The sequence below is a fragment of the Saccopteryx leptura genome, chromosome 11, assembly GCF_036850995.1.
Source record: "Saccopteryx leptura isolate mSacLep1 chromosome 11, mSacLep1_pri_phased_curated, whole genome shotgun sequence".
Classification (NCBI taxonomy): Eukaryota; Metazoa; Chordata; class Mammalia; order Chiroptera; family Emballonuridae; genus Saccopteryx; species Saccopteryx leptura.
The window spans coordinates 14,291,089-14,352,036 of NC_089513.1; the positions used below are offsets into that span (position 1 = coordinate 14,291,089).

General features: G+C 45.5%; 1 protein-coding gene across 1 annotated transcript; it reads right to left on the reverse strand.

The window, feature by feature from the left end:
• Positions 1–4,655: 4,655 nt before the first annotated feature.
• ONECUT2 (one cut homeobox 2) lies at positions 4,656–60,575 on the reverse strand. The gene is made up of 2 exons (XM_066353558.1): positions 59,270–60,575; positions 4,656–19,568 (listed from the first exon to the last, which is right to left on the reverse strand). The coding sequence occupies exons 1-2, from the start codon at positions 60,492–60,494 to the stop codon at positions 19,282–19,284; spliced, it is 1,512 nt and encodes a 503-aa protein (XP_066209655.1). The 5' UTR covers positions 60,495–60,575; the 3' UTR covers positions 4,656–19,281.
• Between the last annotated feature and the right edge of the window lie 373 nt (positions 60,576–60,948).

Below are 60,948 nucleotides of genomic sequence, written 5' to 3' on the forward strand. Positions count from 1 at the left end.
GCACCGTCTGCTATGTGGGGTCACTGTAGCACTCTTTTCCTAAGGTAGCTGGGAGAAAACCAAGGTGAGATAAACCCTGTAAAGTGTTTAGTACAATGTCTAGAACATAGTAAAATTCATCTATATACTGTATTTCCCCATGTATAAGATGCTCCCATGTATAATATACACCTTAATTTGGGGGCCAGAAATTTGAAAAAAAAAGTATTATGTAATGTTATTGAACTCAAGTTTTATTCATCATAAAATTCATTCAACTCCTCATCACTGTCAAAACTCCATCCATTGGCCTGTCCTCATCTGTGTCTCATTGACGAATTCCTGTCTTCAACAATGTGTGCAAAAACAAGAGCAAAATAGTGGGAAATTCAGGTAAAAAAAAACTACAACCACTATATAAGATGCATCCAGTTTTTAGACCCCACATTTTTTCAGAATAAAGCCCCCCCACCAACGGTGCGTCTTATACATGGGGAAAGACAGTAAGCTGTTATTGTGAAATAAGTATGAAAAAGATGATTTAAAATTTTAGCCCTTAATTATTCAATGGGAATAATACCTGCACTACTGTTCTCAGGGGAAAATGATATGAGAAAAAGATGAATAGAGAAGATTTTTTTTAAATACAAAGTATTTTAAATTTAAGGATTATTTATTTAAGAATTAACACGCTCTCCAATCTTCTCTGACAAAGGAGGCAGATAAACCTGAACTTTTGTTGTGGTGAATGGGACTCACTCTAGCAGACCATAGCACAGATGGTTTAATGTGTGTGTCAGTTGTTCAAGTTCCAGTCCTGGGGCAGGAAGTTGTCCTCATCAAGGGTGTGTGTACTGGGTGGTCAGTGAATTTTGTTTCTGCAGGGTCCCCCTATTCAGTGTGGCCACTACTCCAATGTCTACTTTAACCATCCACATCTCAGTCAGCACCAGGCTTTGCTGACTAGCATACTGAATGCCCAAAGTGGAGTTTTAATGGTGAAAATAGTAGTCTATCAGTTACCACAAGAATTGTGACAAATGGATTTTGATGGGTAAGATTAAAAGCATTGAAGATGAGGGGTTGGAGAACCTCTGCTACCCTCCCCTGTATACATAGTGTATAAGAACCCGGTGAGACCTTTAGCCTGCACCACTAGGAAGTGCCCAGGAAAAGATCCTGCCTCCCAGCCTCAGGGAGGAGGGTGCCTGTGGTTGGATGCTGCTTCTGGAAAGTTGCTGGGTCCGTGGGGAATGTAGAGTGCTCCCAACAGGATGGAGAGCTCAGACTGCGTTAAGCTCACGCGGTGCATGGTACGAGTAGCGTGCCTGATATGGGCAATAGAATTTGTCAAACGTGGTTTCACTTTCTTTAAAATCTGGCAGGCAGAGCCCTGGCCAGGTAGCTCAGTTGGTAAAGCATTGTCCTGCTATGCCAAGCTTGCAGGTTCAATCCCTGGTCAGGGCACATACAAGAATCAACCAATGGAATCTATGTTAACACAATAATTTTTTTTTCCTGAAGTTGGAAACAGGGAGGCAGTCAGATAGACTCCTGCATGTGCCTGACCAGGATCCACCGGCATGCCCACCAGGGGGTGACGCTCTACCCATCCGGGACGCCATTCTGCTGCGACCAGAGCCACTCTAGCGCCTGAGGCAGAGGCCATGGAGCCATCCTCAGTGCCCGGGCCAACTTTGCTCCAATGGAGCCTTGGCAGTGGGAGGGGAAGAGAGAGACAGAGAGGAAGGAGAGGGGGAGGGTGGAGAAGCAGATGGGCACTTCTCCTGTGTGCCCTGGCCGGGAATCGAACCCGGGACTCCTGCACGCCAGGCTGACGCTCTACCACTGAGCAAACCGGCCAGGGAAACAAATAAATTTTTAAAAATTAATTAAAAAAATTAAAGTTAAAAAAAAGAATCAGCCAATCAATGCATAAATAAGTGGAACAACACATCAGTGTCTTTCTCTTCCTTCCTATTTCTCGAAAATCAATTTTAAAAATCTGGCAGGTAGTTTTGGGGAAGTAGGTAGGTTTTACTCATCTCAAAAGCCTTTTGGTGGCTAATGTAAACTACTGTAAAGAATCTAAATGTGTGTGGCTCAAACTTAGTTCATGATAATTTTATGAGTAGTTCTTTCAGGACAGTGCAAGCAAGTTTGTTTTCCTACTAGCTACACCTCTATTGTCGAGGCTAATTGTTGCATAATGGTCTTCACAGGGAGGCACTGCACCAAGCGCCATGACATGGCTCTCTCCTTGTGGGGGGGGTGTCCATGTGTAGTAGGCACTTTCACATACTTTAGGTGGGCTGTGAAGCTGATGGCTCTGGACTCAAATCCTGGCTATGGTACTGTGTCACCTAGAGCAAGTTACCTAACCTCTCTGAGCCTCAGACTTCTTTTTAAAAAATTTTTATTAAATGCATTGGGGGTAACACTGATTAATAACATTATATAAATTCCAGATGTACAGCTTTATAATACCACATCTGTATACTCTATTGTGTGCTCACTACCCAGCCTAGTCTCTTTCTGTCACTATGGATGTGACCCCCTTTACCCTCTTTGCCCTCCCCTACCCACCCCTTCTTGTCCGCTAACCACCATTCCCCGACTTCCTTTTTTATTATTTATTTACATATATTTTTTAAAGATTGTATTGATTGATTTTTACAGAGAGAGGAGTGAGAGGTGTGGGGGAGTGCTAAGAATCAGCTCGGAGTTGCTTCACTGGAGTTGCACATTCATTGCTTATGTAGGTGCCCTGACCGGGCAAGCCCAGGGTTTTGGGCTGGAGACCTCAGCGTTCCAGGTTGATGTTCTATCCACTGTGCCACCACAGAGCGGGCTCAGACTTCCTCTTTTAAATGGTAGCTATCTTTAATAGCACACTTGTAAAGCCTGCTTTTTTCTCCATTTCTTTCCCTTACAACCTCAGTCCATATCTGTGCCAGCTCTTTCAAATGCCTTCAATGTCTAACTTGAACTCAATGGGATGTAACAAATTTACTGGACTCTGGAAGTTCTAGGAGAGCTTTACAAAATAGACATTATAGTAGATTTAAAAAAAAAAAACCCAAAAAACAAACAGGCTGTAATTTTTCACTACGGCAATGTGATTGTGCAGCTCTTCCCGTGAAGGGGCGGAGTCTCTTTCCATGCCTGTATCTGTCTATCTTAGCTGGACCTATTATGGTTCCCTTTGGTGAGTAGGATACAGCAGAAGTGACTGTACAAGTTCCATGTTTAGGTCTCAAGGGCTGTCCAAACAAGGTCATCTTAGACTGGCCAGGCTCTCGGCATCTGGGAAACTGACTGCAGATATACCAGTGAGCCCAGACTAAACCAGAAGAATCACCCAGTTGAGACCAGCCCAAACTGACAACCAATAAGATTGTATGCTATAACATGGTTGTTTCTTTTAAGTCACTATGCTTTAGAGTGGCATTATACAGCAAAAGCTAACTAATACATAAATGTTTGAGGTCAAATCGATGGTTTGGATAGCACCTAAGTATCAGTACCTTTTAAAAGCTCTCTGGGGCCCTGGCTGGTTGGCTCAGTGGTAGAGCGTTGGCCTGGTGTGCAGAAGTCCTGGGTTCGATTCCTGGCCAGGGCACACAGGAGAAGTGCCCATCTGCTTCTCCACCCCTCCTCCTCTCCTTCCTCTCTGTCTCTCTCTTCCCCTCCCGCAGCCAAGGCTCCATTGGAGCAAAGATGGCCCGGGTGCTGGGGATGGCTCCATGGCCTCTGCCTCAGGCGCTAGAGTGGCTCTGGTTGCAGCAGAACGGTGCCCCGGATGGGCAGAGCGTTGCCCCCTGGTGGGTATGCCGGGTGGATCCCAGTCAGGCGCATGCGGGAGTCTGTCTGGCTGCCTCCCCGTTTCCAATTTCAGAAAAATACAAAAAATAAAAATAAAAAAATAATAAAAGCTCTCTGGGTGGTTCTATTATATGTTCAGAATTGAAAACCACTGTCCAGATAAAGGCACTTAGTGCTTCATGGGCTGGGTTATAGGTGGGTCTTTATTTACACGGAAGTTTACCTAATGGAACTGTGAAGAGTGGGGATATTATTTAAGTTTAAATGAATACAAGAACTCTTTAACACATTAACTTATAAAAAATAATAAGCCAAGAAGTGATCTATACTAAAAGTAAAAAATATCTTCAAAATCTTATAACAAAAGATGGAAGGGACTTTAGATCTAACCAATCCCAGCCTTAACTTTGTTGGAGAAACTGAAGCCCCGAGCGTTAAATGACTTGCTCAAAGCCAAATACCTAATGTGTGGCAGAGCCTGGATTCATATGAGATCTTCAGGCTCCAAATGTGTTTTGATTGATTCTTTTCTATGGTACAGTAATGTGATCCTCTTTTTCTTACCACGTGTGAGCTCATGTGAAATCTGCACAAGGATTATGTTAGGCTAGGTTATCTCTCAAGTTTTCAGGCAGTCTTACAGGGACATCCCTCACCGTTGGTGACTGTTAACCCGAATGACAGGTCTGTTGACTGTAAAATGTGCCTTGCATCCTGGCAGAGGTTGGAAGTTGCAATCTTACGAAGCAGAGCAGCTTTACTGTCCCTTGTGGAACCATAATTGAGATACAACGGGGGAAGGGGTGCTTACTCCTTCCCATGAAAAGAGAAGAATGACTGCTGAGCCATGGTCAATGGAAGCAGTTTATTTGACATTAATTGCAGAATTTACAGCATGACCATTTAATGATAGGAATAAAAATAGAAAGAATCCAGTGTAAGCAATGTTGCAGACAAAAAAAAAAAATCAAGATGGGAAACGAGCAAATTGAAAATGCAATTAACATTCAAAGAAATCTTCCAAAGGACGGGGAGCTTACTGAGGGGCGAGCAGCCCCCTTGCTAATGGTGTGTGGCCATTTCTAACAGGATTGCAGGGCAGCCACTGAACACATACCCTGTTGACCATCCCTGGAAAATCTTTTAGCATAGTCTGACTTGACATAGGCGAGATGGGGCAAAACCTTATAACATAATTTGGAAATTTAGTTCTGGGTGAAGAGAAAATAAGAATGTAGATTAGCTGGTATGTGGGTTTTCTTTTTCAAAAGGGAAAGGAATGCAAATTTGAGGGGTGTATTTTCTTGATGTCAAAGGGATGGGGTAAAAATAAAAGCTTCAAGTTCCCCTCTTGGAAAGTAATATCTGTAAAGTCAAGGAACAAGAATCAGAGGCATGCAGGTGGCTCTCTGACCTCTTGTCACCTTGGAATCTGGATAGAGACCTATGAAAGGTAGCTGGATTTCTAGTAAAGGGCTGGATTCTGGAAGAACTAACCTAGAAGCCATGTGATGGAACATGGGCTCTCCCAGGGACAATTAACCACCATCCAGCCACTTTTCCATGGCTTAAAGAGTCTTTGTTCAATTTTAAAACTTTAAATAGAGCTGGGGAAAATTCTTCTCTCTTTGTCTCTTCCTCCCTTTCTTAATTTTAGTCACCTGTAATACCATAAAGTAACCCACAGACCAGAAGAAAGGATTCAAGCCCCACAGGCCAGCATGTGAAATGAAGAAGACTGACTCAATCCAGAGGACAAAAAGGAATGAAAGAAAAGATACTGGACTGTGATCTCACTTTGGTGGAGGATGGTTTGTCTAGTAAGAATTCATTGACCAAGAAAGAATCTATAGTTCCTGTGCTAATACAATGTTAATTTGGGTAGAAAAAGCAGAACAGGAAAGATAAAAAAAAAATGGCCAGGCTCTTTCTCTGCAGTCCAGAAAAATACCTTCTCAGAGAAAAGCAAAGGCTGAAGGGGCGAATATCTTTGCCCCTGAAATTCTCTGGCATTTTAGGTCTGGGGCTGAGAGAATGAAGTACTTTAGGATTGAGGAGGGAAATAAGATTTGGTGGTTGGAGAGAGGGACTGGAAGAGAAACCAGCACCGAGATGATGCCTGGATCATCTCTGTCTCTGCCTGCCGAACTTAGATGGTATCACTTTGTCGGTGTGAAGGTTGTCTTGTTTCAGGAATTCCCATTTGCCAGGCGTCTTACAGCCCTTCATGGTACCATTTAGACTTGTGTAACACAAAACGACATCGTCAAGAAAGGAAATAAGTTAGCTTCAAGGAAGCTAACAGATGTTAGTGGTATCCTTACCTATTCAACAGTCTTTGAATACTTAACCTTTCTTATCAGGTAGCAGGGTCCCTGTCATAATTTGAAGAAAACTGTCCTAGAAGTAAACTGACTCTTAAGCTATATGCCAAATTGAGATAGAGCAAGGAAAATGAGGGGAAACCCCCAAGTTCTATAGCTTTTTGAAAGGGTCTTTCCAGCAGAGATAGAGTAGGCATTGAGGGGCCTGTCCCCTGAGAAAGATCTGCAGTGTGGGCAGTGTACACGGCCTGCTGGGGAGCAGCAAGGCACAAGAGGCAGTGGGGTCTCCTTCCCCTCTGGTATTTTTCCAGATCACAGAACTAGGGATCACTGAAATATAAATTAGAGACCAAGAGGCAGAAAAACCCATTCATACCTTTCTTTGTTTTCCAAATAATCATCTGCACAAATTAGAGATGGGAGAGCTAAACCAGGATGCAGAGGGAGAGTGATAAGGAGGGGGGGTTGATTTGGAAGAGCCCCCCAGATTGTGAGGAGCCCACCCCCAGATTTGGGCCCTTTGCAGTAGTCAAGGTGGAGGAAGACACCTTCAGTGATGGTGCTGGTAAAGCCAACCAGGTGAGCCACTCAGAGCCTTGGCTGGTGGAGCCCAGCATGGGGAGAGGTGAATGCCTGGTGGGTCACAGAGGATGCGGGGTGACTGTTTTCGCTTCTTGCCCTTTTCTGTAAGAACTGGGGCCTGTCATCATGCTGTCCTGCGCTCAAGGCCAAGGGATCTTGGGGAAGTTTTGGGGTCAAGACGGGGAGGTTTGGGCTCAACTCTCTTTAAAGTGAACAGTCGTGAAGGTCTCTTCCTAGTGACCAAATCTACCTTCAGGCCTATGACCTTTCATTTCCCAGGCCATGCCCACATTCCCACCACGAGAGCAGGAGCGCAATGCAGGCCAGGCTGTGGTCACTGCCCTTCTGTGTCTCTGAGGAAAAGGACACCCACGGGCACAACACATTGAGTGAAAACCCTTTAATAACAAAATAACAGTCACGATGTAGCTACTTGAGTTGTCTGGAAAACTCAGCTTACACTTGATTCAACATATCACTTTCCACAAAGCTTAAAATAAAAATAAAAAAAGGACATAAGAGGGCATAACAAAATATACCTCAAGTTTCATAAGACAAGTCTTCTTGGCAAATCCTAGTGGGTCAGGCCCGTGCGCTGCTTGTCATGAAAAGACCTTCATGTTTCAGATGCTCCTCTGTTTATTCTGGATGGGAAACGCATGTGGACCTGCTGATACTATATATCTGCACCAAGAGGAATAGTTTGTGGGTTTGTGAGTGTGAGGAGAACTTGACTGAAACAAATACTCAGTTTGGTTTATTGTGGCAGAACACAGGAAGCTTTCCGGAAGATTAAACACTATTACAATTGTTAACTGTCTTACAAAGCCAACTTCAATTTCTTGTATTCATTTCCATCTTTGGCAGGTTAAGAAGGGGGGAAAAAAAAAGACTATCTATTACATAGCTTTCATGATCACAATCTACTTTATAAGGCCAAAAAGTAAATGCTTCTTTGTGTTACTACTGAACGCGCGTCCCTATATTGTCTCATGGCCAGGTACTCAGAATGCGCTGCTGTTGGTGATTTCCAATGTTTGGCAGAGCAGACGGCTGCCTTCCCACCATTAGGCTGCGCTTGCCTATGCATAGTGTGCTGGGCACTTGATTTGGCTTTATGTCAAGCATTCTGGTTTGGGACCTAGGTATGAAACTTGGGAGTGGGTCTCAGAACCGAAATATAAGAAAGAACAAGTTTGCCCAATCTAATGCAACTGGAGATTACTTTTTGAGACACGGAGGCCTTAGATAACTGGGGAATTTAAACCAAGATGGATTTCTGATACTGGGGTTCCAAACTTCTCCGGCCCCTCTTTAGGGGCAGATGGGACACTGTCAGGCAGGAGAGTTATCTCTGACTCGAGAGGAAGAGCCACGATCTGCCTGCACAAGGGATGCTGTGGGGAATGGCCACCTATTTTTGCCTGAATCATGGGAATAGGTGGTGGAGTTGTCCAGAAGAATGGACCAAATAAAGCCATAGAATAATTATTGATATTGATGCCATTTGAGTTTTTACCGCAAAATGAGTTGACAACAAAATACTGGAAGAAACCAAACAAAATCCAAGTGGCCAGCCCCAAGGAGAGCTCCAAGGGAGGCTGGAGCTGGATGAATTCACAGCTCCGTGTCGATGGCCAGTTAGGTCTGAGTGCACAAACATAAAGCCAAACGATGCCTCAGTGGGAACTGAAAATACAGAGTTTTTTTCCCAATGGTTGTTTCCCCTCTCACAGTGTAAGGAATTAAGTTAATATGTGGACAAGTTGGCTAAGTGAAACTTGGAGTCACCTTGCTCATTAAATTTGAAACCAGTTCAATCTGACTCATTTTGAAATCCCAACAGATGTGAAGATACTTTCGAGGTGAGACATCTCCCAATGAAACCAATAGTACCACTGTCTGAGGCTGAACTGTGTACATTTTCATAGTTTAATGTATACACAACTGTTCCACAAAACGACTGGCGCCCATGCATAAATAAAGTCCATTGAACCAAAGGGGAAGATCTAGTTCAAAATGAAATGTTGCTATTAAGTCCACAATGCATCACACTGCTAATTTTTTTTAGCCTCATGCATAAAATTATAGCACTGATTGGCAGTTGCTAATTATAATACTACACTGTTAACACAGAACAATTAATTGTTCAGACCAAGTAGCACAAATGTAGAAAATAATTTTTTTTTCCAACAGAACAAATGAACACAGATTGTTTCTTCAGCAAAATATGAAACTGTAAACTTTGGGCTCATTCTGCAACTTTCCCCAATCCAGAATAAATAAAATCCAAAGGGGGAAAAGAAAAGAAAAAAACATACATTTCTTTTTAAGCGCACCTTTTCATCTATTACAAAAGCACAACCTAAAACGTAGAAAGCTTTTTTTTCATTTTTCTTTTTTTAAATCACAGTTACCAAAAGAAACAGTGAATAATTTATTACATACGCTATAATAACATTACTCTAAACACTATCATCTATGAGGTATATCTGAGAAAATTCGGTAAGGAATTGCGCGGTCTGCATTGCCAACATGCCCAGGTTCATATTAAAGCTTTGGAACCGTGAAGAACTAGAAAAGGGAGAAGGACAGGGGAGCAGAAAGAAGAGACAGAGAGAGAACCTTTGGTATTAGTACAAATCTTGTTCTTTGCAGGGTTGCATTGCAAAGCACCACAGTACAATAAGCCCACCAATTTACTGTATGGAGGCCCAGTTGAAGCTGAGGTATTCACAGGAAGGATTAAAAAAAGCACAGAGAGGTCCAGACTGGCTAAATCGTTGCTTTGGTTCAAGCAAGGCACTCGTCCCGTGGTTAGGTCACACTTTGCAAGTGAAGCATGAGGCTGAGGGGGGATTGCTGAGGAGGGGTCTGCCAACAGGGATGTTTTCTGTGTTCAGGCTGCCATTGGTCTCTTTGGGTTCCCTCTTGTGGGGCCTGGTGGTCAGAAGGCGGGAAAGGTGGTGTTCGATTCTAGGGGAGCGCTCTGCTGCTCAGTATCAGACCTCTGCTGTGCCTCCCAGGTGTTCTGAGAAGGCTATTTCCTGTAGGAATCGGGGAGGGAGACTAATGCAATTTGCTGTTTCGAAGGAAAGACTTAAAAGTTTGCCATGTCCAAGGGGAAGGAAGGTGGGTGGAGCTTTCAGCTTGTTTGGACAGAAGGGCACTTTCTAAAGCCGGTCAGTCTGTCTTCTAAGTCTCCCTAGAAGCTACACTAGGCCGAGGAATGTGCTAGGTGGTCTTTTTCCTTCTTAGATTCTTGGTCTAAATGGTCCCTTTGAAAGCTCAAAGATATCCACATCATGTAAAATGCAAAATATTAGTGCTCGATAAAAAGCTATACAGATGAGAGGTGGGTCTTGGCATGTGTTTAAAACCCATTTGGTCAGAAGCTCAGAATGATTCATTGGCTAACATACAAGTCACTCTAATGAGTGGATCTTAATAGTGACTTAATCATATTTAATGCAATCCAAAGAGGACCAATTAATTTCATGAGGAAGAAGGGAAGAGAGGAGCAACTTTAAGTAATCATTTCTTAAACTAGTTTATCTATTCCTCAAAAATTTGGGGGTCCTCTTTCATTTACAATAAATAATCCTTGATGTAAGGCTTACTCTTCTCTCACAAATGCAGTGTGTGCCTAGAAATGAAATATAAACACATGACTGCAAGTCAAGAGGAAAAGGAAAAAGCTGAAGAGCTTCAATATCATATGTGCAAATGGGGATCAAAGTCCCTTCCTCTGAGGCTGACCTAAAATATCCATAATAATTAAACTCTACAGACCAAGGACAAACTTAAAAGAAGGTGTATGTCTACCACATTCTGCAAAGGGGTGTGTGTCTACCATCCTCTGTAATGGGGTATATGGCTGCAACACCCTGTGATGGGGTATATGTCTACTGTCCTCTGTAATGGGGTATATGGCTGCAACACCCTGTAATGGGGTGTATGTCAACCACCCTCTGTAATGGGTATATGGCTGCAACACCCTGTAATGGGGTGTATGTCAACCGCCCTCTATAATGAGGAGCTTCAACAGTGATCACACTGGACCAATGTATATTTGCAAGGCCAAAACCTCTCTGGACCCTAAATACTTCTAGGCTGGCCACCTTTACAGCAACTGGCCGTATGTGAACTTTCTGTTGAGGTTCTAACCAAACGCTGAAATGTCGGTTGACTATCTTTAGAAAATACCCCTTTCCAAATTAGTAGCCACAGTAGGCCAGATAATGTTAAGTGATAAACCTCAGGCCCGACTCAGTGCTGAAGGAATGCCATCTTGCTCTCTGCCGACCTGTCTCTGCCGACATGTGACCCAGGTGGCCTGTCTCATGCAGAGGCAGCGCTGAGCACTGCATCAGGAGGCCTTTGGCTCTACCTAGCGATTTAACTCCAATAATAATTTCACTCCTCCAGGCCTGTGGGGAGGGAGGGAGGACTCAATGCTATCTAAGGTCCCTTCTAGCTCTGCATTCAGTGGTTAGAGTTTCTCGGGTCCAGGAACTGGAAATCTTGACTATGATAGCTCCACTGCAGGGACAAGGTCACGGCTAGGATTGCAGGCCACTTCCAACCAGACTTCTTCACCCACTTGGGATTTAAGGAATTTAAGGAATTTAAGGAATCCAATCACAGCAGCATCTGAACTTGCGTCCTGAACAGGTGACAAGGACAGTGAACGAAAAAGAGAAACACAGAAAATATCCCTTTTCAAATTAGCAGCCACCGTCGCACAGATCGTTCTGTCTTTGGGGAGTCTGAGCTGTGGCTGTCCAGACCATGTGTCAGAGAGAACGGTTAAAATGATAAGGAGCACAAGCAAAATGCAGACCGCACAGAGAAAGAAATCTTTGGTATCTTTGGTGTTTCAACACGATTAAAATTACAAATGGAAAAAGTCAGTGAGGTAGCCTTCTTTGGTTCTCACTAGAAATAGAAAGTTTTTCCTTTTTTTTTCTTTTTTCTGCTTTTATTTTTTCCTTTTTTGTTTTGTTGTTTTACACACACACAGAGTTCATTCTTGGAAGCAGCTAGTATAAGGGTTTCTCTCATTTTGCTGTTATGATTTTTTTTAATGCGTTTTCCAGTTTCTGTCTAGAAGCCCCAAAATCCAGGCTGGTGAAGCAGGGTCTCTGCTGTGTCGTCTGAATGTGTACATTCAGGATGAAGAGTCGTTGCTTGTCCACAAACTGGGCTCTGTTGTTCTGACCGCGAACAAACTATAGTGCTCTCTGCTGTTTTAAATAAAAAATATAAACTATACAGCGCACCCTTTCGCAGATGCTGAATAAGTTAAATAAATAAGTTACACTACGAAGGCTCCGCGGGCCCCAATAATTAAAATGTGAAGTTTGCCTGATACCAGCTGGGGCTGCACACTTGAATTAAATAACTTAATAATCGTTATTTAAACTATGTTCAAAGCTAATTCAAGAAGGAAACATACCTTGCTTTCTCTCTTTCTGTAACCTGTATATTATTTTACCTGTCTGTAACAGAATTTCACTGCTTTTATAAAGCAAACTAACCTTCAACAGAATTCTAAAAGTGATTATTTGGCATAGCTGATGCACCATTGGTCTAGAAGACTTTGATAAATAAACACAAGGAGTGAAATCAAACTAAGGAAGGGCAATTAAATAATTACCAAAAATTCTAGACATTTCTGTGCTAGAAGTTAATTTAAATAAATTAGTTACATTAATGGTACATAGCTTGTTGGGTCATAACCCAAAGAGACAAGAAAGAGAAATGTTCCTTTTGACTGTCTTAATTTTTTTGACGGACAACATGTATTAACCTCTTTCAATAGTCTAAAAGAAAGCAGGGTAGGAAATAATAACCTCTAAAACTTACGCGGGTTTATAAAGAACATTTAGATGTGACAAGCATGAAAAAAAAAGCTACCATTTCCCTCTCTAGCTAGCGCTGCCCCACAATACCACGTCACCACTGTCTCAACCCTGGAGACCAGAGTCCACTTTTTCCCTAGTAGTTGGAGCTTTCTTTTGCTTTTTCTCTTTGTTGTTTTTTTCTTTTTTTGTCCCTTTTCAGGTCTTTGGACTTAGCTTTAGTTATGAGAGATCCAGCATAAAGCTATTCAACCGAAGCAATCAAGCATATGTATCATTCTTGCACAGATGATTAAATAATATCCCAGCTTTCTTGAAAGTTGAGTCATCTTGGGTGTGCCCAAACGAAAATAATTCCAAGTATACACAAGGAAGATGTTGGGATACTTTTTTTTTTGTACTTTAGTTTTCCATGTTACAATAAATAATGAAACTAATGTCCACTGTAGAAGTACCACATGGTAAATTATCATTTAAAATTTATTTATTGTAACAGACGACAGTAGATGTATTTATGGAGATGTCTGCGTGCTCGTGTCTGTGCATGGTCCAGACACGCATGGGTAATATGTGTTGCAATAAGGACATCTATGAGAATACATGTCAAAAGATGTACAATATCTAGGTCTGTATACATCTGAGCTGACGGACTGTATAAGCTGAGGCCAACTTATCTACCAAGGTTTATGCTATTTGAAATGCCTGCTGCTAACGATGCAGCAGAGGGAAGACGTCCGGGAACGACTGAACTTGCAGCAACGTGTTTTTTCCTATATGCATTATCTCTTATAAAAAGCTATTAGCTGGTTGATTCCAGTCAACTAAACTCGAAAACCTGTACGGAAAGCTTGGGCTCTAGTCTTACTTTGTCTCGGACGGTCAAGAGTCACTTTGGTATCTGAGAACGAGCATTTCTGAGCCCTGTGGGATTCATGCAATAGCCCGTCAGCCTCCATTATCAGCTTTGTGGTCTATCGATGTAAAACTATATATTATTTTATTATATTTTGTATTTTATAACACGTTCTGAGACTTCCTAAAACAAATCAACAAACCCCCCCTTTCCCTTGGAAAGAAACAAAAATCATGGGTAGAAAATAGGCTTTGGGGCCTCCATATTGAAAGCCAATGTCATTAACTTAGGAGATTTTTTACAAATTCAAGGGCTCCTTCCTCCTTGATTAAGAATGTTGGAGCCTTTTTTGATAACTAGACTCTCCTGCTGTTTTAGACATGACTCGGTCTTAGTGAAAGGTACGAAATATTAAGTGATCCAGTCTTGCAGGTAAATATCAGAGAGTCATAGGCACCAGCTCTGCCCCATCATCTACCTTCTCCCTGCTCACTCCTCCTTGTTAGGCTAACAAGTCTGAATCACACAACATCACCAGCAACAACAACAAAAACCCAGTTCTGATCTGGTAGGAATCATGACAATGATCTCCACCATACTTGTGTCTGGGTCACGGGGCCCATCTGGACCACAGACAACATCTCTTCTTCTCTACTTTTTAATAGAGTCCATTATTCTGCAAATATAATGGAACCCAGTATGTTCTTTTAATGTTTAAAAAAAAACTCCTACTGTACAGCTTCCTAAAAATCAAAGTTTGCTGCAAAGGAATATTGTGATGACACTATGGTATTGATCATCACACAGACACTTGTCTAATTCCACCAACATTTTCAAAAAAGTGGGAAGTGTCTCCTCCCCCGCCGCTCCATGTGGTAGCAATTTTTAATACTCTGTTCAATTTTAATTTACTGGCACTCATAGGTGGATGCCCAGCATGGATAAGGTAAAATGGTTGATCATATAAAAGGTATTTATATTGGGCTTTGAAATACATTGACTTACAAAAATGCATGTAATATACGTGTGGGTGTATTGGGTTTATTGGCCTGATTTTTATTTACTTTAGCTATAAATGAAAATTAGCCCACTGGCCTGATCGCTCAGTTGCTTAGAGCATCATCCAGAAGCACAGAGGCTGCCGGTTCCATCCCCAGTCAGGGCACACACAGGAACAGATGGATGTTCCTGTCTCTCTCTTGTTCTCTCACTTGCTCTCTTTAAAATTAATAAAATAAGCATTAAACAACCCCACAAAACAAATTAGCTTGACTTTCCTAAACCCGTCATTGCAAAGAGCCTGCTGCCTACAATGCTCTGCTCTCTCTGGAGAACATGTCGGGCTGGGTCCGTCGTGACTCACTCTCACCTGTACCTTTAAGTGGAACAACCCACATGCTATTTTACATTTTGGAAAAGCCTTTAATATTGGCGTTGAATTTTTATTATTGTTGCTGTTTTTGTTTAAATAAAAATATTGGCTTTTAATAAAAATTTCCTGGAGTTAAAGAATTATATCCCCAGTACCAAAATCACATTGAAAACAAAAGTAAAGGAAGCCCATTTACCTATAGGAATAAAGAAAAGTCTTTTCCTACTCAATAGATCTTTGGCTTTCCGGTGCCTCAAGAATGAATTTGGTTCAGAACTGTCCCTGCACACTGTTCCTTCTGCTGCTGACGGCTGGGGCATGCCTAGAATTATTCTCGGCTTGAGGGAATGGAGGCTAAACTATAACAAGACCAAATGATTATTCTTTTCTCCTGAAATTATTAGCTTAAAAAAAGATTTATAAATGCTTGAGGAATGTCATAGGTCAAATTCCATTACCTTTCAATTTGTAGGAAATTTTTCTTTCTTTTTTTTAACAAATTGAAATCTGTAATTTGATACATAAATATATAGATACAAACATGTATTTATGTATGTATGTAAATAATTTTTTAAAAGCAAGCATTTCTCTGTTGCACGACATTGTCTGGCAAGACCTTTGCCAAAAGTCCTCGGAAGGAAGTTCTTTCTTTTTTACACTTTGACATCTTCCTTGGGTCACCAGGAACACAGACAGTGTATGTGACTATCCCTTGTTTGGCCATAAAGGCAGCCTCTTTTGGTTTAGACATCTTCTGGGGATACCAGAAACCCAAATGCTGAGGTCAGAGTACCAAAGAATCACTAAGCAAACCAAGCAGGCTCGGTTCCACAATCTATCCTTGATAAGAAAGAACTATCATTTTTCCCTTGGCTACAAGTCACATGGATTCATTTGGAACTATGCAAGTTGAAATTTATTTTCATCAACCAACATGAAGCATTCCCCTGCTGAAATATGCCTTTTTTTTTTTTTTTTTTGGTCATTTGACAAAGGAGACATGGAGTATGAACAAGAGACAAAGAGACACAGGGAGAAGTCAAGGAACATCCCCAGGTAGGATGAATGACAATAGTCATGCAGAGTCACATGGCTTTGCCCCTGCCTAGGGAGACCCACAGGGTGGAAGTGAGAGATGGGACAAGGGACAATGGGGCTCCCAGGGCAGGACTCCGGGATCCTCCTTGCAAACCCTGCTTTGTGTGTTTGTTCCAGTACGGAGACCCCCCTCCCCCCAACTACACCACTGCCTCACCACAGTGCAGTGATGCTTGCACACAGCCTTTGTTATGCAAATTGCTAATCACCGCCCTGAGGAAACCTGAGCAATGCATTGCAACAGGTGTCGGACTTTCCCTGAAGTCCCTTTGGTGGATCTGCTCACTGAGGAGGATCTGGAACACCCAGATAGGACAGGGGAGCCCCTGCAGAACAGATTTCTGGGCTGGCCCCATCATAACTGGTGGGAATGGACCATCAAGCCCTCCCCACAGATAAAAGATGAGTACCCCACTGGCCTGGGCCCAGCTCTGGGGTGGGTCTGGTGGAAGGGACTCACTTACACCTTGATCATGGTTGAGGCATAGAGTAGAGGTAACTCCAAATGCAAATAAAACCCATGTTTTATCATGCATCCATTGATTGACAGCTTAAATGTTGAAAGGCTTGAAACTGACTTTCAACCTTTCCCAGGAGTTTTCCCAGAAATCTGACTACTCCACATCATCCACAGTGGCAAATGAACTCTGGGGTGGCATGAGCAATGAGCAAAATTCTGAACTGAATACTTACTAGATGAAGCACTCGACAAAAACAAGACATGTGTTTGGACAGCAATAATTTTGGGGTTATCACCAATGTCAAGTTGAATCTATATGTGTGTTCATATATTATATATATCTCTCTTTCTTTAGAAATGCAACTTTACAGCTGATTTTTAAAAAGCTAATAGAAAAGTAGAAACTGGCAATTATTTTTACATGTCTCCCCCCACCCCCAAATGAAGCCCTGTCAGGATGTAGCAATCATATGAAGACAAGGCTGTCAGCTCCTCTATAAACTCTTTGGTTCTGTGGCTCGGGCAAGGATGTGTCACCAAGATCCCTAACCTTGACCCTCACTCCCCTTCCCTCCCCTGATGATGAGACTGAACACAGAATACACCTTAAGTCTAAGGGGTAAGCAAAGAACATTCAAGTGACAATATTAGTTCCTGCACTCTGTGGAGCAGAGAGAAGAGAATCATTCACTATCCCAACATCTTAAACTTGGAGTTCATGGAACCTTTTGAGAGATTCCATGTTGGGGTAGTAAGCCATAAGACGAAATGAAAGGGAAACAATAAAATCAAATAAATGACCCTTTCCTTCCGTTGCTCGGAAACAAAATTGATTACCTTTACACAGATCAATGGTGCTATTAGCATGTTAGCCAGGCAAGAGGAGATAATGAACTGAAACAAAAGTGGGAGAAATCCTCATCTTTGGTATTGTAGCTGTTGAGGTTTCTGTTGCTCTGTTCTGTGTTCTTTTGAAAAACTGCATAGGCACAAATTAAAGACAATCTTCAACTTTAAGATTACCACGTGAGTTGTCAAATGAAGCAGCAGCCGGGGAGGCTTTTCCTTATTTCCATTCTTGTCTCAACCCTTCCTTAGAAATCTGCTTCCAAAAAATGTCCCAAGAGGTCTGTTTTGAACACAGTGTGTCTTGCTGTTTTTTTGTTTTTTTGGTTTTTTTTTTTCTGGCGTGCTTCCTTCTTGTTGGTGGTGATTTTCATTGATTTATGTATTTATTTATTCATCTTAATGGGACAGTTTAGTTTGTTGCAGAAGTAGGTGCAGAAAAAGTTTCTTTGGTTTCGATTAAGTAATTCATAAAAAAGTCAGTCTCAAGTGTCTGTAAAGAATCACTGCAGCGTTTGGCTTGCTTTGAACACCCCCATGGCGCCCACCTGGGGCCATTCACTGGTAAATATGCACATCGTGACCATCACAGTCTCCCAGAGTTATGTGGGCGCTCTCCTGCTTTCTGCGGAGAGGTGACAGCCGGGAACCAGAGCTGGCCTGGCGAAGCCACTCCCTGGGTGGCGGAGCCAATACCTTGGCGTACCCTGTCCACTCAGCCTGATGGTGAGCCAAATGCAAGAGCTGAATGCCATTTGGACTTGCAGAGGTTTTCTAATTTCTAAAAGTAATCACAGTATATTTAGGCTAGAAAATGGCAAGTAATAAGTGTCTTTGGTTTGCAGTATTCTGCTTCTTTGGTGTGCTGTGTTTTCTCCGGTTTTGTTCAGCTGTGTTGCTAGGATGACTCAACAATGGAAGAGATGAGTAATGTGTATGGTGGTTTGAATTACTTTTTTTTTCGTGCTACAAAACACTGAAAATGTCCCTACCAATGAGATGGATGAGAGAACAACCCAAATCTGAAAGTGTGAGAATGAGTTATGTGGTGGTCAGAATGCACAATAGGAGGAACCAGGTGACTAGTAAGAAGGATACATTAATGATCTAAAAAAATCTAGATCTTTTAAAATGCTGCATTTGCTCCATGTACCGTAACAGTTAAACTGGCCTCCTGAGTGTGCGTCTGCGTTATGTACAAACAGAATTTGTAGCAAACTGCAAAAATGTGCTTGAAGCCGTATTCCCAATGGTTCCCTAATGACTTCACAATTGGCTCTTGAAAATCCAGATGCGGAGAATCTAAAACCTCTCTTACTTCTCTGTTTATCTTCGTTGTGCTTGATACTTTGAGCTCAAGTGAACTGATTTGTTGTTGGGATGGATCCAAGACCACGTGAGATTTCCAGGAGGTAAAGGAAAGAACATTGTAAACTAGACTAACTTAAAGCTTTCAAAACCATTCAATAAAAAGATGCCTGAGTTGGAAAAACAGGTACTTGGATTTTCTTTTAACTTCTGTATTTAAAACTTGTGCTCAGTAATTATCATTCTGCTGTGTGTTTCAATGGTATGGCTGTGAACTCTGGTGTACTGGGGTGTGATGAGGCTAAGCACTTGGAACGCAAATGAGGGCATTCTGGTTGCTTGATTCTTCTCTTCCTGTAGCATCTTGGGAGTCCAAACTCAGGCCAGACTCGGACTACAAGAGATCGATAGGACCCTAAGTGGGACTGTTGACATTTTAAGTAATCCTGAGTTTGGCTGACACCACTGAAATGAACTTGCTCCAGGAAGGCCCCATTTGGGTTTCTGAGATGCTTAGCCTGCTCAGAGGTCAATGTCCGGTTCAAAGAGATCCATTTTTCAGCTTGCACTTGGACTCCATAGCCATCAAAAACAAAACAAAAAGGACCACCTGGCCTATGATTACAGCTAGAAGTTTCTTTTCAAGAGAATTGTGCTTTCAAATCACCAGTGAAGGGCCCCAGCTAAGAATCCGGTGTCTCTCTGTGTTTTCTTTTGGTATCTGTTGTCCCTGCTTGGAGGTGACTTGTGCCCAACTCAGAGTCCTTCCGTCATGCTTTGGTACAAGTGCTGGAGGCGGACGAAGAGCCGCCGGTGCTCAGGTCGTCCTGCCACTTCTCCAGGCTCCGGCGCCGGGCGTTCATGAAGAAGTTGCTGACCGTGGTGAGCTCCAGGCCCAGCTGCTGGGAGATGGTGATCTGCATCTCTTTGGATGGGCGTTTGTTCTCTTTGAAGATGGCGAAGAGTGTTCGGCGTTGCAGGTCGGTGAACACCAGGCGGGATTTCTTCTGGGAATTGTTCCTGTCTTTGTTTGGTTCTTGCTCTTTGCGTTTGCACGCTGGAAGGGAAAGAGAGGAAGGAGAGAGTCAGCCCTGGCACCCAAGAAGGTGACCCACTGGAAACCTGACAGAGGCATACAAGGGGGTGCACACCGTTTAATTTTATTGTGTAAACGGCCCAGCTGTCCACAGCCAGCCTCCCACTCCATCCCCAGGTGACAGAGGCATCTGTTGATAGGGGAAGGGAGAAAGGAGGACCTCACAGGGCTGCTTTAAAGTCTCGTTTGGAACCAATTGCTTTTGCTTTTTGCCCCCCACCCCTTACTCCTCCACTCACCGCCCCCCCCCCCCCCCACACTAACTGTTTTTTTTTATCTCTGAAATCATGTGCTGTGCAGGGAGTAATGACTAGTCACTGGAGCAAGCCTGATGAGGCAGTTCCTCTTTCATGATAGCTGACCTGAAATTACCTTTGGGAGTCAAAACTTAAAAGCGCATAATTTTCCAAAATCAAAGCTGCTACCCCCATGTTTGAAAAAAAAAAATTGTTAACAGAACGAAATTAGAAGTGGTAGAATCATGGCAACATCCCGACCTAAATCCCCTTCGTCCAGACTTGTGAAAGGTGAAGGGGTGGGGGCGGGGACAGCAAGGGAAAGACTGCAGAGAAGTGGAGAAGTGGTCTGGCCAGCTCTAGAACGCCGGTCTGCAGTGCAGCCAGGACAGGGGGACGGAGGCTGGCAGTGTTGCAGAACCCGGGTCACTGGGACAGGGCCACAGGGCCCTAGGCGCCTCAGCCAGTACATGCAGGCTCTGAGGCCCCAGATGTGTAGCCACATCTGGACTGACATCTGCCGCCAGGACATTAAATTGTGTATCACTAACTGCCTTACTGCACATGTTCTAGATGGCGCAGATCAGGCCATGGGGTACCCCTGACTGGCTCTGTCCAGGGCCGCGAGCACCAGGGACCGTGAGCACCACAGACCGGGAGCACCAGGGACCGTAAGCACCATAGACCGCAAACCCCAGGGACTGTGAGCACCAGGGACCGTGAGCACCACAGACTGGGAGCACCACAGACTGGGAGCACCAGGGACAGTAAGCACCATAGACCGCAAGCCCCAGGGACTGTGAGCACCAGGGACCGCGAGCACCACAGACTGGGAGCACCAGGGACAGTAAGCACCATAGACCGCAAGCCCCAGGGACTGTGAGCACGAGGGACCGCGAGCACCACAGACTGGGAGCACCAGGGACAGTAAGCACCATAGACCGCAAGCCCCAGGGACCGCGAGCACCAGGGACCGTGAGCCCCCACGGACCGCGAGCCCCAGGGATCGCGAGCACCAGGGACTGGAAGCACCATGGACCGCAAGCCCCAAGGACTGTGAGCACCACGGACCGCGAGCCCCAGGGATCGCGAGCATCAGGGGCCAAGAGTACCAGAGACTGCAAGCCCTAGGGACCGGAAGCACCAGGGACCGTGAGCAGCACAGACCGCCTGGGAAAATGAGCTTGTGTGCGGACTCTTCCAAGAAGGTGCACTTTACAGACAGGTTTGGTCTCAGAAAAGTGACTTATTAAGGCTAAATGACCCAGCACAAAGAAACCACAAAGTTCAATGTGAGAACAGGTGTTAAAAAGTCCTGGTAGGAAATCGCAGATCCCACTGGACTTTCTGGCCCCAGACCGAGATCCCCTTTGTACCAGACAGATGTGTCCCCCAGGATAGCAGCTCGGGGTGCCCCCTTTGTACCAGACAGATGTGTCCCCCAGGATAGCAGCTCGGGGTGCCCCCTTTGTACCAGACAGATGTGTCCCCCAGGATAGCAGCTCGGGGTGCCCCCTTTGTACCAGACAGATGTGTCCCCCAGGATAGCAGCTCGGGGTGCCCCCTTTGTACCAGACAGATGTGTCCCCCAGGATAGCAGCTCGGGGTGCCCCCTTTGTACCAGACAGATGTGTCCCCCAGGATAGCAGCTCGGGGTGCCCCCTTTGTACCAGACAGATGTGTCCCCCAGGATAGCAGCTCGGGTGCTGCCCAGAGGCTTTTCAGTACTCAGAGCCTGGGTCAGGTTGTTCTCTGTGGCTGCATTCTTAGGGAACCCTGTGCATAGAGATGCTCCCTGATAGGTACACTTTGGGGGTCAGCAGGACAGCCTGCACTTTGACAGTCTTAGGGATTTAACCTGAGGACCAACCCTCAGGGAAAAGCTACAGGACGCTGAGCCCCCCCTGCGCTAGGCGCCACCCTCCCTGGAAGTGCTGCTGCCACAAAGGGCTCCCTCCTGGCATCAGTGGAGAAAGCAAAGACACTTCACTTCGTTAAAATCTTCCTTCCTGACTTTTCCTTCTTTCACTTTGAAAAATAAAAATAATTCTGTTATCTTTGAATTTTAAACACACACACACACACAAAGCACACATTATCCTTTGCCTTCAACTCGCAGGTGTGTGAGGGGGACCCTGGCGTCCTCCACAGAAGTCAGTGACAGGCCTTTCAGAGGAGGCTGCTGTTTAATGCGTCACTATTGTCTATCCTGTGACAAAGGTCTTTCGGAATTTGCATGCTGAGGGTTCCTGGAAGCCAGGGTACCTGTTGGTGGGGAGGGGAAAGAGGGCAGAGTGATAGGAAGAAGCAAATTTGGGGCTAGGCAGAGGGCCCCCCACCTGCCGCCTGCAGCCTGCATAAGTCTTCCCTGGGAGGGTCTGTGCTCGAACCCAGGGGGACAGCACAACTCAGTTCTGTGTCGCGTGCGTGTTGGGTGAGGAGAAAGCAGTTGCCAGTGTGAGACAGACACGGGTTGGGAGTTATCCTAGAGCCACACTTCACCTTGACATGTGGCCCCCAGTGCTATGGCCCAAGAGAGGCCCATAGGGAGACAAGGGGCAGAGTCTCTGGAGAGGAAGGGAATCCCCGTTCCACCAGCAAAACAGGTGTAATGCTTGGAACACTACAGGCACTCAGTAAAAATGAAGATCTGTTCTTCATAGAGAAAGAAGAAAGATGAGGCTAAGAATTTATAATTAGAAATGATTTTCCAGTACTTCCTCAATGGTAAACTGCCCAGAGGGCTAACGGCAAACAAAAGGTTAACGATTTTTGTGTCCGTTGTGAAGTTGTCTCATGGCCAATTCCCAGCCTTGTAGAAATGTAAGACTGTGATGCATTCTTACATGTGTGTCAGAGATCCTAATAGGCTTTGGACCACTGGTGTTTCCTAACATCACTAATTTATGGCCCAAATATGATGGGGATTGTTAGCCTCTCATCAATAATGCACACGTGCTCTATTCTCCATGCGTTCAGTAAATACTTTCCCTGACTAGTTCAATGTGATCTTGCCAGGGAGCAGGGAGGGGGCGGGGCAGGAAGTCAGCAGAGTGCACATTTGCTGGTGCCGACACTCAGCCTCCAAGGATATTGCTTTGAAAACTGTGCCTAATGAGAATCATTTCCACCTTTTGGCGAGAGAGCCTGAAGTTGCCCTTTTACAAGGGCTTGTGCGGAGGGGAGAGTGACCTTCTCCAGCAAGGAGGGCACACACACAGGGCCTGGGGTTGTGTGTGAAAAAATCAATAACCAAAGTACGGTCACATGTGTTTCTCCAGCCTTGCTCTGAGAAACCTTAGGATCCTGAGGTGAGAGGAGGAGAAATCAGCTCCTTTAACTTTGGTCCTGACAGAAAGCAAGCCCATAGGAGAGTGAGGCTGTCCAGGAGGGCACTTGTCCTCTGGGACAAATCTGCATACTCAAGAGCTTTAAAAATAGTATAACAAGTTCTCTTGCATTCAGATAAGGAGGTGAGAACAAAAGAGTTACATACTGTGATAGTACATATCTAATGTTCAGGAAGCCATCGATGCTGACACATCTTAGCAATGTAGGCTTCTCAGGCCAGTACAGGGACGGGGGTTGGTCACTGCTACACGGGACATGGTGAGGAGGGTTCTGACACATGAGACTTGGGGCTCAGGCTCTAAGCATGCCCATTGGCCACTGAGGGCCAGAGGGTGCCAGGGACACTGATTGCCCATTGGGGAGGTGGAATTCTTGATGAAGGGGGAGGGCGGCAAGGGACACCATCTTTCCAAACCAGTATTTGATTATCTCGTGCTCTCTAAAATTTAGAAACAAAATAGTTCTCAGATGCTCTGCAGTTTCCCCTGCTTCTCTATGATTTCCTGAACTTACCATTGAAGGCCACGATGGTCCAGACTCACACAGAGCCAGTACCGTGATCTTGGCTCCTGAGAGCAAAACTCTAACTGCACTCTCCTTTCTCCAAATGTCCCTGACCTGAGTCCGACAGGAAACTTAATGACTTTGTCTCCTGGTTGGGAGCTGGCTTTCCTCATGGACCAGATGCCAATCCACTCAGGCAGGGGAGCCAGCGACATCCAGACCAATGTCCATTAGGGAGGCCAGGGACAGAGACGGGGTGACACAGTATGCAGTCTTGGAGCCATTTTTGGTCATTGGGTTTCATCACTCCTATCACTCTCTTCTGACTGTGAGTGCAAGCAAAGCCCTGGCGAGACAAATCTCTAAGCCATTTGGCAAATTATCCTGGATGGCCAGATGGAGGGCAGTCAGGCTGAACAACCTACGTGCCAGGGAGAGAGCTGCTCCTGGGCTGCTGAGAGCAAATATGGGTGGGACTGTGGGCACAAGAGGGAAAGAGGAGAGAGAGTAAAGGGGACGGGACTTGAGAGCAGGGGGCCATGCATGCATAAGCACATGCACACACCCTCATTCTGGAGAATCCAGAAGGAGGTCATATCCAAAGTACAGAGATGTGGAAGATTAGGAGGCTTGGTTTATAACCCTCCCAACATCCTCTAGTGCCTGAACCATACACCTGGCTCCATTCTAATGGGGGGCAAACTTCTTGCCTATCTGGGTCTCCCTCTAGTACTATCCTCTTTCTCTCATGTGGGTGATAAATGACAGACCTCTGCTCTGCCTCTATGTGCTCCCCCCCCCCCCACTGCCGCCTTCACCTGGGTGTTGGGAGAGTTATAAGCAGGTTGGTCATGACAAGTGTTATAGCAACTCCTCATTTCTATGATACATGATCTGTATATGTATTGTGTGCTCACCGCCCAATGTCAGATAATCTTCTGTCACCATATATTTGGCCCCCTTTACCCTTTACTACCTCCCACCCCCTTTCCCTCTGATCAACACCATCCTGTTGTCTGTGTCTATGAGTTTCAGTTTTACAGCTCACATATGAGTAAAATCATATGATTCTTAGACTTTTCTGACTGACTTATTTCACTTAGCATAATATTCTCAAGGTCTATCCATGTTGTCACAAATGGTAATATTTCATCTTTTCTTATGGCTGAGTAGTATTTGATAGTATATATGTACCATATTTTATTTATACAATCATCTACCAAAGGATGCCTGGTTGCTTCTATATAGAGTACCATATATATGGAACTTTCTTTTTCATAAACCTAGTGGTAACCACACAGAGAAAAAAACAAAACTGAGACATATAATTTTAAAAAAGAGGAAACAGGAACAATGTATGGAATAATACCAAACAAAAAGAGCAGAGAGAAACACAAAGGAAAAGAACAAATGGAGGCCAAGAGCTACCAGTAAACAAAAGATAAAATGGCTATAAGAAATCTTCATACTTCAATACCCCTAAATGTAAATCGACTGAATTAACCAATAAAAAGGCACAGGGTAGAAAATTGGATCAAAAAACAAACCCAATCATATACTGCCTTCAGGAGACACATTGAATCTGCAAAGACAAAGATAGACTCAAAGTGAGAGGGTGGAAACTAATTCTCCAAGCAAATAATATTCACCAAAGCAGGTGTAGCCATACTTATATCTGACAAAATATATTTCAAGATAACAAAAGTAACAAGAAAGAGACAAAGATGAACATTTTGTAATGATAAAGAGGACACTATATTAAGAAGACAACACTCCTCAGTATATATGCATCTAATCAGGGAGCACCAAAATACATAAAGCAACTACTAACAGCACTAAGAGGAGAAACTGACAAAAACACAATCATAGTAGGGAATCTAAACACTTCTTTGACATATCTAGATAGACCATCCAAATAGAAAATCAGTAAAGAAATATTGGCCTTGCCTCACTAGTGGTTGTGCAGTGAGTAGTGTGGACCTGGGATGCTGGGATACCAGGTTCAATGCGAAGGTCGCCAGCTTGAGCATGTCCCATGGACATGATCCCATGGTCACTGGCTTGAATCTAAGGTCACTGGCTTGAGCAGGGGTCAATGGCTTGGCTTCAAACCCCCAGCCCCAGTCAAGGCATGTATGAGAAACAATTGATGAACAATTAATGTGACGCAAATGAGTTGATACCTCTCATCTCTCTCTCTCTCTCTCTCTCTCTCTCTTTCTTGCAATAAAAATAAAATAAGGAATCCCCATTAATTCAATTAAAAAAATTGGCCTTAAATGACACATTATACCAAAGAGACATAATTAACATTTAGAGAGCCTTTCATCCCAGAGCATCAGATTATACATTCCTCTCCAGTGCACATGGGACATTCTCAAGAATAGATCATATGTTGGGTCAGAAAACTAATCTCCACAAATTGAAGAAGAGTAGAATCATACCAAACATATTCTCTGACCACAATGCTTTAAAATTAGAAATCAATTATAAAAAGTACATACTACTAAATTATAAAAACAAAATTACATACTACTAAATTATACTAAACAATTATAAAAAACAACATACTACTAAAAAATGACTGGATCAAAAAAGATATAAAAGGTAAGGTTGTAAGTCATATATAGACAAATGAGAATGACAATACTATATATCAAAACTTCTGGGATGTAGCAAAAGCAGTAATAAGAGAAAAGTTTATCTCATTACAGTCCTATATCAAGAAACAAGAGAAATCCTAAGCAAACAATCTAACATTACATTTTAAAGAACTAGAAAGAGAAGAACAAAAGTAATCTAAAGTCAGCAGAAGAAATGAAATAATAAAAATTAGAGCAGAACTGAATGAAAGAGAGAACAAAAAGACTACATAAAAAAAACAATAAAGAGCTGGTTCTTGGAAAAGATTAATAAAATTGACAAACTCCTGTCTAGACTCAGTAAGAAACAAAAAAGAAAAACTCATATAAACAAAATCAGAAATGAAAGATGTTACCACAGACATCACAGGTATACAAAGGATCATTCTAGAATATTATAAAATACTATTGATATATGACACCAAATTCAACAACCTAGAAGATATAGATAAGTTCCTAGAAATATGTAACCTTCCTAGACTAAATCATGAAGACGTGGAAAATCTACATAGACTGATCAACAGTGAGGAAATTGAAAGAACTATCAAAAACCTCCCCCAAAATAAAAGTCCAGGACCAGATGGCTTCATTAGTGAATTCTACCAACCTTTGCAAGAAAATTTCATACCTATCCCTCTCAAACTTCCAAAAACTGAAAAAGAAGCAATACTTCTTCTTCTTTTTCTTTTTTAGAAAGTTAAATTTAACAGGGTGACGTTGATCAATAAGTGTACATAGATTTCAAGCAAACATCACTACATCATTTTAATAGTCCATTATGTTGTATACCCATCACACAAAGCCAAATCATTTTCTTTCACCCTATATTTGTCCCTCTTTACACCCTTCCCCAAAGCCCTGCTCCTCCCTTACATCTCCCTCCCCTGGTAACCACTGAGGCAATACTTCTTAACACATTTTATGAGGCCAACATAATTCTGATACTAAAACCTGGCAAGGACAACTAAAACACAAAACAAAACAAAACTCTACAGACCAATATCTCTGAATTCAGATGCAAAAACCCTAAACAAAATGCTAGCTAATCGACTACTCAAAACATTTAAAAAAATAATACATCATGATCAACTGGGGTTTATTCCAGGGGCACAAGGATGGTTGGTATATGTAAATTGGTCAATGTAATACACCTCATTAACAAAACAAAGGATAAAAATCATATTATCAATAGTTGCAGATAAAGCATTTGACTAAGATACAACATCCATTTATGGTTAAAACAATGAAATGGGTAGAGAAGAAAAGTACCTCAACATAATAAAGTCCATATATGGCATTCTGTCAGCCAATTTCATACTCAGTGCTGAAAAACTGAAAGCTTTTTCTCTAAAATCAGGAACAAGATAAGGATGCCCACTCTCCCCACTCTTATTCAAAATAGTTCTAGAAGTCCTACCCAGAACAATCAGGTACAAGAAAGAAATAAAAGGCATTCAAATTGGGAATGAGAAAGTAAAAGTGTCACTTTTTGCAGGTGACATGATTCTACATATAGAAAACCATGAAGACACCAACAATAAAACTATTAGAAACAATAAACAAATACAGTGAAGTTGCAGGATACAAAATGAATGTACAAAAATCTACTATATTCCTATATACTAACAATGAAATTTCAGAAAAATAAACAAATAAACAAAAAACATTTCCTTTTGCAACTGCAACAAAAAGAATAAAGAACCTAGGAATAAACTTAACAAAGGATGTGTAGGACCTATATACTGAAAACTACAAAGCATTATTTGAAGAGATTGAAAAAGACACAATGACCCTGGTGGGCAGAGCGTCGCCCCTGGTGGGCGTGCCGGGTGGATCCCGGTCAGGCGCATGCGGGAGTCTGTCTGACTGTCTCTCCCCGTTTCCAGCTTCAGAAAAAAAAAAAGAAAAAAAAAAAAAAAAGAAAAAGACACAATGAAATGGAAAGATATTCTGTGTCCATGGATTGGAAGAATCAACATAGTTAAAATGGCCATATGGTAATACAGATTGAATGCAATCCCCATCAAAATCTCAATATCATTTTTTAAAGGAAATAAAAAAAAATTCATCAAATTTGTACAGAAACACAGAATAGCCAACGCTCAAATAGCCTCAAATAGCCAACGCAACCTTGAGAAAAAAGAACACAGCTAGAGGTATCACACTTCCGGACTTCAAATTATACTACACAACAATGAAAATCAAAACAGCATGGTATTGGCAGAAAAACAGACACACAAACCAATGGAACAGAATTGAGAGCCCAGAAATCAAACCACATGTATACTGGCAAATAATTTTTGACAAAGAAGCCAAAAGCACACAATAAAGAAAAGAAGCCTCTTCAATAAATGGTACTAGTTGGAGAGCCACATCCAAAAGAAGGAAACTCCAATTTGTCCTCATGTACAAAAATTAATTCAAAATGGATTAAAGACCTAAATATAAGTTCTGAATAAATAAATTATTTATTCAGAACTTATATTTATTCAGAAATTATTAGGAGAAGACACAGGTACTAAACTTATGGACCCTAGCTGTAGAGAACATTTTATAAATTTGACCCTAAAGGCAAGGGAAGTAATGGCAAAAATAAATGAATGAGACTATATTAAACTAAAAAGCTTCTGCACAGCAAAAGAAACTATCAACTAAACAAAAAGGCAACCAACCAAAAGGGAAATGATATCTGCCAACAGCTCTGACAAGGGCTTAATATCCAAAATATATAAAGAACTCACACAACTCAACACACAACAAACAAACAATCCAGTTAAAAAATGGGCAAAGGACCTGAACAGAAACTTCTTCCAAGAAGACATGCCAATAACCAACAGGTATGAAAAGATGCTCAGCTACACCAGCCATTGAGGAAATGCAAATCAAAACTACCTCAAGATGCCACCTCACACCTGTTAGGTTGGCTATTATCAATAAGACAAGTAATAACAAGTGTTGGAGAGGCTGTGGAGAAATAGAAACCTTCATTCCATGCTGGTTCAGTGCTGGGAATGTAAAGTGGTACTGCCACTGTGGAAAACAGTAGGGTGGTCCAACAGCACCTCTTTAGAAATGCTACACTGATGGATCTGCAGGAAGGTCAAAGGGCCAGTGCCTTCCTTTGCAATAAAACCTCAATGATGTTTAAAAACAAGTAACTCGTGGTTTTCATCATTATGTGAACAACATAGTTGGGAAAAAAGAAATTCCTCTGGAAAAGTGTCTCCCTCTTGCAGAGTTTAACAGCAGATGCACAAATACAGTCAAACAGATGAAAAAAACAATTATGTCCACAAAAACAAAACAAAACAAAAAACTAGAAGAAAATATTTAAAAGCGTTAAGTTTCAGGTGAGGCCTGAAAGGATCACTGCTATTCAATACGCTGAAAAGTTGTCAATGCAATAAAATAAGAAAAAACAGGAAGTGAAAATTTTGAAAGGAATGAAAGGAATTGATAAAAATGACAAAAGGTGACATGAGCTAATGCTCATTATTCAATAGGCACCATTCTAAGTGTATTAACTTATTTAATTTTTACTGTCAGCCTATGAGGTAGTTTATAATTAATGATACTGAATCACAGAGCATTAAGCAAATTACTTAAGGTTACATAGTTAGTAATGAAGCTAGGATTCAAACTCAGGTAGCCTGATTCCAGACTCCTTGTACCTAACAGTGTCCCTACTCTGCTCTCCATGGAGAAATTACCCTCAAAACTGTAAGTTAGTTTACTTTTTTAAACCTAGAAATATCAAGAGCTTTAATACTCAAACTGTTAGAACAAATAAGAAAGTTCAGTAAGGTGGTTGTAAGGCCTGTGGATAATGGGAAAGGTCAGACCCGGGAACTTTGGCTAGGACCGCCCACAACGAAGTGCACAAAAAGAGACTTCGCAGGAACCCTTTAGAAAAAAGCGACTGTCTGCCAACCAGTGAGATTTCACCACGTCATATTAGCTCGACCACCCTAGGGACCCTTTAAATATTTCCCACATGGGTCACCACTTGCGACTTCCCTGGTCTCCATCTTTCCTCGGGGTCAGGGAACCTCGCCGGAAAGGTGCGTGCTCTGTACTCAGTAAAGCTTTTGTTATTCCACACTTTGTGGCTCCGGCCCTTCCTTCCTTCTCGGCGGGGAAAAATACCTTACATTTTGCTGCCAAAACCCGGGAGGAGTTGAAGTCCGCAAGGACCGCTCCTCTTCCCTTCCCCTTCCACCCACTTCGGCCTATGGTGCGGTAAGTCCCCTGCCTCTGCCTTCCCCTCAGTCCTTTCCACCGAGATTGTCCGAAATCGTAGCTATGTCAGGGAAGTCTTTTCTGTTCCGAGTGAGTGTGCTTGTGGAGACGTCCTGAGCACATCCACTTTACCTTTTCCATCCTTGGCCAGACCTTGAGTTTTAGGATGCTGATACTCAAATCTGACCACTCCGAGGACTGAGGGTGGCCGTGGGGGCACAGGAATCTCCCTCCCTAAAGAAGAAGAAACTGTTCTTCTCCACAGTGGCCAGGCCTGGAGGGACTGAATTAGCCTCCTGAAGGGACTTTCGGTGTTAACACCCTCACCAATTTAACTATCACCAAAAAAGCTGGGAACTGATGGAGATCTCTTACATACACGGCTTCTAATTATTTGCGCACCCATCCTTAATCTCTGTGCCGCCTGTTCCACCGTGCAGGCCTTTTTCTGGCCAGAGAAACCTCACCTAAAACCTCCACTCCTAATCTTTCCCTTTCCACGGACTCCCAACTCTCCCTCCTGTCTGACCCCCAGGGGTGACCCTCTCTTGGGACTTTTCTCTGGTCCCTCTGTGGACCTCTTGTGCTCGGGTCTTTTCCCTCTGAGAGCCTCCTCCCCTCCCTTCATAAAAACCTGTTTCTTATTCACCACTGCCATCTCTCTTTCTCCTCCCCTGCTGGCCAGGGGCCCCTTCCTTCTCCACTGTGTTCTTAAACCCCTCCTCCATCAGGCCATTCTCAGCCTGGCATTGGCTCTTACATCTGTTTTCAGGACGTCCAACCCCAATTTTCTTGCAGGAAGTTCTGGCCCTGTCCTGCCTTTGGCTCCAGCGTTTCCTGCGGGATCTGGGTGCCGGGCTCTGCACAAGCCCTCCTCCTCTTATTCTCAACCCCCCAAACCCCTGTCCAGGACCTGTGAACACGGCATTTAAAGTTTTTAATGAGGCCCTGGCCGGTTAGCTCAGTGGTAAGGTGTTGGCCCTGCATGGGGGAGTCCCGGGTTCAATTCCTGGCCAGGGCACACAGGAGAAGCGCCCATCTGCTTCTCCACCCCTCCCCCTCTCCTTCATCTCTGTCTCTCTCTTCCCCTCCTCAGCCAAGGCTCATTTGGAGCAAAGTTTGCCCGGGCGCTGAGGATGGCTCTGTGGCCTCTGCCTCAGGCACTAGGATGGCTCTGATTGCAGCAGAGCGATGCCCCAGATGGGCAGAGCATCACCCCCTGGTGGGCGTGCCGGGTGGATCCCGGTTGGGCACATGCGAGAGTCTGTCTGACTGCTGCCTCCCCATTTCCAACTTCAGAAAAATACAAAAAAAAAAAAAGTTTTTAACGGTCTCAACTAGTAGAAACAGGCCAAGGCTGTTCGCCAGGCCCGCATGCAGCAGAAGGTAACACTCCAAACCCAGGCTCTTGTGGCAACCCTGAGGCCAGTAAAACAACAGAGGCAAGGCACAGGAAGTGCCTGACCCAAGTCCAAGCCGCAAAGAGAAACCCCACCAGCAGCTTACTTTAAGTGTGGCAAGCAGGATCACTGGTCCTGGCAGGGTTCCTGCCGGTGGCTGCCCACTTAGCCCTGCCCTGACTGCAAACAGCCCAGTCGCTGGCGGAGTGATTGCCCCTTTGGGCAACAGGTTTTTCCTCAGCGCCTCTACATGGAGGTCAAGCCGCCCAAATGGGAAGGCCAATCCAGCCAGGTGGGTGCATTGCTCAAAACTACTAGGACACGGCCTGGACTTGGAGAACCCAGGGTATGCTGCAACAAGTGGGTAAGTCCATCTCATTTTTTGTGGACACAGGGGCTACCTTCTCTGTTTTGCCATCACACTCTGGACTTCTAATACCCTCACGGGTCTCGGTTATGGGAATGGATGGGACCCCTTCCTGACATGCAGTTTTGCCTCAAGCTTGCCTCCTTACAGGACCACTGGCAGTCGGAACCACTGGACTCCATCCATCTCCAGCTCACCAAAAGGCTGGACCCTACAAATCCCCCTATTACTCCTCTTTTAAAAAAAAATCCTTACAGGACCGCATCTGTGAAGTTTCTCAACTCACGCCACACAGATGTTCCTCCTGACACCCCTCAAAGCCACCACCTTCTGATCTCCCCCTCCCCACGACACCCCTAATCAGCAGGAAGTAGCCAGATGAATAAACGGCACCCCTTTTCTATTTAACACAAAAAGGTCAGAATGTAAGGTCAGTGGATAATGGGAAAGATCAGACCCGGAAACTTTGGCTAGGACCACCCACAACGAAGCAAGCCAAATAGGCTTCGCAGGAACCCTTTGAAAAAAATGACCGTCTGCCAGCCAGTGAGATTTCACCACGTCATATTAGCTCGACCACCCTAGGGACCCTTTAAATATCTCCCACGCAGGTCACCACTTGCGACTTCCCTGGCCTCCATCTTTCCCTGGGGCCAGGGAACCTCGCTGGGAGGGTGGGCGCTCTGTACTCAATAAAGCTTTTGTTATTCCACACTTCGTGGCTCCAGCCCTTCCTTCCTTCTCGGCGGGGAAAAATACCTTACAGTGGTCAGTTATAAGATGAACATACAAAATCAGTATTGATTGTGTATATATAGAAAATCCAAGATCATACACAGATTTACTAGGAGAATTACTATAGGAATTTATTTTTATTTTTTACAGGGACAGAGAGTCAGAGAGAGGGATAGATAAGGACAGACAGACAGAAACGGAGAGAGATAAGAAGCATCAATCATCAGTTTTTTCTTGCGACACCTTAGTTGTTCATTGATTGCTTTCTCATATGTGCCTTGACCGTGGGCCTTCAGTAGACCAAGTAACCCCTTGCTCGAGCCAGCAACCTTGGGTCCAAAGCTGGTGAGCTTTTTGCTCAAGCCAGATGAACCCACACTCAAGCTGGCGACCTCAGAGTCTCGAACCTGGGTCCTCCGCATCCCAGTTCGACTCTCTATCTACTGCATCACCACCTGGTCAGGCTACTATAGGAATTTAGCCAGATTCCTAGACTCAGTATCAGTGGACAAAAATCAATTGTATTTCTATATAACATGACAAACAGAAAATGAAAAAGATACTATTTATAATAGGATAAAAAATCAAGGACATAGAAATACAATAAATCTAACTACAGGTATACAAGACTTTGACAGAAAAAACTATAAACTTTGTTACAGAAATTAATGAATGCTCTAAATCAAAGAATTAAAAGATTCAATATTATAAAGAGCTTAAGTCTCTCCATATTGATCTGTAGATCAAGTCAATTCTAACAATCAAAATCCCAGCAGATTTCTCTCCCTCCCTCCCTTTCTTCTTTCTTTCCTTTCAGTTTCAGAAATTTGACAAACTGATTCTAAAATCTATATAAAGAATGCCAAAAATAAAAGAGCAGTCAAGTTATTCTTGATGAAAAAGAACAAGATGGGAGGACTTGCTGTATCAACCATCAAGACATCAGTAAGACTATAAGGTCTAGTGCTGGGACACAAATATACAATAGACCAGCAGAACAGAACAGAAAGCCCGCAAACAGATCTATACACATATGGACACGATTCAGCGACAAGATTGGTACTGCAGAAAACATGAAGAAAGTATGTTGCGTCCAATAATGGAGCTGGGGTAACTGGGTAGGTGTGTGTGTGGGGCTCAGTTCTTGATCCTCACTGCATGTGGCACACAAAAAATAAGTTCTGCATGGATCACAGACCACAGTATAAATGGCAAAACAAGAAAGCTTTTGGAAAATAATATAGAATGATAGCTTCATAATCACAGGAAAGATTTAAGACAGAAAATACTAACCCAAAGGAGAAAGATTTATATATTAGAGCACATTAAAATTAAGAATGTCTGTGTATCAAAAAAAAACATGAATACAAGAGTAAAAGGGGAGAAAAAAGAAAAAGTAAGAGAGCCATGGAGATTTGCAACACACATGACTGACAAAGGGCCTGAATCCAGAATACATAAAATCTCTTGGAAATCAATAAGAAAGAGTCAGACATCCTAATACAAAAACAGGCAGACTTGAACAGGCATTTCACAGAAGAAATCCAGATTTTCAATAATTATATAAAAAAGACGCTCACAATTATTAGTAATCCAGAAGTTACAAATTTAAAACATTGCACATCCGCCCAAACAGCTTACATGTAAAAGTGTCTCAATACCAAGCACTGGCCAAGAAATGAGCACTCTTCTGGGCTGCCAGTGGGAGTGGAAACAGGTACAACAGGTTAAAGAACTGTGTGGCAGCATCTGACACGGCTGAATACACGCATGCCCCTTGCCCAGAAGTTCTCTCCTAGACAGACCGTCTTGTCGCAGATGCTGTCATGTGCTGGCATGCTCACTTGGCCGTCCCCAATGCAATGCAGGCCAGCCCACTTCCCACTGCCAGCACCTCCATCTCTGCCTAAGGGCTTCCTCTGGTTGCCACTCTGCTCTGTGCACACACAGGGCAGGACAGAAGGGCTGGGGCACCTCCCAGAAGCTTCCCCCAATCAGTGGATGGTGGGAGCCCCAGATAAATCCCCCAGCACCCTTGTATTCCAGGAGACAGAATGCTGAGACCTTCTCCATGGACACAAACAGAGACAGTAGAGTGAGAGCTTCAGTTTCCCATGGTGGGAATGTGCTTGATGAAGCCACTATTCCTGGGTTTCTTCCCTTCTCTGTCTTTATTTCTCCAGCTCCTTTACCAGTGTTTTCTGAGATCACTCTTCAAATAAACTACCTGTGCTGGAATTAGAAATAGATGCTTATGTACATTAGGACACATGTTCAGAGCAGCTCTGTTTATAACAAAACTAGAAACAAAAAGTACCCATCAACAGGAAAATGGGTAAATTGGCCTATTAATTTAATGGAATACTATACAGTTACGAAAAAGAGGAAGTGACCACTACACTCAACAACATGAAGAGAAAAGAAAAGCAGGCACACACACAAAAAATATACACTGGGTGAATCCACTTACATGACGTTAAAAAAACTAACAAAACTAAACTCGTGGGTAGGGGTGCAAACTTCAGTGTTAAGAACTTTGAAACAAAGCCAAGAGGGGATGATTATAAAGACAGGTTGTTAGAGAAATGCAAATTAAAACCACAATGAGATATCACCTCACACCAGTCAGAATGGCGCTTATCAACAAAACAACACAGAATAAGTGCTGGCGAGGATGTGGAGAAAAGGGAACCCTCCTGCACTGCTGGTGGGAATGCAGACTGGTGCAGCCACTGTGGAAAACAGTATGGAGATTCCTCAAAAATCTGAAAATCGAACTGCCTTTTGACCCAGCTATCCCACTTTTAGGAATATACCCCAAGGACACCATAGAACGGCTCGAAAAGGAGAAATGCACCCGCATGTTTGTGGCAGCATTGTTCACAATAGCGAAGATCTGGAAACAGCCCAAGTGTCCGTCAGAGGACGAGTGGATTAAAAAGCTTTGGTACATATATACTATGGAATACTACTCAGCCATAAGAAATGATGACATCGGATCATTTACAATAACATGGATGGACCTTGACAACATTATACGGAGTGAAATAAGTAAATCAGAAAAAAAAAACAACTAAGATGAATCCATGCATAGAAGGGACATAAAAATGAGACTCAGAGACATTAACAAGAATGTGATGGCAACAGGGGCGGGAGGTTGGGGGAGGGGGGAGGGGTGAAGAAGGAGAGAGGGGTTAGGGGAGGGGAGGGGCACAAAGAAAACCAGATAGAAGGTGACAGAAGACAATTTAACTTTGGGGGAGGGGTATACAGCACAATCAAATGTCAAAATAATCTAGAGATATTTTCTCTCAACATATGTACCCTGATTTATCAATGTCACTACATTAAATTTAATAAAAAAATAAAAATAAAAATAAAAAAAATAATAATAAAATAAAATAAAAAAGACAGGTTGTTGCTTTCCTCCATGGTTGAGGGAGGGGCTATTGGTAAGAAAGGAGAGTATGAAGGACTTCTGGAGTGCTGGCAATATTCAGTTTGCTTTATGAGAATTAATTGAACAACCCATTGATGTTTCGTGCACTCTCCATTGGCATGTTTGATTTTATAGAATACATTTTAAAAAGCTATGGCTTTCCTATACATCAAAAATAGCCTTATCAGCAAATACAATTAAAATAAGTACTTAGAAATAACGCAAAAAAAAGTATAGACCAAAACTATAACTTTTCTTTCCTTACTGAGGATATAAAGATTTTTTTCCATGTTGCAAGTTTTAAAATTAAGCAAGCATTACACTATTAATGACAAATAATCTTTTAAAAATTGTGGTAAAATATATATAACAAGATTTGCCATCTTAACCATTTTTAAATGTACTGTTCAGTAGTGTCAAATATATTCACAGTGTTGTACAACTAATCTCCAACTTTTTCATCTTGTAAAAAGGTAACTCTATATCCATTGAACAACAACTCTCCATTCCCTTCTCCCCAACCCCTGGCAACCACGGCTCTACTTTGTTTTTATGAATCTGATTACTCTAGATACTTCATATAAGGAAAATCACACAGTATATACATATATGTTTTATATCTGGCTTATTTCAGTTAGCATGATGTCCTCAAAGTTCATCCATGTTGTAGCATGTGTCAGAATTTCCCTCTTTTTTAAGGCTAAATAACATCCTATTTTATGTGTATAGTACATTTGTTTATTCATCCACTTGGTTTGCTTCCACCTTTAGACTGTCGTGAATAATGCTGCTATGCACATGGGTGTGCAAATATCTCTTCAAGATCCTGCTTTCAATTATTTGGGATATACACCCAAAAGTGGTAGTGATAGATCATATGGCAAATCTTTTTTCAATATTTTGAAGAACTGCCATACTATTCTCATAGCGGCCACACCATTTTACATTCCCACCAACAATGCCCAAAGGGTTCCAGTTTCTCCACATCCAAGACGTTATTTTCTGGGGTGGGTGTTTAAAACCCAAATAGATGTGAATTCAAATAAACATTTTATTTTTTATTGGTTTTACAGAGGGGCAGGGATTGAGAAGTATTAAATCATGGTTGCTTCCCTTTAGTTGTTCATTGGTTGCTTGTCGTTTGTGCCTTGACCGGCCAAACCCAGGGTTTAGAACCTGAAGCCTCAACCTCAGCAATCCAGTTTGATGCTTTACCTAGTGTGCCACCACAGGCCAGGCCAAGTAAATTTTTAATGAAAAGAGGTGGCATTAGAATTCTGAGAGGGACCCCAGGTACCAAGAGTCTAGACAGCATCTGGCCACACATTTGCCGAAACAGAAGAGAATTTGCATGCCTTATTCTCTTCCAGTACTAGTCCTCAGGGTAGGTTTCTCTCCGCACTGTCTTGTCCTTACCCCAGGTTCCAGAAGAGGTTCAAGTGATGTCCACCTGCCACCAAGAAGCTCTGGCCCCACTTCTTTCTCATTAAACTGCTCTCTCCCCTCTGCGGCAGACCATCAGCCCTCCACCCCCAGAGGCCAGTCCTCCGTGCAGGCTTCCCTCTCCCCCAGCATCCAAAAGGCAGGGACAGGGCGCAGCTGTAGTGGGACCCCAGAACCGCCCAGGATGCACCTGTGGACCAGAACTAATGGTATTGGGCAATCACTCAGGGAATGCAGCCGCAATTGCCCCTTGCATGCTTTCTCCAAGATGACTGCACTCAGAACACTGATGGGGAGAGAGTAATGAATCACCAAGTGAATTAACTGGAAGCCGCTCTAATTAGTGTTATAATTTTTCATGAAAACACTAATGAATATGAAATAATGTGGCCATGAAACCACTAGGACAATTAATCCTTGGGAGTAATTTGGGGTCAGGAAAGAATTCTAGAGACACCGTGTGTGTGTGTGTGTGTGTGTGTGTGTGTGTGTGTGTGTGTGTGTGTGTGTGTCAGGAGAGAGAGAGAGACAGTAACATCGAGCTGTTTCCGTATGTGCCCTGACCTGGCACGGGGGTCGAACCGGCAACCTCTGCACTTCAGGACGATGTTCCAACCAATAAAGGCTTTATTTTTTTACTGATTGATTGATTTTTAGAGACACAGAGAGAGGAAGGGAGAGAGAGGTGAGGGGGAAGGGAAGCATTCATTTGTTATTCCACTTAGTCGTGCATTCATTGGTTGCTTCCAGTGTGTGCCCTGACCAGGGATCAAACCTACAACCTTGTCATTTTGGGGATGATACTCTAACTGACTGAGCAACTGACCAGGGGCAAGAGACTGTTTAAATTGACTTGGGTGTTGAGAATCCAGAGGCCACCGGCTTCAAGACCTTATATTAGCAAACAAGTTGCGACTTCAGGAAAAGCAACAGTGGGGTGTCTGTGGGCTTCTTTCTTTCTTTCATTCTTTCTTTCTCCCCTCTTTCTCTTTCCTTCCTTCCCTTCCTTCTTTCTTCCCTTCCCCCCTCCCTTCTTCCTTCCCCCACTTCCTTCTTTCTTAAAGCTTTGGCAATAAATATGATGGTGTGAACCGAAACAGGAACCCTGCAGGAAGTTAGGTAAGAAGCCACGAGAAAACACAGTGAATGGACTTGGGGACCGTGATAAAGGGGCAAGGTCCAGACATATCAAAACCAGAAAAGATCCTACAGAGGAAACCAATCTCAGCACTTTTAGCCTCAAGACCACCTGGACGTCTGAGAAAACAAATCTGACATGACCCCCAAACCTGTACTCATGATAGAGATATAAAATGAATTGAGTCTTGCTGGCTTTGCTGCAATTTTTGGACATAAAACTGTAAACTTCTGTTAAATGTGGAATTTGTGCTTAACATGTACCAAACTAACAAAACGGGCTGCATCCCAACATGAGTCAAGATTCGGTCAGGACCCACTGTGTGCACAGAAAGCTTCTGTGTTCTAAGCACGCACTTAGTAAAATGCCCATAATTGTTAAGAGTCTTAAAAAGACATGGGCGTAGAGGAGTAGGGGCCATGGGGGGCGTCAAAAGTACTGCTGTGTGTTTGACCAGTTTGGAAGGATCATATCCAGGAAGTGATGTGGAGTCTGGCAGCCTCTTGTCACAAATTCCACCAGTGAAAATGATGCAAAAATTATGCTGAAGAATAGATTTGTCCACAAGGAGCAGGGCATCAGCTGCACGGAGGGAATAAGATGCATATGTGTCAGGTGCGATACTGAGCACTTGTGGCATCTCGTTGAATCTGCACATGAACTCGATGGTGTTGGGTATCAGCCTTATCCCCATTCTACAGAGAAGGCAACTGAGGCTCTCCGAAGTTAATCACTTGCCTGAGGTCACATAGCTAGCTAGTTAGTGGTGTCATGGGACACCAAAGCTCAGGCTCTCAATGACAACACCAAGCAATACTCTTAACAGAAAAACTAAGAGTTGGTGACTCAGGCCACATCCTTGCTATGCACAGACATGTTGCAGAGGATAATATTAATCAATAATAATAACAGCTAAATTAGCAAGCATTCTCAGTGTTGTTTTTTCTAAGCATCTATATACATTAGTTCATTTAAGACTCATTTACAGTGAGATTGCTATAGGCTGAATGTTTATGACCCCCAAATTCATGTTGACATCTTAACCCGCAAAGGTGGTGGTATTGGTAGGTGGGGCCTTCGGGAGGTGCTCAAGTGACAAGGGAGGGACCTATATGAATAGACTTAATGCCTCACGAGAGGTCTGAAACCCTTCAACTGTGAGGGTTCAGTGCGAGGTCTGCGACCTGGAAGAGGGCCCTCACCCAACCCTGCTGACTTCCTGATCTCAACTTCCAGCGTCCAGAACTATGAGTAATAAATGTCTGTTGCTTTTAAGCCACCAAGTTTGTAGTATTTTGTTAAAGCCACTCAAAAGGACTAAGACAGTGATAAAGCTAAACCTTGGAGACCTTGAAGATTCTAATGCATTCTGAAACGTTTAAAAGCTAATTAACAATGCACCAAAAAGCAGGTCTTTGGGAACAATTTTTAAAATATTAAAGCAATGCTTATAGAATGCCAACTCTGTAATTACAGCTCTAGCACCCTGGGTTCCCTGGCCGCTGAATTTGATGGAATGACTGTCTCAAGGAAAGCTTGGCTAAAGGGGGGGGAGGGTCCCTTTGCTCCTCTTCAGTAGCAGGTGGGTGGAGCTGAGGGATAAGGACTTTCTCCTGTGTCTTGCTTCCAAAGATACAAGCCAATGGGAATCCCATCTCTTCACTGGGGAGTAATCCTCCCAACCCACCCTGTGTAGTTTCAAACCCTGTCTGAAATTCTAGCCCCTCGGCTATGCAAATAAGATTTTTGCATGCCCCAAAGGAAGCTAGCTGCCTTGAGCAAAATAGTAAACTTGTAAACAGGAGTCCCAGGACTCTAGCTAATCCATGAAAGAATTAGCAGTTGTGTTCACAATGCTCAGCACCCCAATAAATCAGCCCACCAAACCTCAGGCACCAAAATGTGAGGACTGTCTGGAATTACAGGGTAAACAAGTTCAGAGACTGCTTGTTATGAATGACAGGAGGCCATGTTTGCCTACTAAGGGTGTCATTTCTTCATATCCATGGGAAGGGGAAGCACTGGGCATTGATTCAAGGCTGTCATTTCATACGTACATAGAACAAATCCAGCTAAACAAAGTTATCTGCCCAATGGAACTCAAAAATATTTCTCAATTTAATTTTAAATAGGCCTTGATGTGAGGGAAATTTGATTAGGTAAAAGTAATATAGAACACAATGAAATGTCCATCAAAATTGCTTCCAAAGGTTTAAAATGTTTTCCTTTTCAGACAATGTCATTAGAGCAGCAGAGATCTCTATGTTAGTACCATGTTTTGAAACATAAGGCATGGAAATCAATGTGATCACCTTCCTGAATTAAGGATGCACAAACGAGACCACTCAGATTCATAGAAATCAGCTCAAGGAGCCCTCTGCCTTCCAGATCATCAGGGACAGGCAGAGAAGAGGGACGACACAAATAAACAAACACACTGACTGGGGGCGTATTTCACTAATGGAAAGCATGTCTCACCACCCGCATTAAGAATCAAGGCAAGACTGTCAACTATTTTATTTTTAAACCACTGCTTGTGATTAAAAAAAAAATGCCCTAGATGTAGAACCTCAGGTTAAAAAATAACATACCTTAGACACTGGTCGAGTCACAAATGAGTAAATCTTTTGATCTTTTTCATATCACCTTCTAATTGCTTCTGTATTCACTGGAGAACCCTAAGCAGAGGGTTCAGAGTGTTTGGACTTTATCAGCATAGGATAACCCAAAGCTAAATTGGATGGCATAAGTTCTGTAGGCAACGGGTGTGGGCTTTTGTACCGCACGTTTGATGATCATTTCGGTGGAAAAAAAGTAGGAAATTTAAAATGAAGCCTTACTTTTAAATACACATAGAGCTCCATGTGGTCATCTGGTAGGGCTGGAGGGGACCTCACAGTAGGACACTAGAGTGGGGGTCAATGGCATTCCATATTTACATGTTAGGCACTGTGCTCGTGCTAACAAGAGGGTGAAGGAAAGCAGAGCTCAGAGGCCATGCCTCTGACTGACAAGAGCAGTTAGGTGTGTCCACGAGTACTCAGAGTAAAAAGAAGCATGGCTCCTGTCAAATTGGGCATAGTAGAAAATATTCAAGTAGGCGGAAATACTTCCATATTTATTTTGTTTGTTGCCAAATCTGTTTTCCCATCCTATCCCTAATATAGAGATGCTTTCTGGGAGAATAAAGGTGCACCAAAACATGTAGAATGAGATAGACTACAAAACAAAGCAAACTCCAATTCACTCTCTCTCTCACCCCAGCCCTTACCAGGTAACCTTTAGTGCCTTCACACTCTGTCTCTGGGCTCAGCCGGCTGACATGCTTTCATCAATGGAATGTTAGAGCATGTTACTGCTGGCACTTGCCCCTTTGCTGTGCCATGAGAAGGACATGTCCAGGCCCCTAAGTGGTCCCAGGAGAGGATGGGAAGCATGTGGAGGAGAGCCAACCCCACACACATGATCAAGCCAGCGGAACCACAGGTGCATTGACAAGTCCAGCTGGGACCAGCCTAGATCAGCAGAGCCCTGCAGATAAGCAACCAAAAAAAAATGTTTACTGTTGCATTCCATGAGTTTTTGGATGGTCTGTTACTCAGCATTATTATGGCAATAGGTAACTGACACATAGAACATAAAAGAAGTTCAGGAAAATCTGTATTTTATTTCCTTTCTCTCTCCCTCCCCAACATCATAACCTCAGAGAGGTAAAGTTAGAGCCAGTAACTGGCAGAATTAGAATTAATACCTAAGCCTATCTGACTCCAAAGCCAAAGACCATTCGTCCCACTGATCTATCCTGCAGCTGCCTCAGCAAGGTCAGCTCTGAGAGGGGAGGGGGTCAAGGAGTCCTGGGCCCTCCAATCCCTTCCCAGCAACCCAGCAGAGAGAAGTCTGGGTCGTAGACACTGTTCGCGGGACCTGCTCTAGAATTCCTCTCTCCTGAGCTTGGTGCTCTTTGACTCTCTCAGATAGAGATGTTCACATCTCGGGGACTCACCCTGAGAAGACGAACACAGGCTCCTGAGCTGATGTGGCTTACAACAGAAAAGCCTATCTCTACTGTGAATTTCCTTCCCTTTCTCCTCCAACCAATCACCTACTTATTCTCCACCCTGCCCTTTTAATTGACTTCCCAGAACCTTCCTATGGAAGCCCAGTCTGAGGGTCTATGTTGAAAACCGGTCCAGGAAGGAGGAGCGGAGCGGTACTGACTCCCTCGGCTCCCACCTGAATCCTTTGGGAAGAGTGCAGATGAAGAGGATGAGGCTCTGGACAGGAGAGAAAAGGAGAAGGTATGCTCTTTGGTGCCAGCCATGTATGGGCCATGGTGCCCCTGCCAGAACAGAGTTCGGCCTCTGATTGGGAATCTAAGGCTCTTCAGAGAGGCCTCAGGGCTGCCTCCTACTCTGCCCAGCCCTTCCTGTCTCTGCCTTCTCATCAAAGGAAACTTGCTTTGGCTATGTGAGACACACAAATGACAGTCACTTAAGCCAGTTGCTTACTGAGCATGCCTAATATTATGCAGTACAGCAACTCTTTCAATTAAAGGCATCAAGAAAAAAAAGTCTAGCCTGACCAGGCACTGGCACAGTGGATAGAACGTTGGCCTGGGATGCAGAGGACCAGGTTCGAAACCCTGAGGCTACTGGCTTGAGTGTGGGTTCATCAGCTTGAGCGTGGGATCATAGACATGACCCATGGTCTCTGGCTTGAGCCCAAAGGTTGCTGACTTGAAGCCCAAGGTCACTGGCTTGAACCCAGTGTCACTGGCTTAAGCAAGGGGTCACTGGCTTGGCTGGAGTCCCCTGATCAAGGCATACATGAGAAAACAATCAATGAACAACTAACTAAGGTGCCACAACCAAGAATTGATGCTTCTCATCTCTCTCCCCTCTTGTCTGTCTGTTCCTATCTGTCCCTCTGTCTCTCTCACTAAAAATAAAAAATAAAAAAAGTCTAGAATATTGAAAATTTTAACACTAAATTCTGTTTGTATATACTTGATCATCATAGTTTGTTACTCATGTAATATGAATGTCAAAAAAACCTTAAAAAGATAAAATATCATATGGCAATATTTAATTTCCACATAACACATATAGTACATTGTTTTAGTTTCAGTTACTTTTTATTTTATTCATTTATTTATTTTTTTATTATTTTTTTTTTTTTTACAGAGACAGAGAGAGAGAGAGTCAGAGAGAGGGATAGACAGGGACAGACAGACAGGAACAGAGAGATGAGAAGCATCAATCATTAGTTTTTCGTTGTGACACCTTAGTTGTTCATTGATTGCTTTCTCATAAGTGCCTTGACCGTGGGCCTTTAGCAGACTGAGTAACCCCTTGCTCAAGCCAGAGACCTTGGGTCCAAGCTGGTGAGCTTTTGCTCAAACCAGATGAGCCCGCGCTCAAGCTGGCAACCTCGGGGTCTCGAACCTGGGTCCTCCGCATCCCAGTCCGACGCTCTATCCACTGCGCCACCGCCTGGTCAGGCAGTTTCAGTTCTTTTTTAAAGTTGAGATAATAAAATCTGTTCTCACTCAATCCTATACGGGTATTGTGAATGTAAATGAGGATTTTATACACTTAAATTTTTTTTTGTAATTTACTTTTTATTTTTAATTAATTTTGAGGGGAGGAAGAAGCATCAACTCATATTTGCTTCACTTTAGTTGTTCATTGACTGCTTCTAATATGTGCTTTGACAAGGTGGCTCAAGCCAAGTCAGTGAGTGACCTCTTACTCAAGCCAGCGACCTTGTGCTCAAGCACTGTCCCTGAGAGGTCAATGATTCCACACTCAAGCTGGAACCTACCCTCAAACTGGAGACATGGGGTTTCAAACCTGGGGCCTCAGTGTTCCAGGTCAATCTCTCTCCACTGTGCCCCAATCAGTCAGGCTACCCCACTCAAATCTTAAAAACCCAGTAACATCAAAGGTGAAAAAAAGCTATTTAATTTTTTCTATTGTTAACTACTTAATTCAGTACTGTGTATGCAAAACTGTCTCACATCCCTGAAATATTTTGAACTATTGGGTCTCAAGAATCTCAAGTAACTTTGTTTATGTACTCATTTGCCAAAAGATAAAGAAATGAGAAAGGAAGAGAATAAATACATATATCAATCAATATAAGGTGTTGACCTCTAGTTTTTTTCTTTACAGGTAAATTTAAGTAAACGACAATCTAAGAATTTGCCATATATCAAGTAAGGACCATTTACATGCAAATTTACTTAACTGATAATTAAAATCACTTAAAAGGGGAAATTAGTCCTTCTGATTTGCTAATGTGTTTGAAGGCTCAACTGTTCTAAAGTGGGTAACATTGTTGACTTTGGGTGGAAGCAGACAAACTTTGTCATTAACCAAGCGCCCGTGAACACTATCTTATCCATATTAAGTGTATGTCTCATTTCTGATTAGCACAGGAATCCATTTTTGGTTTATATTATGTAAGCAAAAATGTTTCTGCCAATGAACAAAAACATTTATAGGAAAGACTATCCCTTTTCAAAAAGGAGAGGCTAGAAAAGAATGCCAGACATAAGTACACATATACAACCCATCCCCCCAGAGTGAGACTGAAATTAGTAGATTCTATAAAAATAGGCAGGAGAACATCTAATGACTCGCTATAAAAGATGTCTATGCCTGACCTGTAGTGGTGCAGTGGATAAAGCATTGACCTGGAACACTGAGGCCATCGGTTCAAAACCCCAGGTTTACCTGGTCAAGGCACATATGGGAGTTGATGCTTCATGCTCCTCCCCCCTTCTCTCTCTGTCTCTCTCCTCTCTCTAAAATAAATAAATAAAATCTTAAAAAGAAACACCTACGATGGGGTCAGCCATGGACCAGCAGATGTGGGAGGCACAAGGAAAGAGCCACAGGAAAGGGAGACACAGGACATAGAGAGTGGAGTAAGACCACAGCTAAGAAGCAGCTATGTATTTTGGAACAGATGATGCAACCAGAGTTTAGGAAAGGGAGAGAAAACAGTGAGCTCGAGTCAGCTGGAAGATTTCAGAGAAGGAGGGTTTGAGGTGTCCAGAAGGAAACGACCTAGAGAGACAGATGTGGTGAGGCATTCCAGTGGGAGAAACAGCATGCAAAGGACCTAGAGAGAGACAGATGTGGTGAGGCATTCCAGTGGGAGAAACAGCATGCAAAGGACCTAGAGAGAGACAGATGTGGTGAGGCATTCCAGTAGGAGAAACAGCATGCAAAGACATGGACAGGGCAGAGAGGACCATGTATGAGCAGAGGAGTAAGGACAGCTAGAGAGACAGATGTGGTAAAGCATTCCAGTAGGAGAGACAGCATGCAAAGACACGGACAGGGCAGAGAGGACCATGTATGAGCAGAGGAGTAAGGACAGCTAGAGAGACAGATGTGGTAAGGCATTCCAGTAGGAGAGACAGCATGCAAAGACATGGACAGGGCAGAGAGGACCATGTATGAGCAGAAGAGTAAGGACAGCTACCTGATTCGAGTAGGTTAGCTTGGGGCACAAGAGTCAGCAGGTGAAACGGGTCCGGTTCTAGTGTCTAGTGGCCATATCCCTTGCTCCATTGGTCATCATCTGAAGCTTTGGGTAAGACTTAACTCCACTTCACTATTCCCTTTAAATACACACACCTGTAGTATTGTAGCTTAGAAGTAAAATGACATTGATGAGAACTTGATATCATGAAATAAGAAATACTGCTCCAAAATGATGCACCAACATGAATGATGTGTTTTCAAATGCCATCTACTAACTTGGGGGGCACAATGGGCAGAAATCGTGTTATCTAAAAGTATTCATTTACTCACAGATATTTTTTGGCTGTCTACTGTATGCGTGCAGTGTCTGCTCTCCTTGAGCTTACATTCTAGTGGAGGGGGAAAGGAACACTGACAATTCAGCAGGTGATATTTATGTTCTACACGCAATGGGATCCCAACTTAAGAGACCAGAGAAGACTTCAAGGTAGTTGAATGTGGGAAAAAGCGTTCTAGGCCAAAGGACTGGCCTGCTGTGTTTGGGGAGTTGGAGGGGAGGACTTGGGAGCACAGAGAGAATGGGCAGAGTGATGTGAGAGGAGGCTGGAGATAAGAAGTCAGTCCACACAGGGCTGGTCGGCTTTACTGAGGGACCTGGACCTTCTGCCAGTGGACACAGGGAACTAACCAAGAATTTTAAATATGGGTGCAATGTGGTCAGATTTAGTTGTCTGTGTCTATGGATTGCCTTATTTTTTTAATAAGATGCATATAAAACAGGCTTTAAAAAAAGGACTTTGCTTCCTCTCTCAAATCCAGTTCTACTGGAAAAAGATTTTGATAGTGTAACTCAACAATTATTAAGAAATACATGTTTGCAAATCCAAAGATCACAGAGCTTGAAGAATCTGCTTTTGTCAGTGTCTATCAAATAGATCTAAAATCAATTCTTAGATCTGATGCAAATGTGTCCCTGCAAAATGTTCCTGTTCACTTTTAGAGCAAAAATGTTACATATTTAAACACAGAAGATTACTTTTTCAACACTGAGAATCAATGCTTTACCAGATTAGTTTTGTTTGGGCTGGATTTTTTCTTCCTTTCATCCATGAGCCACTTGGAATTTAAAGATGAATTGTCACAGGTAAGAAAATCTCATTTATCATGCCCTTGACTTTCTTTTAAAAGGGACACACTTGTCTGTTCCTATACTCCACTTCCCTTTAGCAATAAATTCTGTTTGAAGCATAAAATTTCTTGAAACAAAGCAAGAGTTTTACATTTTAATTCTCTTCAGGAAAGCAGGAGCCATTTTACTAGAAACCCGAAAAGATGTAGGTTGTGCCCAATCATAGGCCAAAAGGACCCACATACCTCTTTTCTCTGGAATAAAAACACTAAGCCAAGCAGCCAGAGTCAGGGGTCAGTGCCTAATGTCAACCCTCACCATGGCCAGGGCCATAGGACCCCACTGTGTGGCCTGGGGAAAGCGACAACCATTGACTCAAACAAGCCATGGACAGTTACTTTCTTGAAGAGAACCCCATCAGGATGACTCTTAATAAATCAAACCCAGTTTCTCGATTTATTGGGGGTGGTGATGTCCCCATAGCTGGCTCTCCCTGCAGCATTCTGCTGATACAAAGTGAGAGTATTGTTTAATATAATGGAAGCCATGTTTTTAAAAATCAGAAGCATGGAGGCCGGGGTGGGGTGGGGGAGAAAGCACCCACTTGTGTACACCTGTGTGCGGGGCAATCAGACTGCAAACCTTGAGAGGAAATTCTAAATCTGAAATGTCGTGTTGAGAGTGGCAGTCATCAGTGCCTGCAGAAGGCGGACACAGTGAAAAATAGTTCAAGCCCCTCCCACCCCGCTGCAGAGGTAATGTTCTTCCTCTTTGCAAGGAAAGCGTCCTTTAGCATCTTTTGTCCTGTCTTCATCATCTCCTCCTCTCCCTTTGTTATCGCTGATCTCCTACAGAGAAGCCACGGGGTGCGCGAGGAAAACCCAAGGCCCTGTTCTGTCCTGGACGCGCTGAGATCTCCAAAGCGGGAGCTCTTGATTGGGGTCCTGCGGGGATTGAAACCCACAGAGGGGCGGCCCCTCCGCCTTCTCTGGGGTAGGGAGAGAAACTCACTCAGACAGCGCTGGTTCGGGCGCGTGGCTCTGGGCGCCCCCCGTGGCGCTGTTCGTGGTGCTGAAGCCCGCGCCCAGGCGTGGAAGCGGCAACCTACCCACAAGGCGCTCCGAGACCAGGGGCCCTGGGCTCGGATCCATGCGAGGCGAGTCTGGAAACGGCTGCCGCCCATGGAACTGCAGCCAGCTCCCCACTCTGGCTCCAAGTCTAGTTCGTTGGCTAACTTCTTTGCAACTGCAAAATGGCTGGTTCACTTTTTCTCTTGCCAGAGCGTTTCACAGAGCCCACCCCTGCCTCGCTGCTTTGGCATCTCTCTTTCCGGATGTCCTCCCCGCCCCCCACCTCTGGACAAGATTTTACCTTCGCAGAGCATCTTCCAGTTGGCACGGCCCCCACTCGCACCAACTGAACCATTTCTCTTACACACGCAACCATTCCTCTCCTCTCCCACAGACATTTTTGCTTTCTCTGCCCCTCCTTTCCCAAGCACTTTGCATCCAAGCAGGAGACTATTACCTCCTCGCCCACCGTGAACCGCTGATTTCTCCTCAGCAATGAATGAGACGAGGCAGAGGTTATTAGAGTCCCAAAGGGCCAGGAATAAGTCCCTGAAGAAATGTCTAGGAAAATACAGGCAGTGGTCAAGAAGAGGACGAGGAGCGGGGACCCAGATCTAGGAACAAAGTGAAGGAAGGGGCCTGGGCCTGTGGGAGGCGCAAGGTCACTGCAGCGAGACTCCCAGCAGGTGGCACTCTAGCCCAAGGTGCTCTCCGTGGAAGCCTGGAACGCTTGCTGGCTCCACCTCAAACCTTTCTGCTAAACAACCCCCCAGCCCTGTTTGGAGGTCTGTCTTCCTCTTGATCCAAGCACTTACTCAGACTATATTCCTGCTAAAAAGCACCGTTTGCACAATTCTGTTTACTGTAATGCACAGGGATGAGGAGAACATAAATAGAAAAGAGAGGGTCAGTAGGAGGATTTTGTGTGTGTGTGTGTGTGTGTGTGTGTGTGTGTGTGTGTGTGTGTGTGTGTGTGATTGATGGTGCTCAGATCAAAACTGTTTAATCATCAATAACATGATTCAGCAATTGGGAAATGTAAACAAATTGTGCAATTTCTTGCTTTGGTCAAAGCCCAGAGGGGCCCTCCCTGGTGGGTCAAGTCTGGGGAGGGCAGTGCCAGCAGGATGCTCCGTCCCTGCTATGGGGCAGAGCTAGCTGTGCCTACAGCCTGACTGGGGTGACCTTTGGCTTTCCAGCACTGGCGTGGTTGGGCTGGGGTTAATGGCACTTTGCAGGGCGATCCAATTGAGTAAACAAAAAATGCCTTGCCTTGTTCTAATGGAGCACATTATTCTGAGGGCTCAGGCTTCATCCAGGCCCTTGCAGCTGCTCTTCGGGTCAGTGCTACCAATAAAACAATTAGCCAATGAGGAAACTCTTCTTCCCTGAGGGGGACTCAAGGGTTTTGTTGCAGTTGCTGTGCTTTGCTTTGGGGTTTTAAACAGGCAATCCAAGTTGATCTGTGCCTCTCACATCAAACTCCAGGATGAGGACACTGAAATTGTATATTTGCTGAATGTGATATTTTAAGGGACTGGTCCTAGTTCAACACAGCTTGGAGAGCTCACTGCTTCCTGAACCAAAGCTGAACTCTGCCCTTTGAACTCACTCAACAGATAAATACATTAGCTCACCTAAGAAATCATTAATATTTTTCAATCACACAAAACAAACATGAATGTCTGAACACAACCCAAGAGCTAGCCAATTAGGAACAGCCCATGTACTGTGTTGGAAAAAAAATCACAAATGGCTGCTATTTACAGAACCAAACGGTCAGGGAAGAAATAAAATGAATCATGCCAACAGTTCTGGTAACAGAGGAAACTTTCATTTTTATACTGCAAACATGAGTGATACTGAGCAATATTTAGCAGTTGCTATTCCATCCACGCTGCTCTGTAAGTTGTACCTTACTCTGGGCCTAGTATCTACCCACTTCCAACAGAACACACAACTCCAAGCCCCTTCTCAGTGGGCATGCCCACATACAGAGCCCCAAATATTGCATTTTCTGAGGACAATTCTATTCCTGATTTGCTACAAATGAACCAAAATAATTTTTGTGGAAGTATTACTGCTTTGAAATGAACCAGCTTAAATGAACCAAGCTAGTGGACTGATTGAAATAATTTTACAGTAGAAAATGATGTTCCTGAGACATTGCTACTCTAGCATATAAACAGGTTTTCTTTGGTGGGGGGAAAAAAAGAGATGCTAAATGCAACCATTTTATCCTTACCCCTGCATGTCCTCTCAGAAGAATGAGAAAAACACCCCCAATCAAATCATTACATATTTCAGTTTGATTCCATTTTACTTCCCACAATTCTCCCTCCTGACCCCTCCCCTCCTACCCTCTTTTCATTTTTGTTGGCTTTGGAGTGTGGGCTTAACGCCCAGCTATCCTAGATGAGAACACTTAAAGGAATATCACAAGCGCGAAGGGTAAATCTATTGAACGAGGGTCTTTAACTATGTGGTTTCCTTAAAGGGAAAGGTTGGATCAATAGGATCAATATGAAAGGTTTCCCTGGCCCTGCATAAAAGGGTAAGGGCTTCTCTTTTCACTGGTTTAACTTTACTCTCTGACAAATGCAAATCAATGGATCTGTGTTTACAACAGATTCCCTAACAGACTCAACTTGGGTAAAGCCCAGAGCCTCGCCCTGGGGGTGGGGAGTCCAAGCTTGCTCTAGAGGAGTGCTCTAGGGCAGAGCTCTACCCGCTAAACCCTGGGGCTGCCGGGGGAGTGAGCTGGCAATGGTTACCAATCACCCTTAGTGAAGGGCCTTGCTGTCCACTGGGATGCTGCAGCTGCTGCCCATGGCCGCTCCAGACAGGGTAGAAAAATGGATGAAACGGGTTCTTCTAAGGATGTCTCCACCCAATGTAAACATAAAACCCAAATTCCTGGGATCTGATGAGCTAGTCAACCTTGTTTCCTACCCAAATAAATTTGGTAGGCAGGTACACAGAGGGAGCTGAAATGAAATCTCTACAATGGAAGCAGCACCGGTATTTGAGCTCTAGAATGCTCTTCCTGCCCTTTCTTAGGTGGGAACTGGCTCTCTTAGTAATGACAAGGCAAACCACTAAATCTGTGGATTCTTTTTCCCCTTAATTTTACCTTTCCCTTTAAAAATGTGATGCTTTCCAGAGATTACATGACTTCAAGTCAATACCAGTTACAGAGAAATTATTTTTCTTCCTGCAGGAGAAAGTATATGTATATTTGATTACACGAGCCAAAGTCCAATGCTGATTAAATTACGTTGGAGGTGTGCTTCCAACCCAAACAAAGTCTGCTTTCTACTGAAGAGTAATGGATCTTTAAATGGCGAGAGAGGCATCAAGGTGGAATGCACAGCCTCCTTTCCCTCCGGGGCAATTTGTGAGGGACAGGATCTCTTTCTTTTTCCTTCTTATTTAATTGGTGGGGGTGGCACTGATTAACAAAATTCGGCAGGTTTCAGGTGCACAATTCCCCCACACATCATCTGCACTCTGTATTCAGTTCACCACCCCAATCACGTCTCCTCCACCACTACTTACCCCCACATCCTCCTCCAGCACCCCATCACTACACTGCTGTTCATTAGATTTTTTTCTCTTTTTTCATTTTTCGCTCCATCTCTCTGGGACAGTTTTTCATAAGAAATGTCCACAGCTTCTGGGAATGCTGCTCCTCCAGTGAGACTAGGGCACAGCAGGAGCCTGCCTCTGTGCCTTGCCCGTCTGCACCTCGTCAGGCCGAGGTACCCAGTCAGCCTCCCTCCTTCTTCCCTTCCTGCCCCTCCAAAACCCTGTGCACGTTTTCCCCAAGCCTTTGTCCTGAGTGAGGCACGGAAATTAAAAAGCCTTTCCCAAAGTCACTGACACGGTGAGGGGGGCGGACTGGGTGATGAAGGGTGCCGCTGGGCCCCCAGCCTGGCTGGATCAGTCTCTGCACCTTACAGCACCAATGGCCCCCCGGGCTTCCTCAACACGGTCTCTGGCCTCAGAGAAAAGTGTCCCCCGGGATGAAACGACTTTCTCCAGGTCAGGAGAGAAAAAGGGCCTCTGAGTAGTCAGGGGTAAGTGTAGCCCAGAGGGTCTTAGATGAAGCCCAATGTCCAGGGTGGCTCAGTGTCTACCCTTTCCCCAGGGCCCTTTCCCCAGGCAATTATTTCCATTGAATTCCCTCCTCAGTTCCCTTCCTTTGGCAGGGACCCAGAAACGAAATCTTTCTGCTTCTCCTCTGAGGATTTCATCCCTCCAGGGATTCCTCCTACAGGATACCAGTTTTCATGAAGATAGTGTCTGCCAACCCATCACCAGACATACCATGGAAGGGTCCAGAACTCTCATCCTGAGAACTCGACCCTCCCTTCCTCTAATATTCCTTTAGAAAAAGATTCTAACTGCTAGATAACCAACAGGTTACCCTAAAATAAAGTTTTGGGTTGAAGACAGCAAGTTCTCTTGCTGGCTCTCAATCTCTCAGGGCTCAGGCCGGGAACTGGGGAAGGTAAGCCGACCGCCAGGGGTCCTGCTGCCTCTGGCTCAAGAGGGGAATGGGGCAGCTCTCCTCCCGCAGACACGAGAATCTGGGCAGATCAGTTTTCCCCGTCTCACCCTCACCATTCCCCAAGGTTCTCACACTGTTCACTGTTTGGAGATTTTATGGTGGGGATGGGATGGGGATGAGTCTAAACCTACCTACTCTACAAAATGCCATTCTGCCCTTGGAGGAGAATGTGGAGGCCCTTTATGTGGGCGGGGCATGTGGGGAGGGGCCAGTTGTCTTCCTAACCGGAAGGAAACCACCCACCCTTAGTTTCCTATCTGACCACTGACTATCTGACCTACCTAGTTCACTGTAGGTTTCAGGGGTGGGGGTAAGGGCACATTCTGACTAGTTATCAAGGAGCTATATCAAAGCTCCGTTCTTTAGCAAATATTACTGGTGGGAAGATGATCCCCATCTGGGGAGGACACAAACCAACCAACCCTGACCCTTTGCTACACTTCAAAGCAGAACAATGCAAGATACACACACACCCTTCCTTCCTTCTTTTTCTCATCTCACTCCTGGAGAAGGAAGGAAACCATTCCTTTCCTTCCAGACTGAGACCTTCTCTAGAAGGAAAAGCTTAGTTAGCTTTCTCTAATTGGAGTTATGATTTCAAAAAAAAAAAAGAAAGAAAGAAAAAGAAAAAAACAGATTAAGCTCTCCTCTCATCCTACTACCCGCTCACCTCTTTCCTTCTTTCCAAATTCACCTTACTGTTCCTTCTGGGAGGAGAAGCCCCAGTTGGCCAGGGAGTGTCTCCCGCACTGACGGAGGAGGAGCTCAGATGTTCTCTCCCTCTAGTCAGTGCTGGTGACCCAGGGCAAGCCTCCCTACCAGCCTCGAGGACCCCGGTGCTTTCAGCTGGGGAGAGGGGAGGTGGGGGAAGGAGGAGGGTCCTCCAGTCTAGTTTTCATACCTTCCTGCCCCAGCCCAAGTAGGAAACAAGATTCTTCCCTGGCTGGCTCAGTTAGTCTGCTGCATGCATGCCAGACAATTCTGAGGAATGAAGCCCCGGGCTTTGTCACTCGGGCTGCATTTAATTGTCCAAATAATATATCTGTGCAGAATGTCTGCACGGTGGAACATTTAATGCGAATGAACTCTCTCTTAATGAGAACAGTCGAGGACGGGAGGGGATCCACGCTGCGCGCTTAGCAGGCAGCTTTAGAGACATCATTTTCAAAGTAGGGCTTGGTGGTTCCCGCATAGCAAGAGGGTGACCGAATTTCTTGGATGGTTTTGATGGAGGAAAGAAGTTGCCCCGGGTCCTGGTGGACCAGATGTGGGGCGAGCAGACGGGGGTTGGGGGCGGTGGTGGCAGGGGGACAGCTCCCCAAAGATGGGAGAGAGCCGGAGAGCACCAGCAGGGGCCTCGCAACGCCTTTCCACCCAGCCACTTGCAGAGCCCACAGCGGCAGGAACGCTGAAAGTGATGTGTTTGCGCACCTACGGGGTTGCGGAAGTAAACAGGCAGCAGAGTGACAAAGAGAAAGCCTAAGGTAGAAAAGGGCAGGCTGGGGCCACGCGGGGGAGGAGCTGCGGCCACCCCCCAAAACCCCCTGGAGCTGGGAAGCGGCCCGGCGGGAGTGCCGGGAGCCGGGGAACCGGAGAGCGCGCTCTGCTGGGAAGAGCGCGCCGTCGGGCTTACTGGAAACGCGCCGGATCAGGTTCCAGATCAATGAAATCTGGGTCCACACGTTTACGTTATTGTTGCCAGCATTAATGCTCTTTTAATCTTCTAAACATTATCAGCATCGATCTCCCTCCATATACACATTTGTTTGAGAAAGTGACATAACCACACGGTGGAAAGCCTGGAATAAAAATAAATGCGCAGCCTCTCGTGTCAAGGGCGCCAGGCAGCCTGGGCTACTTCTCGAGCATAGTAGCTTCACTACCCTCCCTCGTCCTGCCTCCTTGGTGCGCCCGCCCACCCTAATGCGCGTTGGGGAGGTGTTCTCCAGGCACTCGGGGCTTGACCAAGCAAGGACAGTAGCGAGAGCTCTTCAATTATTAATCGGACCAGCCAGCAGGCGAAAATATCGCGTGTTCCGCACAGACGTGGGTTGCCTGCGGCCTCTACGGCCAGTATCCTGAACTAAACTGCAGCCAGAGATGGGCTGAGATGGGCAGGGCGCCTCGGGGGTAGGAGGTTGCACTGGAGAGCAGGAGGGGGTACCGGGGGAGAAGGTCTGCCAATGATGTCCCGCCCTCACCCCTTGGTTTAGGACGTGTCCGTCTGCCTGCAAAGCCGAAGACAGCACCGCTCCAGGCAGGAGCCACTAAACACTGGCCTGCCATGCTCTGTGGCTGCGGGACTCAGGTGGCCCTGGTGACATCTTGGCAGGTGGGTTAAGGGCCGTCTGCTGTGGTCCCAGATTGGCAACTGGGGGTTGCTGCCTGAAGGGGGCCAGTGTCTGTCCCCAGCAGGGACGAAGGCAGGCTCCCAGCAGACCACTCCGGGAGCTCGGGTTACAGGTGATGATGTTGAGGACTCGCCTCTGGTTTGGCGGCAGAGGAAACCATGCTGCCTGCCGCTGAGGCCTGATTTTCCTCTTCAGGGTGCCCGGCCAGGTTCTTGCCACGGCTGTCTCCCTCTTTGTTCGTGTTTCTGCTTGCTCCAGAGGCTTTTCTTGGGCCCATACCTGGAGAATGTTGGTTCTCGAGTCCGTGGCAGTTGGTCCTCGCAGCCTCTAGCCCAGTTAATAAAAACTGCCCTGCGGGAGCCAGACTTGGGAAACCGCTGAAGAGACCCGTCTGAGCGCAGTTATAAAAACACTTGCTGCCTCAAACCGAGGCTGGGCAAACTGAGTTTCCCGACATCTTCTCCCTTCTACCTTCAAATGCTACCTGGGCTGGGGAAACACCAAGGAGGTGGGCAGGGGGGAGAGGAAGGACCTGGTTCTGTTGTGACAGTGTGTACTTCACCTAAGGGTGAGGCCTGCAGGTGATGGCCCAGGTCAGACATTCTAATCCTGAGAGCCCTCAAATCCCTGCTGGCTTGGGCCTTTGGCAAGACCCAGAGGGACTCAAAATGAGAAAGAGAAAGGAAAACCAAAAGGAGAAAGAAAGGAAAAAAGAATAAGAGAGAGAGAGAGAAGAAAAGAAAAAAAGAGGCCTGGGCCTGGTTTTGGGGGGCACCACTTCCTCGAGGCTAGGGACTGGGAGATAGGCCCAGCAGCCCCGTGGAGCTACTAGGATTGTTTAACCCCTGGAGCCTGAGCCTAAGGCTGTGGGTCCTCAGCAACATCCCGATGGGGATTCCTAACAATCAATGGATCGATACTCCTGGCGAGGAAGGCCACCGCTTTTCTTCTCCATTTGCTCCTGTCCCCTAGCGCTCCTGAGTACATAATATCTACTTACCTATCCCAGCTTCTGCGTCAGAGTCTGAAGAGACTGATCCACTGACCCCAAACTGAAAAGCCTTCTATGTAATAATAACACTCAACACGCTTGTAGTTGCTGATAAAATGGCCAGATAAAAAGGCTAAAGCTCTTGTCCCTTTTCAACTTGGGGTAATAAAACAGACACACATTTGAATGCTTGAGCAAAGCAGGGTCCTTAGCAGGAATTTCCCACTTGCTGAAGGAGGCTCTCAGTCTCTCTCAGAGGCCATTTCAGCATTCTTCCTCCAGAAAGCCCCGAGAGGGACAGGACGGCCTGCGACTAACGCCATGTGTGGTGGGAACGGTGATCCCAGGGAGTGCCACACTTCAACTTCAACCCAGCCGTGCTGGGGTTATAGTAAAAGCTGAGATGGGCTAACAGGAAAAGCATTACTTTCAGATACAGGCACATTTAAACATTTTTTTTACCGCTGTCCTTCGCATGGCTGGCGTGAGGGGGCGGCAGCGCTCTGAGATGGGCTGGAGTAGAATAGCTGTCATTCTGCCTTTAACTGTACCCCCCAAAGACTAGCTGCCAAGTTCCTTCTGCCTGCCTGTGTTCAGGAAGCCAGCACGTGCTAGACATTGCACTCACCGGGTGGGGTGAGAAGTGTCTAAAACAAAAGGGAACCACACTGTTGGGAATTGTCAGTAAACCTCTAATTTATTTCTCACCGCTACTATTCACTGCTTAATATTTGCTAGGAACCAACAGCAAATCAGAGAAAAATGTACAACAACAAGAAGAAGGGTAAGCTAAAGGAGAGAACTAAAGTAGATTTCTAAATCCAAGCGAAAAAGTACTTGGAGTTCACCAATTTGAGGAAGCTCTTCGGGGTAAAGCTAGGGTTCTTTACCTTCTCAGATCAACAACACTACAGGGCGACTGGTAGTAGGAATCCTCCAACAGCCGGCAAAGGCTGAGGTGGTCAGATCGGAAACACTCCCTCCCCAAGCCTGGATAAAAAGACTGCCTGTCACACCTACAACCTTGTCAGATGTCGGTAGAGTGCACCCCATAAGCTAGGCTCAGCGGTGCGAGGAAAGCCCCGGGCACGGGAGAGGAAGCCTAAGTTCTCTACTCCGGAAGCGCGTTGTGTGCTGTCGGCTCAAAACCTCGGGCGTCCCACTATCCTCGTCTATGTAAATCACTGCTACCCGGACGTGTCTCCCTGGTGGCCCGCCGATCCCGAGAGATCGCCCTAATGCAAGAGAAGCTGCCCAACCCGGTTTGCAGTAGGATACAGTGGGTCCTCCCCAATGGGGTGCCTGGACACTTAGCCCCTTTGGGCCAGCGGCTGGAACCTGGGGAAAGCGCAATCGCCACGCGCACTGGGTGCGCACAAAAGCGCGCAACTGTGTGCCACTCGCAGCCACTGCTGCGTTTTTCTTCACAGACCCCGCCGCCCACGCAGGAGGTGTCTCTGCTCCTAGAACAATAGAGGGCTGTACCTCGCGGCTCTGCCGCTAGAGGAGGCACAAAGAGCCAAGCCTGCTTCAGAACAATGTAACCAGCGCGTCAACTCTTCCCCTCCCGCCGGCCGCCGGCCCTCCCCGCCACCGCGCTACCCGCACAATCAGCGTCCGCTTAATGCAAAGGCGGAGCCTGTAGCCAGTGGCCAAGATGCATTAACTAACCTGCATCTTAATTTTTCAGCGCCTCTTCCCGCGAGCGCCTAGCCTTTCTTCGAGCCCAGACAAACCTCGGCAAAGGCAAATGCGCCCGGAGTGGAGCAAGGGCTGCCGGCAAGCTAGGCACAGCGTTCTCCATTCTTAGTTTCTCTTCCCCACGTCCTCCCAGAGGTGAATGTGTGGCACTCCCAACCTTCGTCCTTGCACTCTCCCCTGGCTGTGGACAGTGACACAAGAGCTGCCCCAAGTCAGCTCTTTGGGTCACAAAGTCCCTGTGTCAACACCAAGGCCAGAGAAGGGCTCAGGAAGCACTTTATAGTCCAGCCACCCGTTCCTGGAGCGGGCAAGGTTGTGACTCCTGCCAATGACCAGATAAGTTTGCCTGGTATGGTGGGTAGGAGAACAGACAGATCTTCTCTTCTGAAGAGCAAAGCCCCTCAACTGCCCCCATATCGGGAGTCTAGGCAGCCTGGAAAACGGAAATGTATTGTCTAAGTAAGAGTCCAAGTGCACAGGGTTTTTGAATAAGGGCTATACCTGGTCTCTCTGGGTCCTGGAAAGAGAGGGCTCCTAGCAGACACCAAGCACCCCATTCTGCCTCGGAAATAGAGGACAAAGTTGGCACATTGTGGGGAGGGCGGATGTGTGAGAGAGAGTTCATCGATGAAAGCTAGTGGGCTAGGAGGAAGAGAAGTAAAGAGAGAAGATAGGAAAAAGGCGCACAGAAAGAAGAGGAAATGGAGGAATAAACATGAGGTCGAGAAGAAATAAGAAGTGTGTAGGGGAGAGCAGGAGGAAACAGAAAGAAACGCTAGGCGCGTTAACCTGGGCCCCGAGCACCCCGGCGCCCTCCTCTCCCGAGCAGCCTGGCGCCGGCGACCCTCTGGGCTTACCTGCCAGGCGTAAGGCGGACATGCGCTGGAACTCCGGCTCCTGCAGCCACTTCCACATCCTGCGGAAGGTCTCCCTGCCAGACTTGAGTTTACTCCACGGCTTGGGGTTCCGGAGCAGGTCGGAGAGAGTCCCCTGAGACCGGCACAGCACCCTCTGCGCGAAGATCGCCTGCGGAATGCTGTAGCGCTTCAGCTCGGCGGTGATGCGCTGGGCCACCTCCTTGGTGTTGATCTCCTCCAGCTGCCCGGACGTGGCCACCTGCGAGCCCGACGAAGACGAGGGCGGGCGCTCGCGACTGGGTGCCAGCACCGGCCCGTGGGACTGTGCGTGACCTGGGTGGTGCAGACCGTTGAGGTGCGACATCATGGCTGCGGGCGGCGTGCCCAAGCCCCGGGACAGGTGCTGCTCCCCGCGCGTCAGCATGGCGGTGTGGTGCGTGTCGAAGTTGGGGCTGAGCATCTTGTCGTGGCCCGGCGGCCCGTAGTTGGGCAGGCTCTGCTGCGCGTTGTGGAGGCCGCCCAGCCCGTTGCCCAGCGGCGTGGCGGCCAGCGGGGACAGGCTCTGGCTCATGCCGGGCATCTCCTTGTAGGGGCTGTACAGGTTGTTCATGGCCGGGAGCCCGCGCTCATCGCGCATGAGGGTGAAGCTGCCGCTGACGTTGCCCGACAGGCGCTGGTGGTGGTGGTGGTGGTGGTGGTGCGGGTGGTGGTGCGGGTGCGGGTGGTGGAACTTGTCCGACACGGTGGAGATGGGCGGCAGCGGCTGGAGCGGCGTCAACGTGGTGTAGGTGTTGCTCATGCCCATCCCGGGCGGGGACGAGTCGCAGGACATGCTCATAGCGTGATGCAGCGGGATGGAGAGCTCGGGCCGGTAGTCGCCGCCGTCCAGGATCGAGGCCATGCTCGTGACCATGGCCGAGCGCGACGCCGCCGCGGCCGCCGCTGCCGCCGTGCCCAGCTCCTGGTGAGCCGCGGGCGGCGGCGGGCCCCGCAGTGAGCCAGCGGCGCCGCGGCCAGCGTGGTGGGGGCTGGGGCTGGCCAGCAGCTCTGGCTCATGGCCGGGGCCCCCGCCGCCGCCCCCGCCGCCCCCGCCGCCGCCCCCGCCGCTGCCGCCGCCGGCCGGCCCGTGTAAAGTGCCCAGACTTTCCATTGTCAGCTCCGGGTTCATGGCGCAGCCTTCTAGTTCTTTGGTGAGGCATCGATAGGCGGTGTAGGCAGCCTTCATTCAGTCCATCGGGGCACGGGGGCGACGGGGGCGGCCGGCAGGCTGGCAAGGCGCGCGTGGCGGAGCTCGGCCGCGGGAGTGCTTGAGTGTGTGGAAGGGGCCGTGCGTGCGGTGTGCGCCCGGGGCTGCGGGCGGGCGCGCCCGGGGTGGGGGCGGGGGCGGCGGGGCGGGCGTGAGGGAGAGGAGAGGGGGCGGGGAGGGAGGGAGGGATCACCGAGCCCCACCGCTCGGGCCGGCGCGCTGCCTAGCCATGTCCCAGCCCGCTTCGGCGCCGACGTCTTCTGTTTAGGTGAACGGGAGCTGTCCAGAAGGGTTCTGCCGCTGGCCCGGGCAGCCAACCTACCCTCCCGGGCCCGGGGCGGGGCAGCGCCCGATAAGCGCCGCGAACAGCCATTCCGAGGTCACGGCTGGCTCGGAGGGCGGGCCTCCTGCGCACACCTACCAATGGCCTAGG

Coding starts and splice junctions, on each gene's coding strand:
- ONECUT2 (XM_066353558.1), bottom strand. CDS start 60,494: ATGAAGGCTGCCTACACCGCCTATCGATGCCTCACCAAAGAACTAGAA. Junction 19,569..59,269: donor GTCCGCCTTACGCCTGGCAG/GTAAGCCCAGAG, acceptor TTTCCCTTCCAG/CGTGCAAACGCAAAGAGCAA.